The sequence below is a fragment of the Geotrypetes seraphini genome, chromosome 6, assembly GCF_902459505.1.
Source record: "Geotrypetes seraphini chromosome 6, aGeoSer1.1, whole genome shotgun sequence".
NCBI lineage: Eukaryota > Metazoa > Chordata > Amphibia > Gymnophiona > Dermophiidae > Geotrypetes > Geotrypetes seraphini.
The window spans coordinates 231512298-231584386 of NC_047089.1; the positions used below are offsets into that span (position 1 = coordinate 231512298).

Sequence of the window (72089 nt, forward strand, 5' to 3'; positions counted from 1 at the left end):
AAACCCGTGCTATGTGTTAGTAAAGGATGGGGTGAGTGAGAAGTAGCTGAGCTCCCTTTTTGCTCTTGTGGATTGATTGTAAATTGTCACTGAATGAGGCAACTGTTTGCAAGTGATGGCTAGGAAAGCTGCCTTAAATATGTTTATTAATAACCTCTAGTTTTCCTAAAAATCAGTATTTTATCTGATTTTGAGAACACTCCGTCCATTTTTTGGTGCTATGAAGTGTCTGAAGATCATGTTTGTACAAAAAATGAGTTTATAGATGGTTTTCATTACCGTATATCACCTATTGGGGCATATTCAGTATAGTGGTTAAAAACTTTGGGGGAAAATTTGGTATATTGTTTTGAAATGATTCTGTTTTATGATTGGTAAATTCTTTATTTTCATGTATTTATTGGCAGTCGTTCATCATATTACCATAAGATGGCACTAGAAGGCTTCCAGCCACTTAATTTAAATAAAGACACGTTTGGAAAGGCCAGAAAATGCTAGTTTAGTGGTAACTAGATATAGTAATTAGATTTCTTTTTATATTGGCACCTGAGATTCAAGATTTTAGGATCAGTAGATCTAGAAAATAAAGACACAATTAACCTGTACATATTTTGTAAGTCAGTATTTGATAAGTGTCCAGAAAAATAAATTAGTCCATAGCAGATAGAAATAAACCGTGTTGTATAGTAACTAAGTAAATGTAACTAATTGCTGTACTTAAGTAAAAGTTTTTTTGACACTTTTTCCCTGGAGAAAAGGAGACTTAGAGGGGATATGATAGAGACTTATAAGATCATGAAGGGCATAGAGAGAATAGAGAGGGACAGATTCTTCAAACTTTCAAAAAATAAAAGAACAAGAGGACACTCAGAAAAGTTGAAAGGGGACAGATTCAAAACGAATGCTAGGAAGTTCTTCTTTACCCAACGAGTGGTGGACACCTGGAATGCGCTTCCAGAGGGTGTAATAGGGCAGAGTACAGTACAGGGGTTTAAGAAAGGATTGGACAATTTCCTGCTGGAAAAGGGGATAGAGGGGTATAAATAGAGGATTACTGCACAGGTCCTGGACCTGTTGGGCTGCCGCGTGAGCGGACTGCTGGGCATGATGGACCTCAGGTCTGACCCAGCAGAGGCATTGCTTATGTTCTTAAAGAAGTACTGGATAACATTTGTTTCTTTTACTTTTACTGAAGTAACAATTTTTTTTCTGATTTCTACTACTTTTACCTAGCTATCCCCCTCCTTTACTAACGTATAGCATGGGTTTTAGCGTCAGCAGCAGCGGTAACTGCTCCGACACTCATAGGAATTCTCATAGGGCGCTAAAACCTGTGCTACGCGTTAGTAAAGGAGGAGGTATATTTGATGCTTACAGTTAAAAGTAAAAATTAAAAGTAGAAGGGAGATATAAATGACAATTCCTTGGTAAACCAAATGAAACAGCAAAACTGGGAACAGGATTTTGCTACTGAAAACTTCGTCATACAAACAGTAGATCATTTCATCTTAAATTTTGCTGTTCAGTAAATATAGCCTATAAACCCTCCCCCCCTTTTTTATAAAATCGAAGCATGGTTTTTAGAGCTGGCCGCGGCAGTAACAGCTCCGACAGTCGTAGGAATTCTGATACTGAAGTTCTGATAAGTGAGAAATAAGCCTCAAGAGTGAGAAAGTTTTCAAATGAGTGTGACACACTCCTAATGAGTGAGACTTGGCATCTCTTCAAATGCATTACACTTCCCCTTTACCATAGACACAAAGGCCCGGATTCTGCAAACAGCGTCCCGATTTTAGGCAGCGGTAGGCTTAACCAGCCAATCTGGATGCATATTTGTTAAAAAAAAAAAAAAAAAAAGCTCTCGAGGCAGGCTGCCTACATTGGTGGCGCCTCCAGGAACCTAGGCATGCCCGCCTAAGCTCGCCTAAGGCTAGACTTGGGTGTGGTGTGCCCTGGAAGTCTCCTTAAGCGAACCTAGGCAGCTGTAAGCATCTCCCTAGTCCAGGGGGAGACAGTGTACAGTGTAGGGCAGGGGTCTGCAACCTTTAAGACATAAAGAGCCACTTGGACCCGTTTTCGAAAAGAAAAAAAAACTTGGAGCCGCAAAACCATTATAAAACAAATCTAACACTGCATATATTGTTTCTTATCTTAATGCTATATACAGGATCACTAAATTGAAAATAAAATCATTTTTCCTACCTTTGCTATTTGGTGATTTCATGAGTCTCTGGTTGCACTTTCTTCTTCTGACTGTGCATCCAATCTTTCTTCCTTTCTTTCAGCCTCCTGTATGTTTCCTCTCCTCCAGACCCCATTCTCTCCCCCAACTTTTTTCTTTCTGTCTCCCTGTTCCCCCTTCTTTCTGTCTCCGTGCCCTCCCCCAAGCCACTCGGTTTGCTGCCACCGCAATCGGGGAACAGCCCCCAAGCCACCGCCGTCCCAAGCTTTCCCTGCAGAAGTGTTGCGCTGACCAGCATTCCGCTCCCTGACGTCAATTCTGACGTAGGAGAGGAAGTTCCGGGCCAACAAGGCATTTCTCCTCATTCCATCCAGCCTGAGCCCCATCTCTCCTTGATCCAGCATTTCCCTTCTGTGTCTGTCAGAATTACCATTCCACCTATTTTCCAGCATCACCCTTCTTTGTGTCCATCTCACCTATATCCCTATCTCACCACTTTTTCAGAATCTTCATTTGTCTCTATCCTTGTCTTTACCCATGTTCACCATTTGCCCTTTCAATGTCTTTATCCCCCCCCCCCCACTTTTTCAGCATTACTTCTATGTCTCTATTTCACCTTCTCTTCATGTCCCCTCTGTATCTCTATCCTTATTCAGTAGGTCCTGCTTACCCTTTCTCTTCTTTGTGTCACTATCTCCATTTTCAGCTTTCCCCCCTTTTCCTTTGTTACTGCACCCTGTAGCTAGAATCTTTCCACCCTCCCTCCACTCCGGCCCAGCCCAGTATGAAAGATTTCCTTTTGTTTCCCTCCCCTCTCTCTTTCTCTCTCTCTTCTGCTCCCTCACCCACGAGTCCTGCATCTGGCCCTCTCCCTTCTACCTGCACCTGGCAACACCCCCCTGCTCCGCGGCTCTCTTCAGCAACTCGTCAGCAGCAGTGATCAAGACAAGCTGCCGACATCGAGGCCTTCCCTCTACGAGTCCTGCCTTTGTGGAAAAAGGAAGTTGAAACAAGCGGGACTCGCAGAGGGTAGGCCCCGACGTCAGAAGCTGCTGCTGAGTTGCCGAAGAGAGCCGCGGAGCAGGGGATGTGGCCGGAAGCAGGTAGAAGGGAGAGGGAGATAGGAAGGCTGTAGATCTCCGGAGCATGACACCGACCCCGGCCAGGGTGATTTCTTTTTCAGGCACCTTACAAGTCCAGCGTCGCGGCGGGAAATAGCCATGCTGAGCAGTGAGCTCAGCACTACACAGATGAAAGCCTTGCTTGCTGATTGGTCCGGCGGCACGGCGCCGCCGGACCAATCAGCAAGCAAGGCTTTCATCTGTGTATGTGCTGAGCTCACTGCTCAGCATGGCTATTTCCCGCCGCGACGCTGGACTTGTAAGGTGCATGCCTGCGTGACACACTACCGGAGCCGCAGCAAAGGTGGAAAAGAGCCGCATGCGGCTCTGGAGCCGCAGGTTGCCGACCCCCGGTGTAGGGCAACAAAATACTGGCCTACATTGTAAGTGAACGCGGCCGCTAAGTTTATTGTGGCAAGGAATCTCCCTACCGCGATAAGTTTAGTGGATGTGGCTGCAGTTCCTCTCCCCCCGAACAAATGTGGCAGGAGGGATGCTCAATCCCTCCTGCCTGAAACACCCCCCACCCGCCCCTGAAGATCGCCAGCAGGAGAGTGCCCAATCCCTCCTGCAGGAACCCCACCCCCGAACAAATCCGGCACACATTTTAGTCCGATCAGGAGAATTCACTTCACACAAATCTTCTGAAGTTGCAAACAATTTGCAACGCTTTTTACACCTTTCCAGATCATCTCTTCAACTAGATATTTATGATCAAAACTGACAATCAGGGTAACCATATATCATATCCACAAACATGGAGCCACAAGGTCTCTTCCCCAGCCTGTACAAAGGTTTGTGGTTAGAATGTGAACCAGAAATGGCTAACTTGTGTGTGTTCCAGGAAAGAGTTGGCACTTATGCAATTAACTTATGCAATTAACTGATATTTAGCCCATAAGGGCCAGACTTTATAAATGGCACCTGTATTAGGCACTACTGGTGTCCTAATTGTGGTTGCCTAGTGACACCTAACTTTTTTAAAAAAAATTGGCATAATTAGCGTAGTAATTGACCATGTCGGTTTTCAGCCAATCAAAATAAAAATCAATTAAACAATTTAAGCGTTCAGCCCCAAATTCTTAGGACACCTAGTGAAGCCTAAGAGGAGGTGCCTTCCCATGCCTAAGGACACTTAACGGCACCTACATTAAACACTAAGGGCTCCTTTTACTAAGCTGCGATAGCGGTTTTAGCGCATGCAGAATTGCCATGCGCGCTAGGTGCTAATGCCAGCATTGAGCTGGCATTAGTTCTAGTCGCTTAGCGCGCGCTAAAATCCTGCATGCGCTAAAAACGCTATCGCAGCTTAGTAAAAGGAGCCCTAAATGTGGTTATGGGTGAAGCATAGGCGTGATTGACTTAGGCGTCATTAGGCATCCAAGATAGGCACCTCTAAATTAAATGAGTGAAAAGCTTTCCTAATAGAGTGGCGCCTACCTTTAGGATGCCTAGTGATGCCTAAATCTGCTTAAGTGCTGCTAGGTGTGATTCTATAAATGATTGACAACTGCGCCAAGAGGCGTCTACAATATAGGTGCTGTTAGGTGCCGTTTATAGAATCTGGCCCTAAGTGCATAAGATAGGTCTGCTTTTTATGCATCCCAATTTATGTAGTTACCTTATGTGACTAAGAGCAGAATATTACATTTCTAAGTTCTAGGGGCCAGCATAAAACCGGATATTCAATGCCAATGCCTGGACATGGCCTGGCATTGAATATCAAGGAAAACAGCTGGCTGACCATCTCCAAATGAATGTTGGTCAGAATATGAGAAAACATGTAGATCTAGTTTTTGAAGAACTTCCTAATAAAAGAAATTTAACACTGAACAATCATACAATGGCAGTTTTCATGAATTACAAACATTCCTTCCACCTACAAGGCATTTGTTGTATCCCACATACAGTGCCAGTTCAGCCAATCTCTCCAAAGTTTTGTTCCCTTCTTAGAGTGTTTCATAGAAACACCATTGAATTTTGCAGAGCTGAGTTTTTACTTGTTACAACATACCCAGATTACAGCAGTACCTGCAGATTGGAGAAAGTGAAGCAGCAAGAAGAGATTTAAGTCTGTGAAGTTCAGGTACATTTCTGAAGCTTAAATTGCAGAGGTCAAGAATTAGCTGCTACAAATAATATGCTTGTTGGCTCCATGACTGACACATGCTCAAGACAGAAGGGAAGCTTATTTCCAGACATAGAGCTTTTTGTGAAGGTGAGCTTTGTAAAGGAAAAAAATAGTTTGTTCTAAATACATTTTTGTCCAAAGGCATATAGGATACTATTGTAATTTATAGTGATCTCACTGGATTCTGCTAATTAAAAAAAAAGTTGGACCATTAAAGAACTAAACAAGTGTAGAATTGCATGATAGCTTAAAACAGTGCATTTTATGGTTTCCGTGTATGTGTGTATTACAATTTATGTGTGTGTCTTGCAGTTGCTTGGGAGAAACATCTGCAGGGTAGGGAGCTTGGTGAAAATAGTTGACATGAAGGGTTTGTGGGAAACAGAGCATGTACATGGGGGATACTACAGTTGCTATGTGTGTGGGACCCAGAAATGGGGGAGAGTTGTGTACAGTTATTCAAGTTCTGTGAGGATGGGAAGGGGAGGTCTTAATGATGCAAGGCAATGATGGAATAGAAATCTCTACTGTAATGTAATCAGAACATTATCTCCCTCTCCACTTTCCTCCCTGTACTTTTCCTTCCTTCTCCAGTCCAATCTCTCGTGTTTTCCCTTCTGCTCTCTTCTCCCTGCTTTTTCTTCTATATTTTGTCTACTATTCCCTCACATCTTTTGACTCCCCATTCAATCTTCCCCTACTCTCTCTCCTTGCCTGCTCACTTTTCTCTTTTCCTCCATTCTTCCCTTGCTTTTTTCTGTATGCCATAAAAACATAAGAGTTGCCATACTGAGACAGACTGGAAGCCAATTAAGCCCAATATACTATTTCCAACAATGACCAATGCATGTCACAAGTACCTGGCAAGATTCCAAAAATGTGGGGTGAAATTATTAATAATTAAATATCATAATTCATTATTTGTCAAATACAAAAAAAGTGGTAAGACTGAACCTTCACTCAAAATGTATAATCTTTGCAGTGGTGAGATCTCAGAAATTCATGACCTGACTCACTATAGAGTGAACTTAGCAGGCTGCCATTGGCTTCCGAAGCACATTTCCTCTGCCACTTGAAGCATCATTCTACTTAAAGTTTCCTTGTAAATGTCTGGTTAAGATACAAGATACTGAATTCGTTTTTTGGGATCCCATTCAATTGCAACAATTTTTGTTAGCTCGTGAACAGAAGTGAGATTTCTTTTTCTTTTCCTTTTCTTTCTTTTTCATTCTTTCTTTGGAATTCAACCCATTTCTTTGTTTTTCCTTTAAATTTAGTTGATAAATAAGAAACATGTTTTCCCCTTTTAGTGGGCTTGTAAAGGATTGTTTGTTGTATGGTTTGTTGTATTGAAAATTTTGTATGGAAACCTTTATTTCTTGATATCTTTATGATATTGTAAATGTATTAAATTTAAAAAAAAAAAAACAACTTATTCTCCAAATTCTTGTGTAACTAACCGCTAACTTTCAGGTTCTTTTCATTCAATTGTAGTTTTATTATTTAATCTTTTGTTAACTGCAGAGAACTTAACAGTTATGCAGTCTAGAAATTGCTTTTATGTTATGTTATGTTATCTGAAACAATGTCAAAAACATAGAATTTTGTTTCTGCAAATTGGTACTTAACAAAATATGATAACACTCTTTGTAGCTACAGTGGCAAAATGACGCTCAGAATTTAGGAAGTTGGTTGGTTGGGCTGAGAACTTTTCAGCACTCCCTTGTATTCAGTATTTTAATGTTATTTGTAATGAATAATGTGTTTTTTATGCTGTACATTGCATTGAGTACTATGCAAAATTATGTGGTTTATAAAAATGAATAAATAAGAGAAAGAGAGAAGGGGGAAATAGATGAACAACATATTAGCATACGTTCCTAACGAAAAGTGCTTTATCCACCACATGATTGTGCATGAAAACAGCTTGTAGTATGTTAGATAAATGCAACCTTTCGTTTGTATTGCAGGCTGGCAGTGATGGGGAAAGCATTGGAAATTGTCCATTTTCTCAACGACTCTTTATGATTCTATGGCTGAAAGGTGTTATATTTAATGTTACCACAGTGGACTTGAAGAGGTAAGCTAATGTACCTGCAGTCTGAATTTTAAAAAGAAATGCAGGACACTGGGTCCTGGACAGCAAGTTTCTTTATCTGGGCTTATCCCTTCAGTATTAGGACCAGGGTAGAATCACATACATGCAGGGCAGTTTCTCAATCCAAGTCTTGCAGCAGTCAAGTGTTTGAAATATTTGGTTTTCTCTGATGACAAACAAGACATTATTTCTCACATATGTGTAACTTCAAGCATGTAAAAGTAAATCACATCAATACCATATTATGCTATTATTCTATTATGGTACCTGGGCACTTAAATGCTATTATAGAATATGGGGCCTATAATCAAAAATTAAAGACGTCCAAAAAACCATCATAAGTCGGTACTTGTACATCCAAGTGATGATTTTCAAAGCTGAATTTCTGGACATTTTGCGAGGCGTTTTGCCTGCTGTACATCCAGAGTTCCAAAGGCATGTTTGGAGGTGTGTTATGAGCAGGCTTTTGGGCGGGTTAGACTTGGACGTCTTGCAGTGATAATTGAACCTTTCCCAGGACATCCTAGATTGAACTTAGACATTTTGGGCTAGACTTGTTTTAGAAACATTTAAGTGCCACAAAGGTACCCAAACTTAGCAGATGACCACTGGAGGGATTAGTAATGACCCCCCCTCTCCACACTACCCTGGTAGTTACTAATCCCCTCCTACCCCATAAAGATCTCAATGAAACAGTACATACCTGTTTCTAGAACAGTAACACTTGGTATGGGAAAGTCTAGTAGAGCATCACACAGGTGTCTTAAGTAACTTGGTGGGTGAGTTAGTGAACCATAGAGAAGAGGACCCATTCCCATAAGACACTCTAATCATTACACCAAAACCCTACTCTACACCTGTAGCCATAAGGGCTATTGGGGTGGTAGGTGAGTATAGTTGGTTTGGGGGGCTCACCCTAAATTATAAGGGGGTTATGGTGAAATGTAGATCTGGCACCCTTTATGTGAAGTTCATAGCAGTGTCCTCTAGGGCAGTGGTTCCCTACCCTGCCCTGGAGGACCACCAGCCAGTCAGGTTTTCAGGCTAGCCCCAATGAATATGCATGAGGCAGATTTACATGCCTGTCATCTCCATTATATGCAAATCGCTCTCATGTATATTCATTAGGGCTAGCCTGAAAACCTGACTGGCTGGTGGTCCTGCAGGACAGAGTTGGGAACCACTGCTCTAGGGTGTCCCACTTCTCTATTGTCATGTTTATGTGCCAGTCTATTACAATGCTGGCCCCTCCTACATCTAAATGGTCTGGGTTTGGACATTTTGGACTTCGACATTTCTGTGGTCGAAAATGGGTATAAAACTAGGCGTCCTACAATTGACAAACAGCATTAATTGAATTGCAATAAGCCTGTATAAAATACTAGCAAAAATTGCAAAATTATAAAATCTTATGTACAGAAGCTTATAATAGCATCTCTAGTTCATTGTAGTATATCTTTCATGAAAGATGTAATAGTGCATGTAATAGTGGTATAAAACCCTCTTTCAATAGAAATAATGCTAAATAATGTGACTGTAAAATTTGAGAAATGAGAGCTACATTAATTCAGCACCTACAAATTCTCTCATTTAAATTTTGAACTCAGAAAACCTGCAGACTTACAGAATCTGGCTCCTGGAACAAACCCTCCATTTATGACTTTTGATGGAGAAGTAAAAACTGATGTGAATAAAATTGAGGAATTTTTAGAAGAAAAACTAGCATCTCCAAGGTAATGGGTTATTTTGAATGATGGAATAATATTACTGTATAGTATCATGCAAACAAAACTCTTTTGGTGAAAGCAAGTTATTAGGAGGCCGAAGCAGCCTGTTAGAGTGCTACCGGCCCGACACTGCTTAGAGAGGTAAGTAGGGCTCGCGGCTGTGTTCTGATGGGAGGGAGGAAAGGGTGGGGATTCAGCTGCGTGGCGGGTGCTCAGGGGGGAGGGAAGGGGTGCTCTCTCAAGGGTTCTGCTGCACAAGGGATGGGAGGGAGGGAAGGGAAACTGCCGGCGAATCCCGGGACTAAGCCTTATTTTGGGGGTAGGGCTTATATTAAGACCTACCCCGAAAATCCTGCCAGGGCTTATTTTCAGGGTAGATCTTATTTTCGGGGAAACATGGTAGCATTGAACAGAAATAAGAGATGCATACATCACTGGAAAGAATTAGAATAAACATTAGGTCATGTGACTGTAGGGTCGACCATTTCTTGTTAAAAGAAATAAGAGTTGGATTTTTTGGCAATATAAAGCTCATATCTGTAGAGCAGGGATAGGGAACTCCGGTCCTCGAGAGCCATATTCCAGTCGGGTTTTCAGGATTTCCCCAATGAATATGCATGAGATCTATTTGCATGCACTACTTTCAATGCATATTCATTGGGGAAATCCTGAAACCCGACTGGAATATGGCTCTCGAGGACCGGATGTTCCCTACCCCTGCTGTAGAGCAAACAAATCTGGTTCCACCATCTGGCATAGGTGACTTGTGAGAGGTCCTTCCAAGATCCATAAATGGTTTTTAATGTAGCAGTGAGTAAAGAATCAAACAATACAGCATCAAAATCATTTAAAGCAGAATTGAGAGAGGCACTTTTCAGGACAATGGTTGCATAAGAAAAATGTGCACAAACTGAACTGGAAACCCAAAACAAACTCAGCAAGTACTTCATTTTGTACTAAACACAATTGGTGGCATAACCATGAGAGGGTGCTGGGCCTCCCACTTTGAGCTTAGCCCCCCTCAAAATGAACAACTCCCTTGCTGTAGCTGGTGGGACATTTTGTTTTTCCATCATCTTGGTCCCAGTTTCTCCATTTTGTCTGACCTTATACTAATTTCTCTTTCCAGGCCTCGGGAACCCTGGTTCCATCCCTGCAAGAGTCCCATGAGTCTGAGGGAGATCTCTGCGGGATTCCACAATCCCATTTCGGTGTTAGACCTCTGTTTTTGAAGGCAGTCTCAGTGGTCCCGCCCTAGACTTAGGGGACTGCTTTGGTATGTCCCTACAGTTCAGAACTACTAGACACATTGCACTAGAAAGAAAGACTAGGTTCTTACCTCGATAATCTTTCTTGTAGATGTGTCTAGTAATCCTGAAGCCCTGCCCTGTAAGTAGGCTTCATCTGCCTTCTGCCTTGGGATCAGTCTGGCTTTGGAGACTTCTCTGTCTCTCAGATAAGCTAAAAAAACCAACCAAAACACAACACGCAAGTAAGATCTGGTCTAATTCTCTGCTTGATAGCAGGACATGCGAGTAGCTCCGTATTCTATATAATATTAGTGCAGGTTGCACATAGTTTTGATATCTGTCTTGATCAGAACTGTAGTGTTGGTGATTTTCCCCTGTTTCCTTCCTTAAAATTATGTCTGTTATTACAGTATTCTTTGATTGCTTTGTACAAACTGAGGGGCAGCAACAGCTGCCTGGGAAGGAGGCAGAGTTCAAAGATGATTGACAGCATTCTGCAAGCAACTTGCGGGTTCAGATGCATAACCTTACAGTTCAGAACTATTGGACACATTTTCAAGAAAGAAGATTATCTAAGTAAAAACATAATCTTTCTTTATTGTAGAGTAATTACCTTTTATAAATTCTCAATATCTAAACTAGAAGCAGAATTATGTTGTAATTCATGTGATATTCAAAGACTTATGTTTACCTTTTTCAGGTACCGCAGGCTTGCACCAAAATACCCAGAATCTAGTTCAGCTGGAAATGATGTGTTTGCAAAATTTTCTGCTTACATAAAGAACACCAGAAAAGATACTATTGAAAGTAAGTTAAATGACATCAATATTTTTTCGAACTTAGTAGTAGTTGAAATTAATTTAAAAGTGTGAATATGTGATCATTTAAAGTAAAATATTTGAAATTTGATTCTAGTTTTACATTGCTAAATTCAGGCATTTATTGTACATAATAAAATTCATTGTTTCTTTGCTTGAGGAATTATGCATAAATCATACAAAGATACCAGAGATGGGGTCCCTAGAAATTAGATTTCAGTAGGGACATGCCAGAGCATATTGATCACAAAATTGTCTGAGGGATCTCACAAATGACTGCAGGTGTGGGAAGAGGAAACCCAGATTATATTATGATGTGCTTAGGAGCAAACTGGAAGTGCATGTTGAGGGAGAAGAGGCAGACATTCAAGGCAGGTATGAGATGGAGATGTTTCTCATGGCCCAGAATCTGCATCTATTTTAAGAAGACTTAGGATTGTAATCTGGAAGCAGGGACTTTGGATCATTTAATATTTTATTGTCCCTGTATCATGGCCTTTTGGAAATCAATTTGGTCTCAAATTAACTGTTTACTAGAAAACCATGTAGCATTATCATATGATACAATTATGTTCGGTATGTCAATGAGAACAAAATGTCAAATTTCATCAAGCAATAATAAACTTTTATTTTTTTAAAAAATTTTTTATTTATTCATTTTTGAATTCTTACAACAAGTGAATTAAACATAATACAAACAATTTTCACATATCACTTGTACTTACAAACTTTTATTGATTATGACAGGAGTTGCCATACAACATATCACCAGTAATTGGAAAAATTACAGTAGACTTAACTATACCTTTTGGTGGAATTCGTTATGCCACATTTACAAAATGGAAAGAACAATTGCCATACAAAAAGGGAATTATAATAATTTTAAAAAGATTTGGGGGCCATTGACAAAATATTGCAATGATTAGACACCTTTTTCCACTGAAAGTACATTTATACATAGGGGGAGGGGGTGGTATTAAGTTTTATTAAAGGTTTAATAAATAGATAAGAATTTAATATTTATATGATATTTTTGATTAAAATATATATATTAGAAGGGAGGGTGGGGAGGGTATAATTTTATGTATGTAAGATGACATTAGAAAGAAATTCAAGTGATATATACAAGTTTTAACTGATGTAATATTGTGTACTTGATGCATGATGGAAAAATGAATAAAGAATTTGAAAAAAAAAAGAAGATTTAGGTTGTAACATTAGTGGCACCAACCTCATTATTAGAGAGGGCTAGGACGTTTCATCACAACCAGTTCAGCACTGAACCGTCATCCTGTGATGAAATGGCTGTGAAGATTCGATGGGTCTGGAAGCTACAGCAGGGCTGGAATCTCAGGCTGATTGCATTATTGGGGGGGGGGAGCGATGCTCCCCCACACCTTCCAAAAATTCTTCCCTCCCCCTCTCCTCCCTGTCCACTATCTGCAGCACCTCTCCCAGAAGGGGATGATTTGCGATCTGACACTTCTTAGGCAATTTCTCCACTCCCCCCAAAAGTTACACATTGGTGTCTTCTATCCCACCAATACCTTTCAGTTCTAGGCGATTTACAACAAGAAATTAGCCTGGGCATTCCCAGGGAGATTACAAGGTTAATAACTATAGTATGCGTTGGGATCTGGGAAGGGTTGATACGGTTTGGTTATATCATTTGACAAATTTTCTTGAATAGTATGGTTTTCAGTTCTTTCCTGAATGTTTTGTATTTGGGCGTCATGGTCAGCAGATTTGAGAGGTGATGGTCTATTTTTGCTGATCTGGTGGCTAGTAGACCGTCATATATTTTTTTGCTTTGCATGCCTTTGATTGGGGGGTGGGTAAAGTGTGCTTGAGTTCTCCTTGGTCTGGATGTATTTTTCCTGATTAGGCGGTTGTTCAGATAGCTTGGTCCATTTCCATTTAGGGCTTTGAATAGGGTGCAGTAGAATTCATGTTGTATGCATGCTTGTACTGGGAGCCAATGTGAGTCTTGGAAAGCTGAAGTAATTCAGCTAGTATTTTAGTCTTAGGGCTGTATTTTGGACTGTTTGTAATTGTTTTAGCATGTTGGTGGGCAGGACAGGTAAAGTATGTTACAGTAGTCAGTATTCTCCCCAGAATTTTTTCCAGCCGAGTGGCATGAAAAAGTAGCCGGGTGGGGCGGGATGCGGAAATTTGGTGGTTAGATTAGGGTCATTAAATCTAGTGGCGTACCTAGTATAAATGACAGCCAGTACTGATCATTATCCCAGGACAAGCAGGCAGCATATTCTCACGTGTGGGTGACGTCATCCACGGAGCCCCGACGCGGACAGCTTTTCAAGCAAACTTGATTGAAGATTTCAAGTTTGCTAATGCTGCACCACGCATGTGTTTGCCTTCCCGATCCACTAAAGGCGCACCCCCTCCTCGTGGTCTTCAGTTCTTAGTTTTCCGCGGAGCCAGAAAGCCCTGTAGTTTTTCTCTCCGTATTAAAGTGCCTTTCTAGCATCGCAGCTTTTTTGTTTTTACCTCGGAGTCGCTGTGCGCCCTTTTGCCTTCGGGTTTTATCTTTAAAAAAAAAAAAGTTTTGACTTTGTCACAAACCCGGCCCTCTAGAGTTAGGTTTGTGCCAGAGAAGGGACAAAAATCCCCGACTGTTAGGAGAGCAGACCAGTACAGCAGCCCTCCTTCAAACAGTTCCCAGAGCTCTGTCATTGGCAAGGGCGCCCTAGAACAAGAGGTCTGGGAGAAGTGGAAACCAGAGGAGAGCATAAGGTTCTCTAAACCTAGAGCTGCTCCTGTTAAAACTTCCCATAGGAGACAAGCTCCTATCCAGCCCAGCCCCCATCTGCTTAGGCTAATAGAAAAAGAGCAGAAAGCTCAGAACCAGGCTGCCCAACCCCCATACAGAGTAGGGCGTGGCTCTCTGAAGGCTGGACAAATAGAGCAGAGCAAGCTGAGTAAAGGCAGTCTGGATCCAGCTCTGGAAGGAGACTCATAGCCAGGTTCCAAACCGAGAATGAGGTTGAGATGAGAGACCTGGATGAGCCGTCTCTGCCAAGTCTGCTTGATGGTCTACAGACTGAGGAACCTATGGACCTTACCTGGGAGCCTGAGGAAATTCCCATGGTTTCTCTTTGTGGTTTTTTTTGCACTGCATTTTGTTTGGGACTTGTGCTAACTGCTTGTGAGTGGGAAGCATTGTTAAAGGCTTCACTCCTGAAAAACTCTCTTCAATTAGGGAAGGACTGTGAACTGTGGTTTTGAATGTGGGGATTTTGTTTTTCCCTCATGTGAAAAGAAGAATTTGCTACTGATTGAGGTTAATGGGAGTTAGGAGATTGAATCCACAAAAGATCCTGGGTTGGGATTGTGGGGCCATTTTCTGGCAAGTTTTTTTCAAAGTGGATTCAGCAACTCCTCACCCCTGCCAGCTTACCTGAACTGGCAGGGAAAAGCCTGTACAATTCCAGGCTACCTCAGTATGCTGAAATAAGTAAATTGACTTACCTTTTCAATTATGGGTTTCCTTGTCTGGGACTAAGAGCCAATTAAGACTAGCAGTGATAAACCCTGAAGAAAAGGGCTGCTCAGACTTTGGCTGTCTTATTAGCCATTTCCTTTGAGCTGTATTTTGGTTTTGCTTTGAACTTGCTATTCTTTGAATGTGGACTTTGAGAACAGTAGCTACAGTGTTGGTTTCCACGCTACTGTCAAATAAAGCAGTTCTATTTCTCATTGAACATTCAGCTAACTGGTTTTCTTTATATATTAGCTGATATTGAACCAGCAGCAGGGCTTTTCACCTGAGCAAGGCACGTCTGGATTTTGGAGTCTTGCGCACGTCCCGATTGCCATTCTGACCAGCCTGTACCGGGTGTGCGACAACTTCCGTGACTTCGGCATCCGGGGCCTCCCGGTTTGCCATGGCCGCCTGGCCTCGCTCGGCTGCGGCCAGTTTTTTTCTCTATGTCCCAGCCCCTTACCGGGTTTAAGAAGCGCACCCAGTGCGGTCGGCTGTTGTCAATCACCGACCCACATCGGTGGTGTATCCTGTGCCTGGGGGCTGACCATCCAACCGACGCTTGCCCCAGGTGTGCTACTTTTCAGAATTGTGCTCTGCGATGTTGTCGGGCCCGCATGGCTGAACTGTTTGCTGTGAATCCGTCCCTGGCTTCGGCGCCGGTCTCGACCTCGGCCCCGGCCTTGACGTCGGCCTCGAAGACCTCGGCCCCGAAGGGCTCGACCCCGGCAAGGACCTTGGCTCCGGGTAAGTCCCCTCTTTCTTCCTCTTCAGGGTCAGCGCTGGCAAGGAAGCCAACCTCGGAGTCTCCAGCCATTCATGGTGGGGGTGCCCTTCCACCGGCCTCGTCAAGACTGGCCAAGCCCTCGAAGCGTGCTTCCACCTCTAGGGAATACTCATCTTCGAGGTCGTCCTCGGTGGAATGCACTGCTGCATCCGATATGCCCTCGATACTTTCGGTGCCCGTGTTTCAGGAGATATTAAGGGCTATGATCCCCTCGGAGCTTAACTCGGCTTTGGCCTATTTGACCCCGGCCTCGACCTCCCGTGTGCTGGATCAGCCTGAGTGTCGCGTCAACGCCTCTGGGGGCAAGGTGCATCGGTCTCGGCGCCTTTCATCCTTGGACTCCTCGCCTCAGGGCGTTCCTCGCCCTCGGGGCGCCCGAGGTCGAGGCGCCGGTCAGAGCGTGCCTCGACCCCGTCTCGATGTTCGGCGAAGTGCCCCCGGGACTCTTCCCTGAGGCGGGGTCACACTGAGAGAGCTCTCCGGGTTTCGGAGTTGTCCCTCTCCAACCTGAAACCTGGAGAGCCCTCTCAGTTCAAGTCGCCTTCCCGGTCCGGGGTTCCGGTCCGGGAGGCCCCGACTTCAAGGGGTTTTCCCGCTTGTTTCCTGGGCTTGTCTCCTTGGCGTCAGCGGGCCGCAGTGCCTCGGACCCCGGGGTCTTCGCCTCGGGGGTTCCCGAAGCGCCGCCTGTCCTCGACCCCGCCGCGTTCCCTTAGTGGGGCGTCCTGGGGTTCAGCCGCGGGGATACTGATCAGTCGCCTCATTATTCTCAGGAGGCTTCTTCCTCCTTTTCGGTGGCGCCTCGGTCTCGTTCAACCACCCCCCCTGGGGTCAATTCGAGGGTCGCCCCGCTTCCTTCACGAGGTTTGCGCAGCATATGGGGAGGGCACTGGACCTTGATCTCCAGGCCGACTCCAAGTATACCAAGGAGTTTCTGGCGGAGATGGACCTGCCTTGTCCTCCGCGGGAGTCTCTGCGGCTCCCATTGAACCCGGTCTTGCGCCAATCTTTCTTCCGGAACTTGGAAACCCCCTATGCAGTTCCAGCTATTCCGTCCAAAATGGAATCCGTCCCCTGCCCGGGATTTGAAAAGGCTCAACTGTCCCAACAGTCTCTGTTGGTGGAGTCCTCGCTTTGGAAGTCCCATCCCTCCCGGGTCTCCGCGGCCATGGACAAATTTGGCAGGCGTCTCTACCAAAATTCTATGATGACCAACAGGGTCTTGAACTATACTTTCACCTTTACATCGTACCTTAAGGTCTTGGTCAAGTCCCTGCCCGCCTTTCAGGGTGACTTGCCCGCCTCTTGCCAGGCGGAGTTTGAGCAATTGGTGGACATTCTTTCTCAGCTTCGGTTGCGTCTTTTCCATGCAGCTTATGATGCTTTTGAGCTTTCCTCCCGGGTTTCCGCCTTTGCGGTGGCCATGTGCCGGTTGGCGTGGCTCCGCATCATGGACATGGACCCCAACCTGCAGGACCACTTGGCCAATCTGCCCTGTTTGGGGAATGAGCTTTTCGATGACTCGATCGAGGCGGCCACTAAGCGCCTCTTGGAGCACGAGCGTTCCTTCGCTGCTTTGGTGCGGCCTAAGCCGAAATCCACTCCTTCTAAGGCCTATCGGCTTCCGCCCAGGTAGTACCCGCAAAAGTCTACTCCCGCCTCCTCGCGAGCAACAGCAGACTGCTCCGAAGCCTCAGACCTCGGCGGTGTCTAAGCCGGCGCCGTCTTTTTGACGAGCTGAGCAGATGGGGGCTGGCCCTCCTCCACGATGGTTTCTGCCCCCCTTCCCATCAGAGGCCATCTCCGAGCCTTTTGTTCCACTCTGGGCTCATATTACCTCGGACGCTTGGGTCCTGACCGTGGTCAGGGAGGGGTATTCCTTGAACTTTCGGGAATTGCCGCCAGACAGTCCTCCCCGGCGGGTCTCTTTTCAATCGGACGCCAGCCCCCCTTGCTCCTTCTGGAGGCCCGGGCGCTTCTTCGCCTTCGTGGCGGTGGAGGTGGTTCCCCCCTCCCCAGAGGGGCTGGAGTTTTATTCCAAGTACTTCCTGGTCCCGGCTGATTCTGGACCTCCGGAGGCATCAACAAGTTCCTCGTTCGGGAGAAGTTCCGGATGCTCTCTCTTCCCTTTCTGTATCCCTTGCTCGACGAGGGGAACTGGTTATGCTCCCTCGATCTGAAGGTCGCTTACACTCATGTTCTGGTTGCATCCATCTTGTCTCCGGTTCCTTCGTTTTCAGGTGGGAGATCTGCATCTCCAATACAGGGTCCTCCTGTTTGGGCTCGCTTCGTCCCCACGAGTCTTCATGAAGTGTCTCGTGGTGGTGGCGGCGGCCCTACGGTTCTGGGGCCTTCAGGTCTTCCCCTACCTCGACGACTGGCTGATCAAAGCCCTGTCGAGCTAGGGGATTATCTCAGCAACCCGACAGTATTACATTCCTTCAGAGTCTGGGGTTCAAAGGTAAACTTCCCAAAGTCCCAGCTATGCCCCTCTCAATCCCTACAGTTCATCGGGGCCGTGCTGGAGACGATTCGTGCCTCCGCTCATTCCTGCCTCCTCTTCGGCAGGCCACGTTAGTGGCGGCTGAGCAAGCAGGTTTCCCTGCAGGCTAACGGTTCCGGCCAAGCAGATGATGGTCCTCTTGGGTCACATGGCCTCCACCGGTGCATGTCACGCCGTATCGCACGCCTCCATCTCAGGGTCCCTCATAGACTCTGGCCTCTCAGTGGCGACAGGATCAGAATCCCGCTTCTCATTGCATTGCGGTGACCCCTTCCTTGAGATGCTCGCTCCGTTGGTGGACCACCTCGTCCAATCTTTCCAGAGGGTTGCTCTTTCTTGCTCCTCCGCATCGCCGTGTCCTGACAACGGACTCCTCGGCGTATGCTTGGGGGGTGCATCTCGACAATCTGCATATGCAGGGCCTTTGGTTGAGTGCGGACCGGCGTTGCCACATCAACGTGCTGGAGCTTCGGGCCATTTACAATTAGGTAGTGGCCTTTCGCCATTTACTTCACGATCAGGTGGTCCTGGTACACACGGACAACCAGGTGGCGATGTATTACATCAACAAACAGGGAGGTACGGGTTCCCTGTCCCTCTGCAAGGAGGCTCTGCGCCTTTGGAATTGGGCGTTGCGCCACAATGTCTTTATTTGTGTGGTTTATATCCAGGGTGAGCGAAACTGCCTAGCGGACAAGTTGAGCCGCCTCGTGCAGCCGCACGAATGGTCTCTTCACTCCCAGACTCTGCGTCAGGTGTTCCTTCGGTGGGGGACACCGCAGATAGATCTATTCGCTTCTCCCCTCAATCACAAGCTGCCTCTTTTCTGCTCCAGGATGTATTCCCAGGACCGTCTCGAGGCCGATGCGTTCCTTTTGGATTGGACGGGCAGGTTCCTGTATGCGTTTCCTCCCTTCCCGTTGATTCTAAAGACGCTTGTCCATCTCAAATCGGCCCGTGCCTCCATGATTCTAATAGCTCTTCGGTGGCCTCAGCAGCCCTGGTTTTCCCTGCTCCTTCAACTCAGTGTCAGGGATCCTCTGCTTCTGCCTGTGTTTCCTTCTCTGCTGTCTCAAGAGTCGGGGTTCGCTGTTGCATTCCAATCTGCAGTCTCTACATCTGACAGCTTGGTTCCTTTCCACCTGACTCCTTCCTTCGAGTTTTCCCAGTCGGTGAGGGATGTTCTGGAAGCTTCTCGGAAAACTTCTACTAGGCAGTGTTATGCCCAGAAGTGGACTCGATTCGCCACGTGGTGTGCTTCGAATCAGGTGGAACCTTTGTCTGCTTCTTTGTCTTCGGTTTTGGATTATTTGCTTCATTTGTCTCGGTCTGACCTCAAGACCAACTTGGTCCGTGTCCATCTTAGTGCGATTGCCGCCATCCATCAGCAGTGATGGGCAGTCGCTGTCTGTCCACTCCTTGGTTTCTCGTTTCATGCTGGGGCTCTTGAATGTCCATCCTCCACTCAAGCCTCCCCCAGTGGTTTGGGATTTCAATGTAGTCCTCGCTCAATTGATGAACCTCCTTTTGAGCCCATGGACAAAGCTCATCTGAAGTTCCTTACTTGGAAGGTAATCTTCCTGCTTGCGCTTACGTATGCTTGCAGGGTTAGTGAGCTGCAGGCTTTGGTTGCGGACCCACCTTTTACTGTTTTTCACCATGACAAAGTGGTCCTGCGCACTCATCCCAAGTTCTTGCCTAAGGTGGTGTCAGATTTTCACCTTAATCAGTCTATCGTTCTTCCGGTGTTTTTTCCGAAGCTCCACTCTCATCCTGGGGAGGTGGCGCTTCATACTCTTGACTGTAAGAAGGCGTTGGCGTTCTATCTCCAATGCACCCATTCTCATCGGAAGGTTCCTCAGTTGTTCTTGTCTTTTGATCCTATTCTGTTGGGACGTCCTGTTTCCAAGCACACCTTGTCCAACTGGTTGGCTGCTTGTATTTCCTTCTGCTATGCTCAGGCTGGTCTCTCGCTGCATGGTCGGGTCACGGACATAAGGTCCTGAGCGATGGCGGCTTCTGTCGCTTTCCTCAGGTCCACGCCAATTGGAGATCTGCTAGGCTGCCACTTGGTCATTCGGTTCATACCTTCACCTCACACTATTGCCTGGATACTTTGTCCAGGAGCGACGGCCGGTTTGGCCAGTCAGTTTTGCGTAATCTGTTTTCTTAAATTGCCAACTTCCCTCCGTCCCTTTTTTGGTTAGCTTGAAGGTCACCCACATGTGAGAATATGCTGCCTGCTTGTCCTGGGATAAAGCACAGTTACTTACTGTAACAGGTGTTATCCAGGGACAGCAGGCAGATATTCTCGTAACCCTCCCACCTCCCCGGGGTTGGCTTCTTTGCTGGCTATCTGAACTGAAGACCACGAGGAGAGGATGTGCCCTCTAGTGGAGCGGGAAGGCACACACATGCGTGGTGCAGCACTAGCAAACTTGAAATCGTCAATCAAGTTTGCTTGAAAAGCTGTCCGCGTCGGGGCTCCGTGGATGACGTCACCCACATGTGAGAATATCTGCCTGCTGTCTCTGGATAGCACCTGTTACAGTAAGTAACTGTGCTCTTTTTAACAACCCCCTCCTCAATATAAAAAAGTTATTTTTAGTAATACTCCATCAGTCGCACAATAAAGATGCACCTAGGAAAAGGCAGCATCTTAAACACTGCAGTGAGTACTAGAACACCAACAAACACATTAGAAACATAGAAACATAGAAGATGACGGCAGAAAAGGGCAATAGCCCATCAAGTCTGCCCACTCTAATGACCCACCCCCCTTGATTTTACCCCCCTAGAGATCCCACATGTGTATCCCATTTCCTTTTAAAATCTGGCACACTGCTGGCCTCAATCACCTGAAGTGGAAGTTCGTTCCAATGATCAACTACCCTTTCGGTGAAGAAGAACTTCCTGATGTCGCCATGAAATTTCCCACCCCTGATTTTCAGCGGATGCCCTCTTGTGGCCGAGAGACCTTTAAGAAAGAAAATATCATCCTCCACCTCAATATGGCCCGTGATGTGAGTATAGCTGCAATTTATTCAGCCTTTCCTCATACGGGAGATCTTTGAGTCCCGAGACCATCCTGGTAGCCATTCATTGAACCGACTCAATTCTCAGCACATCTTTTTGGTAATGTGGCCTCCAGAATTGTACACAATATTCCAGATGAGGCCTCACCATGGATCTGTACAACGGCATTATAACTTCGGACTTCCGGCTAATAAAACTTCTATGGATACAACCCATCATTTGTCTTGCCTTTGATGAAGCCTTCTCCACTTGATTGGCAGTCTTCATATCTTCACTAATGATCACCCCCAAATCACGTTCCGCCTTGGTCCTAGCTAAGGTCTCACCATTTAGTGTGTAAGTTCTGCACGGATTTCCGTTGCCAAGGTGCATGACCTTACATTTTTTAGCATTGAAGCTTAGCTGCAAAGTCGAGGACCAATGTTCCAATAGAAATAGGTCCTGCGTCATACTGTCTGGCAAAGTGCTCTTACATACTATGTTGCATAGTTTGGCGTCATCGGCGAATAATGTGATTTTACTCTGAAGCCCCTGAGTCAGATCTCCTACAAATATGTTGAAGAGGATCGGGCCCAAGACTGAGCCCGTTGTAAAGCTAAACAAGCCAGATCCTGTACAGTAAATTGATCCTGTACAGTCAATGCTAAAAGAAAACTGTGTTCTTTTCATACACACTTGCCCAATATGGAATAATCACAAACTAAAAATAGAAATATGTAGACAAAATAAACTGAACTGCCAAGAAACCAGATTCTACATACAATGCAACACCACAAAAACAGTGACACATGTCCCCTAATACTGTGCAAAATATAAAGACAGTAGATGTAAATTTGAAAAAGGTGATACATAACAATCACAACTTTACAAATTAACAAATATAAATAAAACAAATAACGAGAAATAAGAAAATACCATTTTATTGGACTAATCCATTTTTCAATTAGGTTTCAGAGGCCAAATGTTTCTTCAAAACAGTACAGTATACTGCTGTTATGGTATCCTATCCTGACCTGAGCAAAGGGGTTTAGTCCAGAAAAAACTGCCTTATTTCCATTTCCTATTTATAAACTTTTATCCATACAGTTGCAATACTACTTGATTCTATGTAAAGCAACAAAAAAATTCTTTCTACCTTTTGTCATTTCTGCTTTAATCATCTTCTCTTTCTATTCAGCGTTTGTCCTCTCTCCCTTCTATGCAACAACTGCCCTCTCTCTTTGCCCCTTCCAGCCTCTGCCCTCTCTCTCTCTCTACCCCTTCCATCCATCGTTCACCCTCTCTCTCTCTTCCATATGGCATCTTCCTTCTTTCTATGTCCCTTCTTTCTATGTCCCTTCAATAAACTGTATATCCTGTACCCTTTCTCTTCTTTGTACATGATTCATTTCAGCTTCACCCCCTCCCCTGTGCTCCGACATCTCTCTCTTCTCCTTTCCGTCCTTTCTTCCCACTCAACCCCATGATTTGGCATCTCTATCCCCTTCCCTCCCCCCATGTCTTGGCATCTCTCTCCTCTCCTTCCATCTTCTCCTACCCTCCATTATCTGGCATCCCCTCTCCTTCCTTTCTTTCCCTCCCTCCTTCCTGCCTTTCCCATGGTCTGGCATCCGTCTCTTAACCCCCCCCCCCATGCCCTGAATCTCTCCTTCACCCCTCTGTGGTCTGGTATTTCCTTTCCCTCCCTCCCATGGTCTTGGCATCTCTCTTTCCTCTCCTCTCGCTTCTCTGGTCTTCCTTCTCCCTCCTTCCTTCTCTCCCCCCAATTGGGTGCAGCAGCAGCATTTCTCTTCCCCCTCCCCTGTCTCACACACCCATCAGCAGTGCAGCATTCAAAACTCGCTATCGGCTAAGGCGGAAGATAGGGTAACGAGAGAGTCGAAGGGAAGATTGCAGCTTGCTGCTCTTGCTTGCTTCGGGTCCTGCCTTCATAGATCTATCATTCTTTGGCTTTTTCATTTGTAAAAATCTGGAATGATCTTCCTAGAGAAATTAGAGTTTTCCCTTCTCTGATAATCTTTCGGAAAACTTTAAAGACCTATCTATTTCAGAATTCTTTAAATGATAAATTAGGGATTGCAATTAATGACTTTCTTATCCAATTATTTGCTTTCCTGTCCTTTCAATAACTTTGTGTGAACCGGATCGAGCCCCTCAGTCAGGATGACCCGGTATACAAGACTAAGAATTGGATTGGATTGGAATACATGATTTTTTTTTTTTTTTTTTTTTTCTGGTGACATACCAGGCCTGGTAGTTTCTAGCCTTCAATATAGAGCTACTTCACCTCATTACCAACCCATTCAAGGAAAAGTGCAAGAGAAGCCAACATCATAAACAAAATATAATAAGGGTAAGCGGCAAAAACACCGTGTATAACAGTCTAAATAAATTAATGTACCTACGGGACTTAGAAGATAAGAACATAAGAAGTTGCCTCCACTGGGTCAGACCAGAGGTCCATCGCGGCCAGCGGTCCACTCCCGCGGCGGCATATCAGGCCTATGACCTGTGAAGTGGTCCCTGACTATTCCTATAACCTATCTCTACTTCTATCGGTACCCCTCAATCCCCTTATCCTTTAGGAACCTATCTAAACCTTCCTTGAACCCCTGTAGCGTGCTCTGGCCTATCACAACCTCCGGAAGCGCGTTCCATGTGTCCACCACCCTCTGGGTAAAAAAGAACTTCCTAGCGTTTGTTCTAAACCTGTCCCCTTTCAATTTCTCCGAGTGCCCCCTTGTACTTGTGGTTCCCCACAGTCTGAAGAATCTGTCCCTGTCTACCTTCTCTATGCCCTTCAGGATTTTGAAGATACAGCAATTAAAACTTGACAAATTAGACACATTAGAGGCCAGATCTTGTTATTGGCTTATTTATTTGGATTTATGGCATCATAGTATTCTATTTACAAGGTCAACGCAGTACACATTAAAATATCTTAATGGACTGGGGGTAAGCGATGGTGTTAGATTTCAAGAGAAAATGGGATATTCATGTGGGATCTCTAGGAGAGTAAGAATCAGGGAGTGGGTCATTGGTATGGGCAGACTCGATGGGCTATAGCCCTTTTCTGCCGTCAATTTCTATGTTTCTATGTTTCTATGCAATGGCTTTTGGAAAATCAAAACTCCTTTTCATGAAATACAAAAGCAGAAATGGTAATGGAAAAAAAATTACCCTGCAGCCTTTCCAAAAGAACCTTTTTATTGTTTATTTTTCTTTTATTCGAGTTGGGTTTGTTCAAAGTGGTACTGCAGTCCTATGTGCCAGCTTTAAAGTCTGCCCTTACCGTTTCTCTATCAGTTAGTTGTTCGCTCAACAGATCAGAGGTGAAACCGATATAACTTAAATTGGAGGGGGGATTTGCTTCCGACAGGGCAGAAAAAACAAGTCAGTTACCCTCCCTCAGCCACTGTGCCCCACGGTGTACCATATAGCCAGGCCAGGGTTTCTGCCGTTACCTTTTGTAACCTCAGCCATGCAAACCAACTCAGGGGGCCCAAAGGAGTAGGTTGCATGGGCATGCCGCCGCCAGCAGGAGGGTACCTGCGGCAAAGAGAGGAGAGAGCAGCGCCACCCCAGAGGTGGGGGCCGTGCACAGAACCAGCCCAAAACTCGCTTAGAGGTGGCTGGGGGGCAGGAGGAGGAAGCAGTGGCAGCAGCACCTGCTGCTACTAGCCCGACCCTTTCCCCGTGCAGGGTGAACCACACCTATGGGGAGAGCGCACGCAGCCACACGTCCCCAGACTATGGGTTAAATTCGCTACAGGCTAAGGCGGGAGATAGGGCAGCAAATCAAAGGAAGGGAGGGAAAGAAGCTTACAACTTGCTAGCTTCGGGCCTACCTCGTTGCCAGGTCCTGCCTTTGCGGAAACAGAAAGTAGGCAGGACCCGGCAGCCAGGAAGGTCCAAAGCAAGGAAGAGCAGCAAGGCAAGTTTTAACTTCCCTCCGTCGCTGATCTATCTCCTGCATGCTCCGGGGCTCTAACAGTACCACCGTCCGTGCCGGCTTCCCTTCTCTTCCCTACCTCACCCCCGGGACGTAACTTCCGGTTTTGGAGGGAAGAGAAGGGAAGCTGGCACGGATGGTGGTACCGTTAGAGCCCCAGAGCACGGGTTCAAGTCGCTTGCTGCCGTTTTTTTTATTATTTATTATTTGGAACTGCAATGAGAACTCAGAGTCCGATCTCAGTAAACAATAATAAACTAATATTAATATTGACAGGAGTCGCCATGCAACAAATAACTCAGAATTGGAAAGACTATACCAAATTAAATTATACGTTCTGGTGGAACTCTGTCTGTCATATATACAAAATGGAAAAAGTAATAGCATTACAACACGGGAACATTCATAATTTCAATAAAATTTGGCAACCATTGACTAATTATTCTAATGATTAGATTTCTTAGCACAATTATAATACTTATATAAAAAAGGGGAGGGACATGTATAATTTTTAGAATCATTAATTGGAAAAAGGGGAGGGATGTATAACTTTTGATTATATATAATATATACTGTTTATAAATTAAGTTGTATTAATGATAGATACAATGATATATAGTAATTAATTATATCACTTGAATTTCAAACATTGTAAAAATTGAAAAATTCAATAAATAAAAAAAAAAAAAAAAAAAAGACAGGCAGAAACTTTTGGCGGCTGAACTTTCGGTGGCTGCAGGATTCGCGACAGATGACAGCCGGGCGCTCACCTAAATTAGCCAGGCGGAGCACCCGGCTAAAAAGTGCTAGGGAGAACGCTGGTAGTCCAGGAGTCCTAGGATTAGCATTTGTACTATGAGTTTGAATTGTTCGTTGTTGAAGTATTTTCAAATTTGTCTTAAGTTGGGCATGGTTGCGAATGCCTTCTGAACCATTTTGCTGATTTGAAGTTACATGGTGCAGCCTTTGTCTATCATTATTCCAGTAGTTTTAGGTTGGGTTGTAAGGGATATGTGATGGAGTTCATTTCTAGGTTTGTTAAGGTTGGAGTTTAATTTCTTTCTAGAAAAAAGAATTTGGTTTTGTCTTGGTTCAGTTTTAATTTGTGGTCTCTCATCCATTTTGACACTGTTTCTAGTGCAATGTGTAGTTTGTTTGTTTGTTGTGTTGGGGGTGATTTGGTCGAAAGGCAGATGGATGTTTATATCGTCTGTATAGCTGTATGACGTATAAGAACATAAGAATTGCCCCTGTCAGGTCAGACCGGAGGTCCATCGTGCCCGGCAGTCCGCTCACGCGTCGGCCCCTAATTTGTCTAAGCATGTGCCAAGTGTGGCTATGTAAAAGTTGAAGAGTGTTGGCGATAGTGGGGATCTTTGGGGGACTCCACAAGGGTTATTCCAGGATTCTCTAGTTCTTCCCTCCCCTCTCCTCCTTGCCCACAATTCGTCAGCACCTCTCACTACTCTTTGAAGAGGATGATTAATTGCGGCATCTTCCTGTCCATGATCTGCCCGCACCTCTCCCTACCTTTGTGTCTGTGGCTCCAACAGAAAGGGATGATTCAGCACTGCCATTTCATCACAGCCGTAATGAAACATCCCGTGATGAATCATCCCAGTCCATATTGGAGGGAGAATGGCAAGAAAAGGAGCATGTATTGCATCAGATTATTACAAGTGGAGTCTGAAGATAAAACTGCAATAGCAATATTGAAGCATTGGTTAGCTGGGATTAGGGCTATGCAGTTGTGGCCAATGGTGTCAGACCATGATGATGGCACAGATACTTTGGGCAATATCTGTGATAAGAGAAGGCCCATTCTATCATAGTGGCAACCCTGAAGAGATCCAGAAGTATAAAGATTTGGAAAAGGAATGGCCACTCAAAGTAAGCATTGAGGGAGGTATTTAGTGCTTGGGAACAAGAATCTTTTAAGAGTCCAGTGTGGCCTAGTAACAGAGGTAACCATCCTGGCGCAAGCAGCAATCCCCAACTTGCTGTCACACCTGCGTGGGCTCTCCCTCTGACGTCACTTCCTAGGCGTGGGTCCAGGAAGTGATGCCAGAAGAAGAGCCTTCGACAGCAGGTTGGGGGTTCCTGCTTATGCCAGAAATATTACAGAGGTACGGGGGAAGGGAAGCGGCGCATGCATGCGTGCGGCAGTGAGGGGGCTGGGAAGGAGCGGGGGAGGGGGTAGGGCGGAGAGAAGGACGGGTGCTGTGCCCCTACCAAGACTGTGCCCAATGCATACTGCCCCCCCACCACCCCTTACTGTGCCACTGGTCCGCACTTCCTCCTGCCTGTGCTCTTAACTGTGTCCAGGACCTTTTTATCAATTTGCTGAATTTCTCCCCTTCACTTTCTGCCTTACATCCATCTTTGGCATTAACTTTTAATATTCAACTTTCTTCCATTTTCCTGCTTCTTTCTCAATCTGTTTACTTTTCCATGCTTTCCTCTTCTCTCTATCTATGTGTACCATCTCCTCCCTCTGTTTGCCCTTCTCCTTTCTTCCCTTTTCCTCCCCATATTTCTTGCCACAGAGGTCCCTTACCTTCTTCCCTTTTCCTCCCCATATTTCTTGCCACAGAGGTCCGGCATCTTCTTTGCTTTTCCTCCCCATCTATCTTCCAGCATCTTCTTCCCTTTTCCTCACCATCTATTTTGCCATAGAGGTCTGGCATCTTCTTCCCTTTTCCTCCCCCTCTTTCTTCCCACAGAGGTCCGGCATCTTTTTCCCTTTTCCTCCCCATCTTTCTTGCCACAGATGCCGGCATCTTCTTCCCTTTTCCTCCCCATCTTTTTTGCCACAGAGGTCTGGCATCTTCTCCACCCCTCTATCTCCAGTTGGGATCCAGCACGTTTTGTTTCCAGTGCTGCAGTCTTGCATTCTTTAAAGTTTAGACCATGGGCAACTTGAATGAAGTAAACACCTTCCTTTGGCCCTGGAAGCTTGGTTTGTTTTAGACTAAATTTAGACTTGGTTTGTTTTAGACTAAATTATATTTTAATCAGTATATTGTTAAGGCATTTTTGTATACCGCCTAGAAGGTTCGAGTGGGCGGTATAATAAATTTGAAATAAACTTGAAACTTTCCATCTGTTACAGCTTCCTATTGCAGGGACAGGAGGGAAAGCTTCTGGGCCATCGAATGCAGTGCATTTACTTCATTCATGCTGCCTCTGGCCCGAAGAGTGCAGGACTTTAGCGCTAGAAATAAAAACTGCAGGATCTGTCTATTAAATGTCAAAATGTACAGCTCTGCGTATGTCTTTCAGCACTATATAAGTGATAAATAGTAGTAGTAGAAGTAGTAGATCCTGACCGGGGGGAAAGATGATATTTTGTACAGGCTCCACAGGCCGCCACAGAAGTTTCAGAGAGCTCACGGGCCTTGCAATGAAGACCACTGCTCCAGACCATCAAAACAAAAAAAGAGGAACATGCCTTATAAATTTTTTTTTTTTTTCAAAATCTTTATTCATTTTTCATCTTACATCAATGTAATGTAATGTAATTTATTTCTTATATACCGCTACATCCGTTAGGTTCTAAGCGGTTTACAGAAAATATACATTAAGATTAGAAATAAGAAAGGTACTTGAAAAATTCCCTTACTGTCCCGAAGGCTCACAATCTAACTAAAGTACCTGGAGGGTAATAGAGAAGTGAAAAGTAGAGTTAGAGGAAAAATAAAAATAAAATAAACATTTTAACAAGACAGCATTGATCTAAATACTTTGGAAGGTAGAAGAGAGGAGAGAAAGGAATAGAAGCAGAAGGGGGAGCCGTTGAACAGTAGAATTCTGGAGAAATTTAAATGATAGAAATAGAACAAAACAAAACAAATATCAAGTGCACAATATTACAACATTTAAATTTATACACATCGCTTGAATTTCTTTCACTTAATTTCCTTTCACTAACAATAATATGTGATCTTTCCTGGAAGATCTTTTCTCTGTTTCCCCTCTCTCATGATTGAGGACTTTGAAATATTATGTTGACCCAATAGAAAATTGGATTTATTTTGTATTGCTTTCTTGATTTAATTTGCTTATTAACAGAAATATTGGATGTACTAATATCGTATGTTACCTGTTAAGCACAATTGTTGTACTTATTCAAAAATCAAATAAAGATATATAAAAAAATATATATATATAAATTTATTCCCTCCTGACCCACCCTTCCCACCAATATTTTAATCATAAATTTTGTATAAATATTACATTCTTATCTATTGATTAAACCTTAAATAAAACTTTATACCACCCCCCATATTAAAAATGTACTTTCAATGAAAAATGGCGTCTAATCATTGCAATAAGTTGTTTATGGACCCAAAATCTTTTTTTTTTTTTTTTTTATAATTCTTTATTCATTTTCATTATTATTATAATTTCCTTTTGTATGGCAATTGTTCTTTCCATTTTGTAAATATGGCACAATGAGTTCCACCAGAATGTATAGTTAAGTCTACTATAATTTTTCCAATTACTGGTGATATGCCTTATAAATTAAAACCAACAAAAACAAGAATAGAGCTGTTGAGATGACTCTGCCAAAGGATACACAGAACAAAATAGTTGACTCAACTGTATCTTAAAATGAGTCTTTATGTAAAAGTCTTTAACCTTTAAACTTTAAAGATAGATGATACACAGGAAGTGCAATTCCATAACTGGATACTTGCAATTATATATGTCTTGTGCATGTAACTGGCATCTTAATTGGCACTCAAACATGCTCTTCTATATATGAAATAGTAGGGATGGGAGGGTGGGTTTAAATATTATAATTTAAGTTGTATATGAAAGCTAATCGAGTAATATTGTATAAGTTCAAATGATATTTTCTGAAACACTTGTTGAAAGATGTAAAAATGAATAAAGAATTTTTTAAAAAAAGGTTGCTTCTAAGTGCTTAAGTACAAAACTGCAGGAGCAACGTACACATGGGCAGTTCAAGGGCAGGCCATGGACATGTTGTCAAACAACACATACAACTTACAGAATATTATCTGTTCCGCATGTTGCGTAGCCACCTAGACATACCAACTTGTGCCAATTATTGACCTGGTATAGGTGGTCATGCTTAAATTTTGATGTACCAGAGCAGCTTTAAGCCTAGTATTTTATAACAGTTTGGTGTTCCAAGATGCTGTCATAGAATTAGTGATCAACATGCACCATTGTGGCACCTATATAGAGGCACTAAATTATAGATTGTCCCCTTAAGGCTGTGACTTGTCTTCCTAGTTTGCTTTCATTTAAGAGTAGGATTTCAATCTTCTAGAGATATAGGATACATTTTACCTAGCCTACACAAAGTTGATAGAGATGAATCTTTTGTTTAATATGGTGACTGTCTTCCCATGAAGCTATAACTTCTGCATGGAGGGGAAGTTCAGAAGTGTGCTATAAAATTAAACTCTCATTAGCTTACCCACATGATTTTAGTTAAACAAGTTTGGGAAGCACCATTAGAAAAAAAGGCTATCACGAGTTTCATTTTCTAAAGACATTTCTCCTTACTGCTCCTAGGTCTGGAAAAATCTTTGCTAAAAGCACTAACAAAGCTGGATGACTATTTGAATTCACCTTTACCTGATGAGATTGATGCTTATAGTACCGATGATATCACAGTTTCCACACGGCCTTTCCTAGATGGCAATGAACTCACCTTAGCAGACTGTAACCTCTTACCAAAGATCCATATCGTTAAGGTTTGCTTTGTGTACTTTATACCCATACTAACCGAATGGACCAATCTTTATTTGTAGTTATCTACTATGTTATTGTAGAATATATAGTATGTTATGTAATGAAAAATTTGCAGTTCACATTTATGACTTGTCTAAGTTGATATATTTCCAGCTTACACCGAGTATACAGTTAAAGTTTTTGAAACACCATGCCCAAAGTCATTTTGCAGTTTTCTCTCTGCTGGTATCAGGATGGATCCTAAGATTAATCTTGTTCAGTCAGCTCTAGTAAGAATTTTCCCATAGACACAAAAGATGCAATTCTATAAAGAGGACACCAACATTTAGGCACCATGAATGGACATAATTGACCAAAATGCCACTATTAACGCACATATTTGTGCCATGTGCACTTATTATCCCAGGACAAGCAGGCAGCATATTCCCACATATGGGTGACGTCACCGACGGAGCCCCGCAGCGGACAGCCTCGAAAGCAAACTTGCTTGAAGATCTCGAACTTTCGAGTGCTGCACCGCGCCTGCGCGCGTGCCTTCCCGCCCGAACTAGGGGGCGCATCTCCTGAGAGGATCCTCAGTTTGTTTATTTCCGCGGAGACAAGAAGACACGCTTTCTTTCTCTGCAGCATTGCCTTCTCATCACCGCGGCTGTTTCTTTTAATTTAAAGTCGGTCGCTGTGTTAATTTTATCTTCTTTTATTTTTCGTGTTAAAAAAAAAAAAAAAAAAAGTATATTCTTTTTTCCCTTTCAATTCGGCCGTCGAGCTTTGGGCCTAGGCTTAGGCTCCTTCGTTCGACACGGACTTTATTTTTTCCATGTCCCGGCCTCTTACCGGGTTTAAACGTTGTCGACAGTGTAATCGGGTGATTTCGGTCACCGATCCCCACTGCCGTTGTTTACAGTGCCTGGGTTCCTCTCATTCCCCAGAAGATTGTCATCGCTGCTTTACCCTCACTCCACGAGCTTTTCGGCGGCGTTGTGCTCAATTTTTTCAACTTTTCGGTATGGAGCAATCTTCGGAGCCGGCCTCGACCGTGGCGGCTGCACCGGTCTCGAAGGCCTCGACTCCGACGACCTCGACACCTGTGGTCTCGAAGGCCTCGACCCAGACTCCGGCTGGAGTTTCGGTCTCGAAGGCCTCGACCTCTTCTACTTCGGTTGCCTCGAAGACGACGTCTTCCACGAAGCCTTCTACGGGGGGTAAGTCTCCGAGTTCCCTTTCAGGTGCCGTATCCAAGAAGCCACCAGAGTCCTCGGCACGACCACTTTCAAAGCGTACCTCCAAGATAAGGGAATACTCACCTTCGAGGTCGCCCTCTTCGGAGCGTACTGCTGCACATACGAGGTCAGAACCTTCTGTCTCGGTGCCGATGCTGGAGGACATGTTAAAATCTATCCTCACCACTCAGATTAATTCTTTGGTGGCTCAACTGGTCCCATCCTCGACCTTGCCTCGGGCTGACCAGCCTGTCACTCAACCGGAGCTTCCAGTCTCCCGAAGCCGATCCCAGACACCGAAAAACATTTCTTCATCGGAGTCGTCCCCGGGCTCACCTCCTCCGAAGCATCGGTCGAAGCATTCCAGACATGGGGCCTCCAAGCTTCGGAGGGAGTCTTCGACGTTGGATACCGAGGCTTCTTTGTCTCGTTCTTCGAAGGCGAAGCAGGGTTCTCACCATCGAGCCTCCACTCGAAGCCCTTCTCGATCCAGAACCCCATCGAAGCCAGTTCGTCGAGACAGTTCTCCACACACCTCGACTCATTCTATACCACGTACACCGGGTACTTCTCCATCCAGGAGTCTGAAGAGGAAACATTCTCTTACTCCACTTCACAGTACAGCTTCTTCTCCTACTGTGCGTATGGAATCGGACATTTCCACATACTCTAGAGAAAATTCTCCATCCTACTCAGTACAACATAAATCTCGCAGTGGCTCTCCTGAAGAATCATCTGATCCAAAATCAGTTTCTTTTGCCAAATTTATTTTTGATATGGGTCAAGCTCTCAAACTAGACCTTCATTCAGACTCTAAATATACTCTTGAGTACTTGGCGGATATGGAGCTTCCCCATCCTCCTAAAGAGTCACTCAGATTGCCTATGACTCCTGTTCTCCAGCAGACCTTCACTCGCAATATGGAGACTCCTTATTCTATCACTGCCATCCCATCTAAATTGGAATCTCGTTACAGAACGGTTCCATCTAAAGGATATGAAAAGTCTCAACTTTCTCATCAATCTCTGGTGGTAGAGTCATCATTGAAGAAAGCACATCCCTCCAAAATTTATGCTTCAGTTCCTCCAGGTAGGGAAGGCCGTACCATGGATAAATTTGGTCGACGTTTATACCAGAATTCTATGATGGCAAATAGAGTTCTGAATTATAATTACATTTTTACGTCCTATTTCAATCATTTTTTAAAGATTTTGTCTTCCTTTTACCCGGATGTCTCCACCAATCGTCTATCAGAATTTAAGAATATCCTTAAGACTCTTTCTCAATTGAGACTATTCATGCTACAAGCTTCCTATGATGCCTTTGAACTCTCGTCTAGAGTCTCGGCATTTGCAGTAGCCATGCGTAGATTAGCATGGTTAAGGATAGTGGACATGGATCCTAACCTTCAGGATAGATTGGCTAATCTTCCTTGTCAAGGAAATGAATTATTCGATGACTCTATTGAAGCAGCTACAAAGCGTCTTTCAGAACATGAGCGCTCTTTTGCTTCCCTCATCCGTCCAAAACCTAAACCTACACCAACTAGAGGTTTCAAACAAACTCCACGTCGCTATCCACAGAAAACAACTCCTGTTTTTTCTAGACCTCCTGCTCGTCGGCCTCCTCCACAACAACGACAACAAAAGTCACAGACCCCTGCTAACACTAAGCCTGCTCAGTCTTTTTGACAATCTCAACTTGAGCATTCAAATTTCTCTGTTTCCAAATTCTCCCCTCCCCATAGGGGGTCGCCTATCCAATTTTTATCATCAATGGGAGCTCATAACATCAGATCTCTGGGTACTTACCATTATCAGAGAGGGATACTCTCTTCGACTCCTTCAGGTGCCTCCAGATCGCCATCCAAGAGAGTGTCTTTCAAATCAGTCGCATCTTCCTCTTCTTCTTCAAGAAGCTCGGGCTCTTCTTCTCCTGCGAGCTGTGGAGGAAGTTCCTCTCTCCCAAAGGAACTCGGGATTCTACTCCCGTTATTTTCTAGTTCCCAAAAAGACGGGGGATTTGCGACCGATCTTGGATCTCAGAGCTCTCAACAAATTTCTAGTCAAAGAGAAATTTCGAATGCTCACTCTGCCAACTCTATATTCCTTGATGGATCATGGGGATTGGATGTGCTCCCTCGATCTCAAAGAGGCCTATACTCATATCCCCATTCATCCAGCTTTTCGCAAGTACCTCAGATTCCAAGTAGGAAATCTTCATCTTCAGTACAAAGTTCTCCCCTTCGGACTGGCTTCTTCTCCCAGAGTTTTCAGAAAATGCCTTGTGGTTGTTGCTGCAGCTCTTCGCAACCAGGGTCTTCAAGTATTTCCATACCTAGACGATTGGCTCATCAAGGCTCCCTCTCTTTCAGGGGTTATTGTAGCGACCCAACAGACTATTCTCTTTCTTCAAAGTCTGGGATTTCACATCAATTTTCCCAAATCGCAACTGATTCCTTCTCAGTCTCTCCAGTTCATAGGAGCAACTCTGGACACTATCAAACTGAGAGCATACCTTCCACAACCACGTCAGGATGCACTCCTTCAAATTTCTCAACAATTCTTCCAACTTTCCACTGTTCCAGCACGGAAAATGATGGTTCTGCTCGGTCACATGGCCTCTACAGTTCATGTAGTTCCTTTTGCCAGGCTTCATCTTCGCATTCCTCAATGGACACTGGCATCTCAATGGCAACAATCAGTGGATCCACCAACTCGACTAATTTCCATCACTCCTTCATTAAAGAAGTCTCTCCGTTGGTGGATGCTCTCTTTGAATCTTTCAAGAGGTTTAATGTTTTACCCTCTTCCTCATCAGAAAGTCCTCACAACCGACTCGTCAATGTATGCCTGGGGAGCCCATGTGGACGGTCTTTGCACTCAAGGGCTCTGGACTCAAGCAGACCGGAGGTGTCCTATAAATCTGTTGGAACTCAGAGCGATATTCTATGCTCTCAAAGCTTTTCAGCATCTTCTTCACGACATGGTGATTTTAGTACGTACCGACAACCAAGTAGCCATGTATTATGTCAACAAACAGGGAGGGACGGGATCTCACTCCCTCTGTCAAGAGGCTCTGAAATTGTGGCAATGGGCGATTCTCCACAACATCTTCCTCAGAGCAGTTTACATTCAGGGTCAACACAACTGTTTGGCGGACAAATTGAGTCGTCTTCTACAACCTCACGAATGGACACTCAATTCTCCTACTCTTCGCCAAATTTTTACTCGTTGGGGGACTCCACAGATAGATCTGTTTGCGTCACCTCTCAACTTCAAACTGCCTCAATTTTGCTCCCGCATCTATACTCCTCAACGTCTAGAAGCGGATGCGTTTCTACTGGACTGGAGGAATCAGTTCCTTTATGCTTTTCCTCCGTTTCCTCTGATTCTCAAGACTCTAGTCAAGTTGAAATCAGACCGGGCCACCATGATTCTGATAGCTCCTCGGTGGCCCAGGCAACCTTGGTTCTCCCTTCTACTTCAACTCAGCACCAGGGAGCCTCTACTTCTTCCAATATTTCCTTCTCTACTCACGCAGAATCAAGGGTCTTTGCTTCATCCCAATCTACAGTCTCTACATTTGACAGCTTGGTACCTTTCTCTGTAACAGACTTTTCTCAATTCTCTCCGTCTGTACAAGATGTTTTACTTGCTTCCAGAAAACCATCCACTAGGCAATGTTATGGTCAAAAGTGGACAAGATTTTCTGCTTGGTGTTCTACACATAATTTACCACCCAGATCTGCTTCATTAACATCAGTTCTGGACTATTTACTTCATTTATCACAATCTGGACTTCAGACTACATCTATCCGAGTCCATCTTAGTGCTATAGCTGCTTTTCATCAGCCTTTGGAGGGCAAATCCCTTTCTGCACATCCTATGATTTCTCGTTTTATGAAAGGACTTCTCAATCTACATCCTCCTCTTAAACCACCTTCTGTGGTTTGGGATCTCAATGTTGTTTTAGCTCAACTTATGAAATCTCCTTTTGAACCACTTGACAAAGCTCATCTCAAGTATCTCACTTGGAAAGCTGTGTTCCTGATTGCTCTCACTTCTGCTCGTCGTGTCAGTGAGTTACAAGCGTTAGTGGCTGATCCACCTTTCACAGTTTTTCACCATGACAAGGTTGTTCTCCGTACTCATCCTAAATTCTTGCCTAAAGTCGTTTCAGAATTTCACATCAATCAGTCTATTGTTCTACCTGTATTTTTTCCAAAGCCTCACTCTCACCCAGGAGAGGCGGCTCTTCATACCTTGGACTGTAAACGTGCTTTGGCTTTCTATCTGCAACGCACTCAGATTCACAGAACGTCTCCTCAACTTTTCATATCCTTTGATCCAAACAAGTTGGGTCGTCCTATATCGAAGCGTACCATCTCCAACTGGATGGCTGCTTGCATTTCTTTTTGTTATGCTCAGGCTGGTCTTCCTCTACAAGGTCGAGTGACGGGCCATAAAGTTAGAGCTATGGCGGCATCTGTAGCTTTCCTCCGATCAACTCCTATTGAGGAAATCTGTAAGGCTGCCACTTGGTCCTCGGTTCATACTTTCACCTCTCATTATTGTCTGGATACTTTATCCAGGAGGGATGGCCATTTTGGCCAATCTGTTTTGCAAAATCTTTTTTCGTAAATTGCCAACTTCCCTCCATCCCTTTTTACTTAGCTTGGAGGTCACCCATATGTGGGAATATGCTGCCTGCTTGTCCTGGGATAAAGCACAGTTACTTACCGTAACAGTTGTTATCCAGGGACAGCAGGCAGATATTCCCACAACCCTCCCACCTCCCCTGGTTGGCTTCTTGGCTAGGTATCTGAACTGAGGATCCTCTCAGGAGATGCGCCCCCTAGTTCGGGCGGGAAGGCACGCGCGCAGGCGCGGTGCAGCACTCGAAAGTTCGAGATCTTCAAGCAAGTTTGCTTTCGAGGCTGTCCGCTGCGGGGCTCCGTCGGTGACGTCACCCATATGTGGGAATATCTGCCTGCTGTCCCTGGATAACAACTGTTACGGTAAGTAACTGTGCTTTATAGCTATGCCACTGTGCAGCGGGCTTTTGCTGCTTTCCTCTGAGTCTGCTTAATTTGGCTGTGCCCCTAGCTTTTATGCTTCATAGATTTTGCCCTCCTGGATCCACCCCTCCCATTTCACTTCTCCCTTGGACAGGACTGTGAATCCTAAGGTGGCTCTGACACTGTGAGGAAGTTTCTTTAAGGGGAAGCATCCTATAGACCAGTATTTCTCAAGTCGGTCCTGGAATACCTCCTTGCCAGTCAGGTTTTCAGGATATCCATAATGAATATGCATGTAAAAGATTTGCATACAATGGATATCCTGAAAACCTGACTTGTAAGATGGTGCTCCAGGACTGACTTGAGAAACACTGCTATAGACTACCTCACAGTGCTTAAATTTGATAGTGCATAGTTTGAGAGTAGGCATAAAGTGTGGGTGAGGCATGCAGAATACTATAATTTATATGTGTTTTAGAACAATCCAAATGCAAGCATTTACACCAGCTCTATTGCTGATCTAAATTGTTGTGCCTAATTTATACTGTTATGCTAATATTCTGTAAAGGGTAATTGTTGTTAGTTAAGTAAGCCTTCTTAATAATTTTGAAAAGTTGGTTCCTATTGCTATAGCTCATGAGGTTTAGCTTGGTGAGGTATCTAGTGGTGGTCCCCACAAGGTCTCTGCCATTGGGGTCTGTGGGTCCCCATCTGCATCCCCATCTCCAAGCTCCCCTGCTGCTAATTAAAACAGAGAAGAAAAAGAGATTTGGATTTGGCTGATTGAGTTAAATTTTATTTCCCTGCTTATCAAAGAAAAAAAAAATTCTAAAAAGAAAAAGTGAAAAGTGAAACTAAACACCCACATACCGTGGAGCTCCCCCATTAATTCACAGGCCAGAGTTGCAGTGCTAGTCTGCAGGCACCTGATGCCCAGCAGCCAGCATTGTGGAGTATGTGGGAGCCAATGGCTCAGTTCTACCTCCTGCTTCTTTTGACAGGAATGCAATGAACAGCTCTCAATTTCATCTCCAGAGGTCTGTGGAGAGGGAAAGGGAATGTGACTTGTATACCGCCTTTTTGTGGTTACACATTCATAGAAACATGACGGCAGATAAAGGCCAAATGGCCCATCTAGTCTGCCCATCCACAGTAAACATTATCTCTTTCTCTCTCTCAGAGATCCCACGTGCCTATCTGTATATATTCAAAGCAGTTTAATATATACAGGTACTTATTTTGTACCTGGGGCAATGGAGGATTAAGTGACTTGCCCAGGGTCATAAGGAGCCACGGTGGTTTGACTTCCTCCTGACCCGGCCACACAATCCCTGGGGGTCCTGACTGGCAGGAATCGTGTCCATTTGGCACTATTCTCCTATATTTCTGGGTAGACTTAGGCTGGTGGAATACCTAGGAGGGGAGTGATGGATGATCCATTACCTGACCTAGTAATGTTCAGGGGTCAGAAGAGCCTCTGCTGACTAGATGCAGGTCTTAGTGAAGAGCTTCAGGATGATCCTGAGAAGCGATGATAGTGTCCGAAGATCTAAAGGCAAAAAAACAGTGTGACAAGGCAGTGGCTACTGCCAGAAGGATGCTGGGCTGTATAAAGAGAGGCGTAGTCAGTAGAAGGAAGAAGGTGTTGATGCCCCTGTACAGGTCATTGGTAAGGCCCCACTTGGTGTATTGTGTTCAGTTTTGGAGACCGTATCTGGCGAAGGATGTAAGAAGACTTGAGGCGGTCCAGAGGAGGGCGACGAAAATGATAGGAGGCTTGCGCCAGAAGACGTATGAGGAGAGACTGGAAGCCCTGAATATGTATACCCTAGAGGAAAGGAGAGATAGGGGAGATATGATTCAGACATTCAAATACTTGAAGGGTATTAACGTAGAACAAAATCTTTTCCAGAGAAAGGAAAATGGTAAAACCAGAGGACATAATTTGAGGTTGAGGGGTGGTAGATTCAGGGGCAATGTTAGGAAATTCTACTTTACGGAGAGGGTAGTGGATGCCTGGAATGCGCTTCCGAGAGAGGTGGTGGAGAGTAAAACTGTGACTGAGTTCAAAGAAGCGTGGGATGAACACAGAGGATTTAGAATCGGAAAATAATATTAAATATTGAACTAGGCCAGTACTGGGCAGACTTGCACGGTCTGTGTCTGTATATGACCGTTTGGGGGAGAATGGGCTGGAGAGGGCGTCAATGGCTGGGAGGGTGTAGATGGGCTGGAGTAAGTCTTAACAGAGATTTCGGCAGTTGGAACCCAAACACAGTACCGGGTAAAGCTTTGGATTCTTGCCCAGAAATAGCTAAGAAGAAAAAATAAAAAAATTTAAATTGAATCAGCTTGGGCAGACTGGATGGACCATTTGGGTCTTTATCTGCCGTCATCTACTATGTTATTCTGTTACTATGTTACTATGATCAGGCTCGTGCAGGGGATAGGCAGCCATGTTCTCCGTAGGAGCCTTGTACTTTGCAACTTCAGAGACCCAACACTGGAGGCCAAATGCTTGCTGTGCTGTAGTGGAGGGGTGGGTCAGAGAGCATGGTATCTAGCAGAAGTAACAGAGTGTCCCGCATTAGCTGGGAATCTTTGTAACTGGGAAAGCTTTCCCTGGTCGAAGAGGAGAATTCCCTAATGGTTCACCTGTTCTGTTGGGAAAAACGTGGTTAGCTCATCAGTTCATAGCTGATAGCCAACAGAGGTGCTGTGAGTGGACTTCCAGAGAAGAAGAAAACTTCACTGGTGAATATTTTACCTAATGGGAAAATATTCCACTATTCAGATAATAACCCTTCTTACTATCTTGGGAGTCTTCTTATATATTTCACATATATGGAAGTTGCATATACTGAAGAGTGATTCCTTCTTTCCCTTGGCGTACCTTGCTTGTTTCCCTTCTGTGGTTGAAAAACTGCCCTGATAACATTATGGTCTCTCTACAAAGCATTCCAGGGCCCAGCCTTTTAATGTGGTTCTGTGAAGGTGCTTTGTTAAAGGGAACTGGCAGTTTCCTATGCCCACATATACCCCACCCCTCTGCTCAGCTGTGCCCTATTAGAAATATGATGGCAAATAAAGGCCAAATGGCCCATCCAGTCTGTCCATCCGCAGCATCCACTATCTCCTCTTCTTCCTAAAAGATCCCACTTGCCTGTCCCATGCTTTCTTGAGCATCTGCAATAATGGGGGCCACCTCCTGAAAGAGGAATTCAGCATTCTGGTGCTCCCGACTGGCATTTCAGGTTACAGAGGCTGCCAAAATAATGTCATGGCAGGGCTGGCGATTCACTGGATCCCTTGCAGGCACACACATGCCATACTAGGTATTTGGCCAACCCATGTTCCAAATACCTAGCTAGATCCCAAGTAGTAAAACAGATTTTATGCTACTTATCCTAGGAATAAGCAGTGGATTTCCCCAAGCCATCTCAATAATGGCCTATGGACTTCTCTTTTACGAAAGTATGCAAATCTTTTTTAACCCCGCTAAGCTAACTGATTTCACCACTTTCTCCGGCAATGAATTTCAGAGTTTAATTACATGTTGTGTGAGGAAATATTTTCTACAGTTTGTTTTAAATCTGCTAGTTAGTAGCTTCATCGCATGCCCCTAGTCCTAGTATTTTTGGAAAGAGTGAACAAATGATTCACATACTCTTTCCACTCCACTCAGTATTTTATAGACCTATCATATCACCCCTAAGTTGTCTCTTCTTCAAGCTGGAAGCCCAAATGGAATAATCACAAACTAAAAATAGAAATATGTAGACAAAAGTTAAACTAATGCAACACCACAGAAACAGTGACACATGTCCCCTAATACTGTGCAAAATATAAAGACAGTAGATGTAAATTTGAAAAAAAACTTCTACATAACAATCACCACTTTACAAATTAACAAATAATGAGAAATAAGAAAATACCATTTTATTGGACTAATCCATTTTTCAATTAGCTTTCTATTCTTTCTTCAAGACAGTATAGTATACTGCTGTTATGGTATTCTGTCCAGACCTGAGGAAAGGGGTTTAGTCCAAAAGAAATTGCCTTATTTCCATTTTCTACTTATAAACTTTTATTAATACAGTTACAATACTACTTGATTCTACAAAAAGCAACAAAAAAGATTTCTTTCTACCTTTTGTTGTTTCTGCTTTAATCTTCTCTCTCTTCTTTTTTTTTGTTTTGATATTCTTTATTCATTTTAAAACTTACAAGTGTACAAAAGAACATGAAAGACATTCATACAACACTTGAAATTCTTTCAATAATATCATAATATAAATAAATTAATTTCCCTCCTCCTATCCACCATTTTGTTACCATTAAACATTCCATATATTTATTATAAACTCATTATTAAATCAAATTTTTCCCCATCCTCCCCCCTCCCCCCTATATGAAAGAAAACTTTGCTCTCTTCTTTCTATACAGCTTTTGTCCTCTCTCCCTTCTATGCAACATCTGCCCTCTATCTTTGCCCCTTCCACCCAGCCTCTGCTCTCTCTCTACCCCTGCCATCTACTGTACACACTCTCCTGCCCCTTCTATCTACTGTCCACCCTCTCTCTGCCACTTCCATCCAGTGTCCACCCTCTTTGTCTCTTCCATACGGCATCTTCCCTCTTTTTATGTCCCTTCAATAAACTGTATATCCTGTGCCCTTTTTTTTTCCTTTATACATGATTCATTTCAGCTTCACCCCCTCTCCATTTTTCTGTCTCCACCCCCTACCCTATGCTCTGGCATCTCTCTCTTATCTTTTCCTTCCTTTCTTCCCACTCCACCCCATGGTCTGGCATCTCTATCTCCTTCCCTTCCCTCCTCCCATGCCCTGGCATCTCTCTCCCTCCTTGTTCCTGCACCTCCTCTCCTTCCTTTCGCTCTGGTCTGGCATTTGTCTCCTTAGTTTCCCTTCCCTCCCCCTTTCCCTGGCATCTCTCTCCTCTCCCCCTCCATTATCTGGCATCTCCTCTCCTTCCTTTCTCTCCCTCCCTCCTTCCTTCCTTTCCCCTAGTCTGGCATCTGTCTCCTCCCCCCCCATGCCCTGACATCTCCCCCCTCCCCATCCATGGTCTGGTATCTTCTTTCTTTTCCCTCCCTCCCTCCAATGGTCTTGGCATCTCTCTTTCCTTTCCTCTCCCTACTTGGTCTTCCTTCTCCCTCCTTCCTCTCTCCCCCCAATTGGATGCAACAACAGCATTTCTCTTCCCCCTTCCCCCATCCACTCTCACTCTCCTCCTCCTCTCCCCTCAGTCCAGCTGCAGCTTTCCCTCTTCCATTTTAAGTCCGGTGGCACTCTCCTCTGTTCCCAATCCAGCAGCACCCCTCCCTCTCACCTCCCTCCATCACGCAGTTCCAACAGCACCTCTCCTCTTCTCTACTTCCGTTTTCCCCCACGACTAGCTACAGCACCTCTCCTTTCCATTCCCAGGTCCAGCAGCACCTCTCCTCTCCGACTAGCAGGACTCCTCTCCCTTCCCTTTCCCTCCTCTCTGACTAGAAGCAGTACCTTACCCACTCACCTCCCAGGTCTAGCAGCAGCACCACTCTCTCTCCTCTTCTGACTACCAGCAGCACCTCTTTTCCTCGCCTCCTATCTGCATACCTCCCCCTCTCTCTTGACTAGCAGCAGAACCCCTCCCTCTTATCTCCCAGGTCCATCGGCACCACTCCCCTCTCCCGATTAACGGGCTCTCTATTGTAGCTTGCCTGACTACTGCCATAGCTTTAGCGAGTCAATTTCCTCCAGCAGCCTTGGGGCCTCTGCTAGGCCATCCTGCCTCCAAGGAAAAAAGGAAGTTGCATCATTGGAGGTGGGCTAGCCTAGCAAAATATCCGAGGCTGCAGAAGAGAATCGATTCCATAACACTACTGCTGCCGTCAGGCAAATTACAATAAGGAGAGAGCCTGCTAGTGGGGAGGGGAGGGAGAGGTGCTGCTGCTAGTCCAGGATCTAGAGAATAAAAAATGACAGCGGCAGCAGGAATGCGGGAAGAAGAAATATATCATAGACCGAAGGGGGAGGCGCATGCCAAAGTAAAAGTACCGAGGAGAGGCAATCGAGGAACACCTACTTCCAAATCAAATTTGCACCTTGGCACCACACTGGAAACATTTAATTTCCTTTACAGAAGTAACCTTGAGTTGATAAGTGACATTTTCATATTCTTTTGCCTTGAAACAAGTTTCCCCAAAGCAATTTTCTACCTCCCTAGGCCTGTCTTCCTGATCGGGAATGGAAGCCGCCCATCGCATACAGTACTGCTGCTCCACCCACAAAATAAAAATTGCAGGTTTGAAAATCGCCTGGTTTTTGGGTTGTTTTTTTTCTTTTTTTCTTAATTTTCTTTTTCTCTTAATTTTTGAATTCAATACACAAGCAAAAAAAAAAAAAGTCAGGCTGAGGACGGAGTCGAACACAGAACTTCCAGCGGTTCTTTAGGTTGTGCCGAGTCAGCCCGGGGAATCCCCAAACCAGTGAGAGGGTTTTTAAAAAATGTTTGAACAGTGGCAGCAGCAGAATTTGCAACGAGATGACAGCCAGGCACTCACCTAAATTAGCTAGAGCGCCCAGCTAAAAGGAGCTAGGGAGAACACTGCTTTTTTAATTTTCATCACCCTTCTCTGTACACATGCTCAGATCCATTCACATACATGAACTCAAGAGGCATACATAAAGATATATACATAGAAATTCACTCATACAGAGACATACATATTAGTGCTGCCCGATTCAGGGGAAAAAATTTCGATTCGATTCAGTCTGTTGAATCGATTTTTCGATTCGATTTTCCTGCCCAATTGGATGTTTTTTTCAAACATCCTGGTGGGTTTATTTTATAGCCTCTTCACCCCTTTTGCCTTCTCCTAACCACACTGGCACTGTGGTGTAAACAAAATAAACAAACAAAAAAGACTTTTCCTCTCTCTGTTAAATCCTAGCTCACGTTCACGGTTTAACACCAGCTCTGGCAGGATACACTTTTCAAATCTGACATATTGTAATCACAAAACAGAAAACAAAATTATTTTTTTCTTCCTTTTGTTGTTTGGTCATTATTCAAATCATGTTGGTTCCTTCCTTACACCACAGATCACATCTTGATCATACTCTATACCTAGCCCTTTCTCAGTCTCTATAGCATGGTTCATAGTCTCATAGCACTGCCGCTCCAACACTTCATTGGTCTTCATCATATTTTCACCCACTGCCCAACATCCCATTTTTACAAGCTCATCATTGAGTTCTTGTAACTCAAACATATCCATATCATCTAAGACTTACCAACATGTGTTCTCTGCCCTTTCCAAAATGTTGATGTAGCCATATTCTGCAGGCTCTGGACTGGAGCAATGAATGTACTTTCTGGATCGAGAATATAGTACTTCCTTAACTTTTTCAGCAGTCACCCAGAGAGAAGGTTGCAGGATTATATCTGGACTGGCTAGGATTTGAACACCCTTCTCCCATTCTTGCTGAGAATTTGGAATTTTCATGATACTTAGGTCTGTCCGGAATACCTCTGCTCATTAGCTGAGGGTTTTGACTTGCTCCTGTGTTTAGCACAGGAAGAAAAAGAAGCAAATTCTTTCCCCTTTTACTAAACTCTCGCGCTCTGTCCTGCTAAGAGCCTAGGATGCGTCAGAATGAAACGCCACCGGAATTTCAGCAACAGTTCAGCGCTGCCTCCTTTACTAAACCACAGCACCGCCCTAGTGGTTTTTAGTGCCAGGAGCCGCGCTGAATGTTCTGCGTTACTCCCGATGCTCATAGAGTTCCTATGAGCATTGGGAGCAGCGTGGGGCATTCAGCGCGGCTCCTGATGCTAAAAACCGCTAGCGCGGTGTGGCAGTTTAGTAAAGGAGGCAGCACTGAACTGTTGCTGAAATTCCGGTGGCGTTTCATCCTGATGCATCTGGGCTCTTAGCAGGACAGAGCGCGAGAGTGATAATCTTCACCACATCCGGGCCACAGCAGGGGCGGGAGCGAGAGGCCATGGTAACGCCGGAACAAATGGCTGCAGGGTGCGCACAAAAATCACCTGTTTCGGTTACTGTGGGCCGGTGGCGTTGAACAAGAGTCTGTTCCTGGTCTAGGCAGAGGCCTAACTACAGCGGGAAAGTACGTTTAAAAAATGTAATAAAAAAACAGTGACAGTGAAAGGAGAAAAGCCCTATTGCAATCTGAAGGCATGGAGAGGAGAGTCAGTTACCGAATCAGCCAGGCCGATTTTTTAAAAATATGAATCGATTCAAATGTATTCACTCGAAGTGAATCGGTGAATCGATTTGAATCGTGAATCGGACAGCACTAATACATATACACACAATACATATACACACAATACATATACACACAATACATATACACACAATACATATACACAAACATACAACAGAGATACTGATAGTCGCACAAAGAGATTGGAGATGTGACATTCTTGGAGCAATTCTGTAATGTAGATGCTAAAATTTTTGTATAGATAACATGTGTTAATGTTTAAGTGCTAGCTTTTATATGCGAATGTGTGTACTTAACATACATAAATGCTAGAATGCTTTCAGTGTGCAGATCTGTTCAGTACAAGTGCATGTAACTTGCATATCATGGAAATGCAAGGGGGCAAACACAGGTGCAAGGCATATGTGGGAGCCCCAACTAATTTACAGAATTTAGGCACTTCCACTTAGACCAGCTCTATTGCTTGCATGTATGATTGCATTTAAATTAAGGGTGTGTAAAATACTAGTGTACCTAGTTACACTAGTATTTTATACACTAGTATTTTATAAAGTAGCTTAGGTGCCTACATTTCTTTATAGAATAGACTCCTAGTACACATACTCCAGACACCTAAGTTATAGAATTGCTCTCTCTATGTCTGTTTTCCCCACCATGCACTACTACCACCCCCTCCATGCTGCCTTACCATTTTTTTCTGTTGGATTGCTTCATAGTGATTCATATATGTATTTCATTTTGCAACTTCTACTGTGAAACTCAGTAGCTGAACTTTCTAGTACAATAGGTATGTCATTCTGGATAGACAGGTAATCTCTCCATGCTCGCGAGCTATGTAGAAGAAATCCATTCCAGTTTTTCAGTTCCTTCTCCAAAGGGCTCTGCTGTCGCCTTCAGTTTTTCCTTTTGCTTGCGTGCCAGAAGGAATCTTTCTGATCTACTCTGTATATTTCTTTATTTTTGGTCTTTTTTTTTTTAAACAATGTTTGACAGTTTTTGATGCTCAGAGTTCACCACTTCAAGAATCAAGCTCTGCTTACGTGGAGGACAAGCAGACTGTGGTCTGCAGCTAACAGGCTAGTCCCTCTGTGGGACCTGTTAGCTAGCCTGCAGAAACTTTTGTGGAGCTCAGGGTCCATGCCCTTCGTAGCATTGCTCACCTACTGGATTGCAGGGGCTTGAACGTAGGCTGTCGGGCATCAATAGGGGGCTCAGCGGGGCTCTTCAGGATGCCGGCTGCATTTTGCCTCCCCCTTTTCACAGGTTAGAGGCTCAGTCAGACTTCAGTCTGACTGGCAGCTCGAAGATACATTGTTGGAGGAACAGTCCAATTGAAGCAGTGATTTCTTCTCCCAGATCCAGCTACTTTATGAACTGAGGTAAGCTCAGCAGCACATCATCAGCACAGGTTGCAGTGAGTAAGGCTGTTACAGTTTATGAGGAAAATCAGGGGGATCTTTAAAAGCTGTTTCTACATGTTTTGGCCTCATCCTTTAGTGTCCTCTGCCTCCAAAATCCCTTTTTCGCTGTTTTTTAGTTTTAATTAAGACATTTTGGAGCTGTTTTTTGGTGCCAGAACGCTGCCACAGCGGCCATCATGAATTTCCCAATTTTTTAAAAAGTCCTCCAGAACCTTCAGATCACCTTGTTTTGCCTCAAAAGTGGCAGGGATGGTTTTACCCTTAGTTCATGCCAGATTTGCACTGGATGAGCGCACAAAAAGCGCCCTTGCGTCATGTGCTGTGCAGCATGTGAGGGGGGGTAGGAGCAACTGGCTTAGCCTCCCCTTTGCTTTTTATGGCTGAGGAACAGTCGGGGGAGGGGGGTCTATCAGCTGGGAGTAAATCCCTTCAGAGCCCCAGAATGGTGGTCATCCTATGCACAGGAGCGTGGAGGCCATGGAACCTAAGAGACACAAGCTGGAGTCATCTAAAGAAGACTCCACACTGCCTAATAAGGCATTTTCTCTGGAATTTGTCAGTTTGATGTGGAGAGCTTATCTGGATGGTCAAGATCCCCAGGGGAAGTTGGAAGTGCACCAGAAGGCATGTGAGGGGGCTTAGGCATGCAGGGCACCTCTGCCTCAGTGTCAAAAGCTGGCCAGGATCCAGTGGGCCTTTCTGATAGAGACTCAGAGGATGAGGGGTCTATCTATATGCCTTTACTGTCTCAGAGTGAGCTCTCCCTGCTGGAAGATGCAAGGTTGCAGGCAGGTGCGAGTACGCGCTCGATCAGGAGGATGACCCCATGATCCATCAACTATTCAGACTGTCAGCTCTGTTAGAGCTTATTGCTGACTCTTTGAGGGAGTTAAACTTAAACTCCTAGCAGGTCCTCTCTGCTCTGTGCTTTATACTGAGCAGAGTGAAAGCCCAGTCATCTTCATTTCCCTGGCATCCTGGTATGAGTGTATTAGTCACGAAGCATTGAGATGTTCCTGAAGGGTCCCTTAAAGTAGCCAAGACAATGGCTCAGCTGTATCCGATGACACAGGAGTGTCAGCAGATGTTTGCTCAGCCCAAGGTAGTGCAGGTAACCAAATGCATGTCCCTACCAAGTAAAGGAGGTGTAGTATTAAAGGATATGCAGAGTGGATGTGAACCTTAAAAGATAATTTGAAGTGCTAGCCTTAGGAATCTGCAGTGGCTTCCTTTGTGACACACATTTTTGCAGGGGCTTGCACTAGCAGAGGGCGAGCCTTTGCCCCAGTTTCTATTAGGAGGAGTAGATTACATGGCTGATGCTTCTACAACATCATCAGAGTCATGAGCAAAGTCTCGGCTTATTCTATCTCAGCATACAGAATGCTCTGGATCAGTCAGTGGGTGGGAGATTCCACCTCCAAGGCTACCCTCAGCAGATTTCCTTTCAAGGAACTAATGTTGTTCAAAAAAGGACCAGACGTTCTCATTGCCAGCGTGGCAGATCATTAGCCAAAATCTCTATCTGACAGCAGATTGTGAAACTCGAGAGGCTGAGGGTGGTCTAATTTCATGGCTCCAGGTGTTTTCAACAATACTCAGGAGGAGCCTCCTTTCAGAGATCCTACCAGGGATTCAGATAGATAATCTCAGGACCCAGGCAGAACCAAGCCTCCAGTTCTCATCCTGCTTCAGCCTACAAGAAACCACAATGAGGTTTGGTTTGGTGTAGAGAATGACATGGGGAAAAAAATCTGTCTCCTTCACTGCCCCGCCACCGGACCACCTTCACCGCCCCGTCCCCTTCACCACCCCATCCCCGCCGTCCCCTTCACTGCCCCGTCCCCGTCCCCACAGCATCCACCCATTCATCTCGCCAACTCATTGCCCTTTGGCACCCCTCGCGCAGTCTGTGCATCTCCTTCCCTCCCCCTTACCTTTGTGACATGTTTTAAGGGTGAGTAGCTTGTTGAAAGCTGCCAGAGTGTTCATGCAGTCGCGTGCATGTGTGGACAGAAGCTTCTCCTCTGACACAACCGGAAGTTGCGTCGGAGGAGAAGCTTCTGCCCACACATGCATACGACTGCACATACACTCCGGCGGCTTTCAACAAGTCTGAAACCTTAAAACGTGCCATGAAGATAAGGGGGAGGGAGGGAGATAGATAGATTCGGGTAGGTAGGAAGGGGGCTGCACATGATCGGTGACCGCGCGTGTTCCCTCCCTTAACTGCATGGACAAGGCCATTCACCGCTCCACGGGACGGTGGATGGCTTTGTCTCCGTACCTGCGGTGAGCACCTTTCCCCCCTCCACCGTTTTGGCGGGTTACCCGCGGCTACTCACGGCTAGCCGTGGGTAACATCCACTGTGTCATTCTCTAGTCTGAAGCCATTCCCCTGAAGATAGGGGGATGGTTCTCAGAATATGCAGAGGTCTGGGTGCAGATCTTGTTGGACTGTTGTGTGCTGGAGATCATTCAGAATGGTTACAAGCTCAATTTCACCTAGCCCTTAATGGACTGGTTTGTGAACTTCCTGGCAGAGTGACCAGAGAAAGCAAGCAAGGCCGTGGCTACAGTTCAGAAGTTGTTAGATATTCAGGCCATAGAGACCATGCCGCCTGATGATTCAGGCTCGAGCAGATACTCCATATACTTCAGAGTGCCCAAGAAAGAAGATTGGAGATCCATTCTGGATTTTACACATGTCAATGCAGCACTGAAAGTTCCACGCTTAGCACAGAGACAGTATGGACAGTCATAACAGCGGTGGTGCCTGGGAATTTCTGGCCTCTCTGGATTCGATGGAAGCCTATGTGCACATTCCCATCTTTCCAGAACACAGAAAATTCCTGAGATTTCATGTCCCGTAGACCAATTCCAGTTCTCGGCTCTTCCCTTTGGGCTGGTGACAGCACCGCGAATGTTCACCAAGTTGATGGTGGTGATAGCTGCGTATCTACACAGGACAGGATTGCAAGTACATCCATACTTGGATGATTGACTGGTCAGAGCTCTGTCGTTGTCGGAAAGAGAACAAGCAGTGACTCACATGTTCTGGGTCCTGCAGAGCCTGGGTTGGATAGTGAATTTCCGAAAGAGCTAACTGGTTCCGTCCCAATCCCTGAAGTACCAGGGAGTCTTCTTTAACATAGCAGAAGGTCATGTCTATCTTCCAGAGACATGTAGACAGAAGCTTTGTGCCCAGATAATAATCCAAGTGCTAGGCTCCATGGCAGCCACGATAGACGTGGTCCAGTGGGTGAAGGCTCACATGCATCCTCTCCAGAGTGCTCTGATATAATGTTGTCACTCTCTGCAGATGTCTCTGCCATGGATTCCAGAAGCCCGGGCCAGAATGGGCTTGTGGCTTCATCTACAGGTGTTATTAAGGGGTATGCTTACATAGTAACATACATAGTAGATGACGGCAGATAAAGACCCGAATGGTCCATCCAGCCTGCCCAACCTGATTCAATTTACATTTTTTAAATTTTTTCTTCTTAGCTATTTCTGGGCAAAAATACAAAGCTCTACCCGGTACTGTGCTTGGGTTCCAACAGCCGAAATCTCCACTAAAACCTACTCCATCCCATCTAAACCCTCCCAGCCATTGAAGCCCTCTCCAGCCCATTCTCCCTCAAACGGCCATATACAGATATAGACCGTGCAAGTCTGCCTAGTACTGACCTTAGTTCAATATTTAATATTATATAGCTTCAGGGTAATTGTGACAACAGATGCTAGCCTGTTTGGCTGGGGGCTCACTGCAATGGATGCCTGATACAGGAACATTTGTCGGCCTCCCAGAGGGTTGATCAACAGATTGGAGCTTCAAGCTATTTGATTGGCTTTGTAGAAGCTGGAGAAGAGTCTTGACGGATAAGTGGTCCAAGTCTTCTTGGACAATGCTACACCAGTGGCATATGTCAATGACCAGGGAGGCACCAAGAGTGCGCAGCTAAGTCTGGAGACCCATTCACTGTTCCGGTGAACAGTTTCATCTTCAGGCTCTTTTTTTTTTTCTCAGCAGAATGGACACTGTCTGTCACATCCTTCCAATCCATTGTTCACCGCTGGGGTCACCCAACGTTTGATCTGATGGCAACAGCAAGAAACAAGAAGGTGGACCGCTCTTCAGTTGAAGATCTGAGCCTGGAAGTACAGGTCTAGACGTTCTGGTCCAGCTGTGGCCAATGAATGAGCTCTTGTATATGTTTCCACTGTGGCCCATGATAAGGCAGATACTCCACAGGAATGCAAGCCATCTGGGAAAAGTCATTCTTGTGGCTCCAGATTGGCCATACAGACCATGGTATGCAGATCTAGTGTGTCTTCAGAGGGGCGCAAGTCTCGGACTGCAAATACAGCCAGACCTCCTTTCTCAGGAACCAGTTATTATAGAAGATCCAGATTGCTTTGCTCTTATGGCATGGCTCTTGAGTGCCCGGCATTAGAGCACAAAGGATATTTAGAGGTAGTGATTTCTACTCTTCTCAGAGCCAAAAAGCCTATGACAGTCTCTGCCTATGCTAAAGCATGGGAAATATGCTATAACATATTGGGGTAATATTTGAGCTCCATAAATGTTTGTTTGGTTTGAATATTTCGCTGTTTTGATTGTTCAATGGTAATGCTTAACATGTTTGTTATATTTTCAGAGCTGAACAAAGTTGTAGTCCTTTGCATGTGTTTCTATATAGGGCTATCACCTACTTTGGTTCAAACTAAAGAGAGCAGCAGAGCCCTCTGTAGAAGGAGGAGAAATTAAAAAGCTAGAATTGATTTCTGCACAGCTTGTGAGCATGGGGAGATTACCCGACCGTCCAGAATGACACACCTATCTACTAGAAAAGTTTCTAGCAAGACAAGAACCTAATCTCTTTTTATAGCTTTCTTAATTGTTGCTAAGAGGGCCATCACCTGCTTTGGTACAAATGGAAGAGAGAAGCAGAGCCCTCTGAAGAAGGAGGAGAAATTGAAAAGCTGGAATAGATTCCTTCACAGCTCATGAGCATGGGGAGATTACCCATCCATCCAGAATGAGACATCTATCTATTAGAAAAGATTCTAGCAAGATAAGAACCTAATCTCTTTTTATAGCTTTCTTAATTGTTGCTAAGAGTACTGCTATCTAGTGGTAAAAAAGATGGCAATACTGGTTGCCCTGGAACAGTAGTTAAACTGTAAAATCTATCCTCTGAAATCTGTTGACAGTAACACCTAATGGTTTGATATATTATTGCAATTTGTCTAATTTTATTATTTTTCCAAACCAACAATATATTTGAGTACTACTCCATTCATTTTGCCCCATCCCTATCCCATCTAGGGACAATACAGGTAAAAGTTCACAAACACATGTACATGCATGCAGAGGGTGGAAACATTTCCATGAACCAAACAAGTATTTCTCATGCTTTACTTAATCCTATTTGAAAGTGGATATGACCCACTATACTTCACAAATGTTGAAAATAAACCAGCAGTCTAGAGAAATGCTATCTAATATGTACTAACATCTCTTTTTTTCAGGTGATAGCAAAGACATACAGGAATTTTGAGTTCCCAGATGAGCTCTCTGGTCTCTGGAGATATCTGAACAATGCCTATGCCAGAGATGAATTCATAAGTACCCTGCCCAGCAGATCGAGAGATTGTGGTTAGCTTATTCAGATGTTGCCAAAAGAATGAAATAATAGGATTAATGTTTCTAACTTCTGTGTTTGTCCAAGCAAATTGAAGAAAGCATCAGAGGAGTGCATTCTACTAGTATACTACTAAAGTGAATCCACTGCTGGCAAAAGTCCTAGCTCTACAATGAGCTCTTTAGTGCCCGTCTGAATAGCTATTCTGTTATTTCCAGGCATTATTTGCATATTGTGTGGGAGAAAATCGCTTTTTTACACTCGCATACTGCAACAGACAATATAGGATATGAGACTATTTATTTGAAAAGTGATGTTTGCAGAAAGTAGTATACATAGAAAAACCAAAACCAGAAGACTACACTCTTATACTGTACATACATAGCATTTGCAACCTTTCATTTAAATAAAAACATAATAACATAGATGCAACTGTGGGAAACAATTAAAAAGCTCAGAGCAGACATCACTTCAGCTTGATACTTGCTGTAATAAACACTTAGTATTTGGTTGTAGTGACAGAGATTACTTGGCCTGTATCCTGAATACAGTTTCCTGACTTTTGAAGTTCTGACTTACAGGCTAATTTTCAGAACTCCCATGGTATAAGCCAATAGTGCACAGAAAGACAAGTCTCTCCCAGTTTATCAGAGAAAATGAATATTCAAATTAATGCATTCTGTAAAAAGTAAAAGCAAGGGGAGAAATGTGCTTGGCGCATGCACAGAAGCGTTTTGCAGTAAGCCCCAGTTCTTGTGTCTCATGCACCAGGCAAACCCGACCATGAAGTACATTTCGGCACCAATTGTTTTTGTACATTTTAAAATGTAAGCTTTTCAAATTTTTTTTTTATAACTTGAAAAGCTTATATTTAAACACAGAAAATAGGCACCAGTGTGTGCTTTCACTTTTTAGTTGCACAGACAAGCACAACATCTTTTTCTCAGTACCGGATGCTTATTAGGGTTGCAAGGACTTTTGTTCTGCTTCCAAAAGAAATCAAGACGAGCAAATTTTAAACTGGAATCAAAAATAAATGCTCTCTTTAAAACCCCCACCTGTCAGCTCAGAGTTGATGTTATTTTTCCAGCAGTACAAGCAGGGTTGTTTGTTTGCTGTTTTCCAGTATGCAATAGGTAAAACATTCTAAATCTAGACAGATGGGTAGTGTCCCCATGGCTGTGTGCCATTGGCAGATGAAACCCACTCCAGATTTTTTCACTGTGCCTCTGCTCTACTTTACTGGGCTTCTTAGCTCCCTCTACAGTTTTTTCGCTTCTGCACGTGTGCCTGCTCTCCACAATTTATTATTTATTCAGTGTATTTTTCATCCCTTTTTTGGGGTTTCTGATGCTCAAAGCAATTATTCAGGCTCTGCCTGCATTAACGATTACACCGACTTCGGTCTGCAGCTGACAGACCAATCCCTGATGTACCTGTCAGCCAGCCTGCATTTACTTCATAGGAGCTTGGGGCCATCCCCATCTTCTTCTGCCAAACAAAGGTTCGCGTGCAGGCTGTTTGGCATCCATTGGAGACTCAGCAGTGTCTCTCAAGTTGCTGGCTGTGTCTTCTTACCTCTGCCCGTCCCTGGGTGTGTCTGTCGATCCATAGGAGTGGAGGTACAGTCAGGCATAAGGTCTGACCCGCAGCCGCGAAGATCAGCGTTGCAGAAGCATTCCCAGCATGAGGCAGTGATTTCTACTACTGATAAGAGAGCTGAGGCAGGCTGCAGCACATTTTTTGCACAGGTCACAATGAGTAAAGAATTGTAGCAGCCTGTGAGGTGAATTGGGAGAGGTTTGAAATTTTGAGGATTTCTGCATGTCCCCCTATGTTTCCCCACTTTAAGAATCCTAAAATTGCCATTTTAAAGTTTGTTAAATATAAAAAGTATTGTATTTTGGCGCAAATTTCTTAATGGTGGCCATCTTGGATTTCTAGCAAGCATTTTTTTCAAAAGCTCCCTGCTTCTCCAAAACTGCAATTTTTGTCTCAAAACTTGTTGGGATGGAGTCTTTGGTCTCTACTGATGTGAATTCTTGCTAGGAGTGCACAAATTTAGTACCTCAAGAGTGTTCTTGCACCATGTGCTGTGTGGTACAGCTGGGAGAGGAGGCAGTGTCCAGCTTAGCCTATCCCATGTTGAAGTAGGCGACCAAACGCTCAGCTAGCCCGGTGGGACAGCCTTCTTTGTTTTCAGAGCTTGGCATGAAAGGGTGACTCCACGTCCCAGGAGCCAGAGGCTTTTTCTGAATTTATGAAACATTTGTGAAATGAGTTTCAAAGCAGGCATTCTTCCCCTGCGCAGTCCTGCTCTGCCTCAGATGTGTCTTTTTATTTATTCGTGGCGTAGCTTCTGTGGACCCGCCCTCATCTCGGTCAACTGCTCTTTCGGTGCTGCCTGATCCTGATCTGGGGAATCGTGAAGTTGATGACTAGTTTGCTGACCCCTTATTTACAGGCGCAGCTCTTCAGGGCTTGGGAGATCGGGGACTGTGTGCTGGATCTACGTATCCCTCTGGGGTTTTAGAACCTGGGAATGATCCCATGGTTCTGCATTTATTTAAGTTGCAGCTTTACCAGCTCTTATTTCAGAGTCTTTTTATAGAGTTGAATTTAGTTACTCCAACTGGCTCCATCCACTTCTTTCTTCTGGCTTTATGGTATGCGCTCGCAGTCTTTCACCTTTCCCTGGCACCCTGATATGAGCATTCTAATTTCAGAGCAATTTGATTCTCCTGAAGGTGCTCTTAAAATAGCAAGGTCTATGTCTCACTTGTATCCTCTTACACAGGAGTACCAACAACTTCTGGGTCAGCCGAGGATGGATTCTTTGGTTGTGCAGGTGATTAAGCACACCTCTCTACACAGTGAAGGTGGTGTGGTGTGGTGCTCCAGAATGCCTTACTCTCTCTCTGGGCTCTGCACAAGGATGCATTACAGACCTATCTTTGGATTGGTAGCTTCCACTGCAGATTGTCTCCTGGATCGTGGTGATGACGGATGCAAGCCTTCGGGGCTGGGGAGCCCACTGTAATTGTTGTCTCTTCTAGGGTGTTGGATATTCTCTCAGAGGAAATGGTCAATCAACCGGTTGGACCTGAGAGCCATTTGTCTGGCTCTGGTGCGATAGTAGAAGACTCTGGAGAGCCAAGCGATCAGGGTCTTCTCTGACAATGCGATAGCAGTAGCCTATGTCAATCGCCAGAGAAGGACCAAAAGCACCCCTCTGGCTCAGAAAACCCACCTTCTTTTTCTATGGGCAGAACGTCACCTCTAGGCTCTATCAGCAGCGCATGTTGTGGGAGTGGATAATGTTCAAGTTTACTTTCTCAGCAGACACTCTGGAGTGGGCCCTGTCTGCAGCAGCGTTTTGAGTCATAGTGCAGTGCTGGGGCTGGCCCTGCTTCGACCTCATGGCCATAACAAAGAACAAAAAAGCGAATCGTTTCTTCAAAGATCCAAGCCCAGAAATGAGGGTCTCGACACTCTAGTGCAGCCATGGCCTTATGAGATTCTCCTATATGTATTTCCTCCCTGGCACATGATAGGCCGAGTCATTCTGGTGGCTTCAGATTGGCCTCACAGACCATGGTTCATGGGTCTGATGCATCTTTGCATGGGTCACAGCCTTCAGCTGAGCACCCATCCATACCTGCTTATGCAGGATCTAGTCTGCATGGAGGACCCGAGTCGCTTTACGCTTATGGCATGGTTCTTGAGCACATAGCCTTGGAACACAAAGGCTATTCTGATATGGTTATTGACACTCATCTCAAGTCTATGAAGTTGTCCACAGTTTCTGCTTATGCTAAGGCATGGAAGGCTTTCCACCAATGGTGCACTCAGGACCAGTTGGACCCTTATTTGGCTCTGATCTCTGTGATTCTTGCCTTTCTGCAAGCTGGACTTGATAAAGGTCTCACTGTAGCATCTCTTTGGGTCCAGGTAGCTGGGCTCTCTTGTGTTAGAGCCCAGGATCATCATTCCTCTTTGGCGTCTCATTTTGATGTAGCTAAATTTCTGAAAGGGGCTCTTTGCATAAATCAGACCACCGGTCAAGCAGTCGTTCCTTTCCTGGGACCTCAGTCTGGTGTTGTGTAACTTCACCAAGGCTCCCTTTGAGCCCCTTTGGGATGCTTCCCTCTTGGACTTGACACTCAAGACTGTGTTTCTGGTTGCTATTACCTCAGTACAGCAGGTCTCAGAACTCCAGGCTCTTTCTTGGAGACTGCGATTTCCCGCTGAACAGGTCCTTCCTTCCTGCTGAAGGTGGTTTCGGCTTTCCATGTTAATCTGGAAGTTTGTTTGCCTTCTTTTCAGCCTTCTGGTTCCAAGACACCTTTTGAAGAAACTTGATGTGCACAAAGTGCTTCTTCGCTATATGGAGGTCACTAACGTATTTTGTGTCTCTGACCCTTTGTTTGTGCTGATTCATTCTGTTAAGTGGGGCTTCCAAGGCCACAGTTTCCAGATGGATCCATAGGGCCATTTCATCAGCCTATATTCTTTCTGGGTAAACAGGCTTCTGTTTATGTAAGAGCGCATTCTACCAGAAGTGTGGCTTCTTTGTGTGCTGAAGCTAGAGCTGTCTCCCCTGAGGAGATCTGCAGGGCGGCTATGTGGTCCTCTATACACACATTTGCCAAGTTTTATAGAGTGGATGTCGTGGTGAGCCTTTGGGTTCTCCGTCATGGGCTGGTGCAGCAAGCCAACCCTAGCTTTTGGGGGACTGCTTTTGTACGTCCTATCTGTCTAGAATGTCTTACCTATTGCACTGGAAAAAGAGATTATATACTTACCCTGGTAAGCTCTTTTCCAGTAGATAGGTGAGACATTCTAGACTCCCGCCCTGTCCTTCCAGTGCCTGTCTGCTGTCTCAATCTGTGTATGCTTCTCCAAGTTGTTTCTTGGATGGCTATCAGCCCTTGGGGGTTGGGAAGAATACTGTATATATGTTACTTTTTTCTGCGGGAGTAGTTTCTGAGCTCCTTTGAGGCCTTTGTTGGCTGTTTGCAGTTGATGTTCTAATGTTACTTATTGAACAGAACGATTGTTGCTGAACATGATTGCCATAGGTGCCTCTACATCACGCTTATTTAGTGGCTCTCGGTGCTTGGGTACTAAAGTAGAGCAGAGACACAGAGAAAAAATCCGGAGTGGATTCTTTCTGCAGATGGCACACGGCCATAGGGATACTACCCTTCTGTGTAGACCAGGGGTGTCAAAGTCTCTCCTTAAGAGCCTCAATCCAGTTGGGTTTTCAGGATTTCCCCAATGAATATGTATGAGATCTATTAGCATACAATGAAAGCAGTGCATGCAAATAGATCTCATGCATATTCATTGGGGAAATCCTGAAAACCCGACAGAATTCTGGCCCTCGAGGACCGAAGTTGCCCAGCTCTGGTCTAGAATGTCTCACCTATCTACTGGAAAAGAACTAACCAGGGTTACTATATAATCTCTTTTTTTGAGCAGTAGAAAGGCATAGCAAATGACTTCATGAACATACATTTGACTACACTTAAGTACAATTTATGGCCATCTCTGACATGCACATTGTTTCTTGTAGTAAAGCCCTCTGACCATTTCACGCAGTTTAAAATGCATGCTATTCCCACTCTAACTGCCCGTACTGCTGGCTGTAGGTTTTGAGAATCAGCCCTTTAGAATATAGACAGCACTATGAGCAGAAGCAGGTATCCTGTCTTGCTATCATTAATCATAGTGTACATATCCTAAATTTTACGTTCTGATTGCACTGCAGTAACTGAAAGTCATTTTAATGACCTGGAGCATAATTATCAACATGGGCTACAAATGAAGATGTGTTATTTTACCAGTAACTCAGCACAGGTTCCATTTTGTACAGTGAGATCTAGTTACTAATCAAAGTTAACAGTAAAATAACACATCTTAACAGTAGCCCACATTGATAACTTCCCCTCAGAGTAGATCTGCACTGGAAGGTACAGAGCAGCTATAGAAATGCATGTTGGTATCTGGCAGGACATCTTCTATCACCAGGGAGAGATTCTACAGAATACATATTTTCTTTACAATAGTTCTTGAGCAATAACCAGTCAGTCTTAAATGACATTGGCCTATATGTTGCATGTGCTATGCCAAACTGGCAAACCATTGCTTAATCATTTTAAATTGATCCAGTTTTCAAACATCCTGTAAATTTTTGAAAAGAAATTACAGTATTGCTCATTTTCAGCCTAATTTTCTGTGTCAATTTTCTTTGAAGATCATTACTGTGTTCCTGATAGAACAAATGCATTAGAAGCTTTCTCACTATTTAGAGGTAATGGGTTGGCGATTTACATAGTGAGGCCAGTTTTCAGAAATACTTGCACAGTCATCAGCAAATGACAATCACATTAGTGTGTTTCTGAAATTTTTTTGACCTAAGGAATCACTAACGCCTGTATAAACTGCTATTTGGCTAATATTAGCTGTTTTAAATCTGGGTACAATTTGAGGCAGGCTCAAACTTATATGGATAGCAGATATATTTATCTCCTGTCCATCTAAGTTAACCACAGTACAAGTAGCAAGCATAACTTTATATACATAAAATAGTTGTATGAAGTTATACTGTAAATGCGTATTCATTTTCCTTGCAACCACAAATTTCCACACTTATCAAAAAATGCTTTTTCAGGATCTTGACAAACAATTAGATCTTTAATATATCCACTAGCTTTAAACATATTAATCCAAACCCCTCCCCCAGCTATGCTCTCCAACTAGATCTTGTCAGATACATGATGCATTTTTGAAAACACAATTTAATCTGAAGAAGAAATATTCACCACTTCCTTAATATATTTCCATAAGATATCAGCATACAATAGATGAATATATTGAAAATTGAGAAATATCAAGTTATTCATTTTGTTCAGATCCTCTAAGGTCTCAATCTTATGACATATATATTAAGACTGTCCTTGATTGCTGATATACTCGTCACTTGTAATGAAATAATAACTCCTTGGCTGAAACATACTTAGCCAGGGAGACCATAGCATTATCCAAATCCCCAAGTTTAACAACTGTTTCACATAAATAAAAATACATAGCTAGAGCATGGTTCCTCAAAAGCAATCCTTTCATTTGAGTCACTGTGTCCTATTTATCCAATAAATAAATATTTTGAATATCGGGTCATTCTCTAAGAAATGTATTCATAACTGATGGAAAGGAAACGACTTATATCAGCAGAAAATTTTCCTTAAGACTGGACCCTTGGGGAGTGCTGGATCTGCAGGGAGGAGGAGAAAGAAGGGAAGGTACAGAGATGGAAGATGGATGGTGAGCTTGGAGAAAGAAAAAAAATGTCAAATGGGCAGTTGGCCCTGGTGAGCGAGTTAACAGAAGACAAGCAGAAACCAGAGTCTGGGACTAACATGATTTGAGTAATAAAATTACCTGACAAAAAAGGTAGAAAAATAATTTTATTTTCTATTTTGCGATTACAATATGTCAGATTTGAAATTTCTATCCTGCCAAATCTGGTGTTAGACAGCGAGTGCGAGCTAGGACCTAACAATGTTTGTTTTGCTTACACTTGACAGCGCAGGCATGGAGTTGGACAGGGCAAAGGGGGGTGGGGTTGGTGAAGAGGCTGCAAAAGAAACTTGCCAACTAATTTTAAAGCTATATCATAGAAAGCAAATCGTAGCGAATCGAAAAATTGATTCAATTGGCAAAATCGAATTGAATCACATTTTTTCCCCTGAATTGGACAACTCTACTGTACATTGCAGCACAGCTCAGATCTCAAAAGTCCAGCAGATTATGTCAACAAGATGTTCTTACCACCTGTGCCCTCTCCAGAGCACAGCAGCACAGTCTCTCCTCCACTGATAGACTAACAACTTCATACTTACGAGACTCCCCTTTTTACTTATTTAGGTGCTTCTCTTTTGTTGTGCTCTTCATTAAAAGAAAATATATTAGCATATATAAAAATCAAATCCAAATGCAATCTTCATTATTTTTAAATAAAAAGGGAGCATGTACTCCAAACAAGCAATGTTGTGAGAAAGATTAGATTATGGTAGCGTAAATTTTATAAAATAAGATATTTACATTTTATGAGAAGGATATAATCAAAATCACATTTTGAAGGAAGGGGATGAGTGCTTTCCTTTCCTTCAAAATGTGAGTTTGATTATATCCTCATAAAATGTAAATATCTTATTTTATAAAATTTACGCTACCATAAGCTCAGACCTCACAGGTACTCCATGGGGTTCATTTTCAAAAAAGAAGAACATCTAAAAAGTGGCTTAAAGCAGCAGATGTACATTTTTCTCATCCCAATTCACTATTTTCAAATCATGTTATAAGCTGTTCATCTGCAGTTCATCTAAATCTTAAGAGGGCATATTAGAGGCATGGTTTGGGTGGGTCTAGGTCAGGCTTATGACCTGGATATTTTTCTGCCATAATTGAACATTTTAGAATATGTCCAGGGCACAATTTAGACGTTTGACGCTAGATCTCTTTAAAAACAAGTGCCAAAAAGGTAACCAGATGATCACTGGAGGGATGTAGGCACTCCCACTTCTCCAATAATCACTGACTCCCACCTGCCTAAGATGTAAATGAAACAGTACATACTTGCCTGTATGACAGCATCAGATGTTATGGCCAGGCCTAGTAAAGCACTGCACTGGTGATCAGTGCAGTGTACTGCAGAGAAGGGGATCCAGGGAGGCCCATATCTTGTCTAAATATTACACTTGTGGTGGAGAGTGTGAGCTCACCAAAACCTACTGGACCATTATATAGGTGATACCTGCAGGCATAAGGGCTTTTGTTGTGATTTACTGTTAGGTTTTGGAGGGTTCAACACACTATAAGGGGGTTATGGTAAATGGGGAGAGATGCCAGATCACACCAAGGATGGGTTGGGAATGGAAAAGAGCAGAAGAGATGTTTGGAGGAGATAGGAGATGCTCAAGGTGATTAATTTATTTAATCATAATTAAAGCATTAATTGCAGAGTTTGATTAACTTGCAGCCCTACTTTAAACATTTTTTAAAGCTCTTTTTAGCCATTTTCATCCTTTTTATAGGAAGTTGCAATGGTTGACTATTGCTGATGGAATTCAATTTAAGTTGTTTATGACAATGCATAAATGTTTTTATCCCAGGACAAGCAGGCAGCATATTCTTGACTGATGGGTGACGGCACCGACGGAGCCCCGGTACGGACAATTTTAGAGTGATTGCACTCTAAGAACTTGGAAAGTTCTAGCAGGCCGCACCGCGCACGCGCGAGTGCCTTCCCGCCCGACGGAGGCACACGGTCCCCAGTTTCTTAGTTTCCGTGGAGCTAAGAAGACGCGTTTCTTTCAACGGCTGTTGTAAGAATTTTTTTGTGCTTCCCTCTCGCGTAAACCCTGAAGGAAATTTTTTTGTCCTTCATTTTCTTTATTTTCTTTTCTTTTTTTAAAAAAAAACAACTTTGTTTTTTTCTCTCATTTTTTCGGTTTCGCCCCGGCGGGGCCTGTTGCCACCATCGAGGCCTCGGCCTTCGATTTGGCAGAAGCCATTTTTACCTTCATGCCCCCTCAACCCGGGTTTAAGAAGTGCCAGCGGTGTGCTCGACCAATTTCACTCACAGACCCGCACAACTGGTGTCTGCAGTGTCTTGGTCCTGACCATCGAGCGTCCACCTGCACCCGCTGTGCCACTCTTAAAAAGAGAACTTTAAAAAATCGCCAAATCCAACAGCGATTATTGTTTGGTACAGAGATGTCGGATTCGGCGGCACCAGTCCCCATTTCGACCCCGACACAGTCGGCACCTGCCTCATCTACACCGCGCGACACCCAATCCTGCCGACCTCGAGGCGCCCGCGGAAGCGCTCCGCTCCGATTGAGGTAAGCCCCTCGACATCGGGTTCCTCTTCGGAGTGTAGAGCGGCACCCAAGGTACCGCAGAAGAAAAAAGCGGTACCGGTGCCTTCACTGGATGAGCGCATTGCCGCCGTCCTGCAGGTACAGCTCAAAGAACAACTACAGCAGCTGCTACCTGCTCTTCTGACACCGAGCCTTCCAGTCCCGGTCCGGTCTGAGCCTCCGGTACCGGCAGTGGAGCAGCCTCCTTTGTCGGCATCCACCTTGTCGGTACCGATGCATACTACTTCCTCGGTATCTATGCCGGTCTTAGCGCCGGAACCGAGATCCTTACACCAGGCTGTTCAAACCTCGGCGCCGACACAGCCTATAACATCTCCCGGTACCGTTTCACAGAGGTCTGGGAAGTCGATGCATAAAACTCGACACCTAGAACCCTCCACACCGGAATCCCGGGACTGCAGTTTTCAAGTAAGGGACCCTGATCTGTGGGGCGATTCGGAGGACCCTCTTCTCTCAGAGGGAGAGTGTTCATCAGGGGAAGAGGATCATTCTGTTTTAGATCCGTCCTCTAAACCTGATGCAACTTCTTTTACCTCTTTTCTCAAAGAGATGTGTGACTCTCTCTATTCCCTTGGAGGCTGAATCCAAAAACTCCAAGGCATTTCTCGATGCACTGGACTTTGACCAGCCTCCAAGGGAATTTCTTAAACTGCCTCTCCATGATATTTTGCGAGAGACTTTTTACAAAAACCTGGAGACACCCTTGACCATCCCAGGAGCTCCCCGCAAACTGGACTCCTTATATAAGGTCATACCTATTCCGGGCTTTGACAAACCACAGCTCCCTCATGAATCGTTGTTGTTGGAATCCACTCTAAAGAAATCCACGGGGGCTAGTGTGTACGCTTCTGTCCCTCCTGGCAGAGAAGGTAAGGCCATGGATAAGTTTGGCAAGAGGTTGTATCAAAATGCGATATTGGCAAACAGATCAGGGAACTATGCTTTCCATTTTTCATTCTACCTCAAGCATCTCATTCAGACTTTGTCATCTTTTGAGAAATACCTCCCTGATCGTAAGAGATCAGCCTTTCGCCAGACTTCTACATCACTCTTACAACTCCGCAAGTTCATGGTCAGATCACTCTATGACACATTTGAGCTGACCTCTAGGGCCACGGCTATGTCGGTGGCCATGCGGAGACTGGCATGGCTTAGAGTTTCAGAACTCGATGTCAATCACCAAGATCGACTGGCCAATGCACCTTGCTTAGGAGATGAGCTGTTTGGAGAATCCATGGACTCCACTACTCAAAAACTCTCAGCTCATGAGACTCGATGGGACACTCTCCTTAAGAAAAAGACCCCACCTACCAGGCCTTTTCGCCAGCAGTCGGCCTATCAACGTAGATTTGTGGCTCGTCCTTTACCACAGGCCCAGCAACAACCCAGGCGTCAGAGGCAACAGCAAAGGCAGGCTGCTAGACCTGCACAGCAGCAACAACAAGTGAAATCTCCTCCTTCACAAAAATCCACTCAACCCTTTTGACTTGGTTCTCCAGGACGTAGCCAGTCTTCCTCCTTCTGTCCACCTCCCACAGCCCATAGGAGGACGCCTTACTCATTTCATAAGCCGTTGGGAAATCATCACCTCGGATCAGTGGGTCCTCAACATCATCCGCCACGGCTACTCTCTCAATTTCCAGACTCTTCCTGCCCAAAGTCTGCCAAGAGAGTCTGCTTTGAACACCTTCCCTCCTTCTTCAAGAGGTTCAATCCCTCCTTCTTCTGAACGCCATAGAGGAAGTTCCTCTAGATCAAAAGGGGCAGGGATTCTACTCCCGTTACTTTCTAGTTCCCAAAAAAACAGGAGATCTCAGACCCATTTTAGATCTTCGCGATCTCAACAAATGCTTGGTAAAAGAGAAATTCAAGATGCTTTCTCTGGCTACTCTTTATCCTCTTCTCAATCAAGGCGACTGGCTATGTTCCCTAGATCTCAAAGAAGCATACACTCACATACCGGTCAATCTGTCCTCCAGACAGTACCTCCGCTTCATGATCAACCATTGTCATTACCAATACAAAGTGCTACCTTTCGGTCTTGCCTCCTCTCCAAGAGTGTTCACCAAATGTCTGATTGTGGTGGCTGCCTTTCTACGTTCCCACCACCTTCAGGTGTTTCCTTACCTGGACGATTGGTTGATAAAGGCCAATTCTTCTCAGACAGTACTCCAGGCCACCAACCAGACCATCCTGTTTCTACAACTTCTGGGGTTCGAGATCAATCTACCCAAATCTCATATTATCCCCACTCAGAGACTTCAATTCATTGGAGCGGTGCTGGACACAGTCCTCAGAGCATTTCTGCCGTCCAACCGTCTTCACACTCTCCAATATCTGTGTCAGCAGGTGCTTCATCAACGCTCCATCTCTGCCAAGCAAATGATGATACTCTTGGGTCACATGGCCTCCACAGTTCATGTCACACCCTTCGCATGTCTCCACCTGCGCACTCCTCAATGGACCCTAGCGACCCAGTGGTCCCAAGCGACGGATCCTTCCTCACGACACATATCTGTGACATCATCTCTTCGTCAGTCTCTACAATGGTGGTTCATATCCTCAAATCTCTCCAGAGGTCTTTTGTTCCATCTACCTTCTCATCAACTTGTCATCACCACCGACACCTCCCCTTATGCCTGGGGAGCTCATTTGAACGAATTCCAAACTCAAGGACCTTGGACAGCCCAGGAAATGAAACATCACATCAATTTCCTGGAACTCAGAGCGATGTTTTATGCCCTCAAGGCATTCCAACATCTTCTCTTTCCTCAGGTCCTCCTGCTGTGCACAGACAATCAAGTTGCGATGTACTACATCAACAAGCAGGGTGGGACAGGCTCTCGCCTCTTGTGCCAGGAAGCCCAGAAGATTTGGGCTTGGGCCACAGATCACCATCTATTCCTGAAAGCTATCTACATTCAGGGAGAACAGAATTCCTTAGCGGACAAGCTCAGCAGAATTCTCCAGCCTCACGAGTGGACACTCGATCCTTTCACTCTACAGTCCATCTTCGCTCAGTGGGGCACTCCTCAGATAGACCTCTTTGCAGCTCCTCACAATCATCAGCTGCCCCACTTCTGCTCCAGACTCTACTCTCCTCACCGTCTGGCAGCAGATGCATTTCTCCTGGATTGGTCCAATCTCTTCCTGTATGCTTTCCCTCCTCTGCCTCTCATGCTCCGGACCTTGTTCAAGCTCAAGAGGGAACAGGCCACCATGATTCTGATTGCTCCATGGTGGCCCAGGCAACATTGGTTCTCCCTTCTACTTCAACTCAGTTCCAGGGAACCTATTCTACTTCCACAATTTCCTTCTCTGCTTACACAGCATCAGGAGACCCTTCTGCATCCCAACCTCCAGTCTCTGCACCTGACAGCCTGGTATCTCTCGGGCTGACTTTGAATGATACTCTTTTGTCTCAGTCCGTTCGTTCTGTTCTGGAAGCCTCCAGGAAACCTGCCACTCTGCAATGTTACCATCAGAAGTGGACAAGATTTTCTTCTTGGTGTCTTCTTCATCATCATAATCCTACGTCCCTTGCTGTGGAGACCTTGTTGGATTACCTTCTTTCTTTGTCTGACTCTGGTCTCAAGTCTACTTCCATCAGAGACCACCTCAGTGCTATTGCTGCTTTTCATGAGCCAGTTCATGGAAAACTCCTTTCAGCTCATCCTTTGGTTTCCAGATTCATGCGGGGTCTTTTCAATGTGAAACCACCTCTTAAAGCACCCCCTGTAGTCTGGGATCTCAATATGGTTCTTTCCGCATTAATGAAGCCTCCGTTTGAACCTCTGGCTACGACTCCATTCAAATTTCTCACTTGGAAAGTGGTCTTCCTTATTGCCCTAACCTCTGCCAGGAGGGTCAGTGAGCTACATGCACTAGTTGCGGATCCACCTTTTACAGTCTTTCATCATGACAAGGTGGTTCTGCGTACACATCCAAAGTTTCTCCCTAAGGTTGTCTCGGAATTCCATCTCAACCAATCCATTGTCCTGCCTGTCTTCTTTCCGAAACCTCACTCTCATTCTGGAGAACGGGCTCTGCATACTTTGGACTGTAAACAGGCTCTAGCTTACTATTTGGAGCGTACTAAGCCCCACAGATCATTTCCCCAACTCTTTCTGTCCTTTGATCCGAATAAATTGGGACGTCCTGTTTCTAAACGTACGTTGTCTAATTGGCTTGCAGCGTGCATTTCTTTCTGCTATGCTCAGACCGGACTAACACTGGAAGGTTCTGTTACGGCCCATAGAGTTCGAGCTATGGCAGCATCTGTGGCTTTCCTCCGATCCACTCCTATTGAGGAAATCTGCAAAGCTGCTACTTGGTCCTCAGTTCATACTTTTACATCTCATTATTGTCTGGATGCATTCTCCAGACGGGATGGACACTTCAGCCAATCTGTTTTGCAAAATTTGTTTTCCTAATGGCCAACCTTCCCTCCATCCCTCTTTTTGTTAGCTTGGAGGTCACCCATCAGTCAAGAATATGCTGCCTGCTTGTCCTGGGATAAAGCACAGTTACTTACCGTAACAGGTGTTATCCTGGGACAGCAGGCAGATATTCTTGCGTCCCACCCACCTCCCCGGGTTGGCTTCTTAGCTGGCTTATCCTAACTGGGGACCGCGCGCCTCCGTCGGGCGGGAAGGCACTCGCGCGTGCGCGGTGCAGCCTGCTAGAACTTTCCAAGTTCTTAGAGTGCAATCACTCTAAAATTGTCCGTACCGGGGCTCCGTCGGTGCCGTCACCCATCAGTCAAGAATATCTGCCTGCTGTCCCTGGATAACACCTGTTACGGTAAGTAACTGTGCTGTGGATCGGATCGGAGGAAAGCCACAGATGCTGCCATAGCTCGAACTCTATGGGCCGTGACAGAACCTTCCAGTGTTAGTCCGGTCTGAGCATAGCAGAAAGAAATGCATTCTTCAGTTACGTAAAGGGGAAGCAACCAGTGAGAGAGGAGGTGGGGCCATTGGACGATGGGGATAGGAAGGGAGTGATTAAGGAGAATAAAGAGGTAGCTGAGAGATTGAACACGTTCTTCTCGTCGGTCTTCACGAGCGAGGACACGTCCAATATACCGGACTCAGAGGAGCTCATGAGTGGGGAGCAGGCCAAAAGATTGGGGCAAATAGAGGTAAGTCGGGAGGATGTCCTCAAGCAGATTGACAGACTGAAAAGCGGCAAATCACCGGGACCAGACGGGATCCACCCAAGGGTTCTAAAGGAACTAAGTCAGGAAATAGCGGGCGCAATCCAGCATGTTTGCAACCTATCCTTGAAAACTGGAGAGGTACCAGAGGACTGGAAACTGGCGAATGTCACACCTATCTTTAAGAAGGGATCGAGAGGTGACCCCGGGAACTACAGGCCGGTGAGTCTGACTTCAGTTATAGGGAAGATGGTGGAAGCAATGATCAAGGACAGCATTTGCGAGCACATCGAGAAAAATGGCCTATTGTGGACAAGCCAGCACGGATTCTGTAAGGGAAGGTCATGCCTGACAAACCTGTACTTCTTTGAGGGAATAAGCAGTCAGGTGGACAAAGGGGAACCCATAGACATCATTTACCTCGATTTTCAAAAGGCCTTTGACAAGGTGCCACATGAAAGGCTGCTTAGGAAGCTGTGGAACCACGGGGTGGGCGGGATGTACACAGATGGATCAAGCACTGGCTGTCAGGTAGACTACAGAGGGTCGGAGTAAAGGGCCAATATTCTGACTGGCGGGGAGTCACGAGCGGTGTGCCGCAGGGATCAGTGCTGGGGCCGCTACTCTTCAACATATTTATCAATGACCTGGAAACGGAGGCAAAGTGTGAGGTTATAAAATTTGCAGACAATATCAAGCTCTGCGCCAGAGTTAGGACCAGGGAGGAGTGTGAGGAACTGCAAAGGGACCTCGATAAGCTGGAGGACTGGGCAAACAAATGGCAAATGCGCTTTAACGTAGATAAATGCAAGGTCATGCACATAGGGAAAAAGAACCCGTTGTTCGAGTATAAAATGGGGGGGGGGGGGGGGGAGATTGCTGGAAGACACCGGACTTGAGAGAGACTTGGGTGTGCTAGTGGATCCATCCATGAAACCATCCACACAGTGTGCAGCAGCCTCGAAGAAAGCCAACAGGATGCTGGGCATCATCAAGAGGAGCATATCAACCAGGACGCGGGAAGTCATCATGCCGCTGTATCGAGCGATGGTGCGCCCACATCTGGAATACTGTGTTCAATATTGGTCGCCGCACCTCAAGAAGGACATGGCAGTTCTTGAGAGAGTCCAAAGGAGGGCAACGAAACTGGTAAGAGGGCTGGAAAACTGCCCATATGCTGAGAGGCTGGATAAACTGGGGCTCTTCTCTCTGGAAAAGAGGAGGCTCAGGGGGGATATGATAGAGACCTTCAAAATACTTAGGGGCATAGAGAGGGTGGACAGGGACAGGTTCTTCAGACTAAAAGGGACGACAGGTACGAGGGGGCACTCAGAGAAACTGAAGGGAGATAGGTTCAAATCAAATGCAAGGAAGTTTTTCTTCACCCAAAGGGTCGTGGACAAATGGAATGCGCTCCCGGAGGAAGTGATCCGGCAGAGTACACAGTACAAGGATTCAAACAGGGATTGGACAGATTCCTGAGGGAAAAGGGGATCGTGGGGTACTGAGGGAGGTGCTGGGGTGTTGCATAAGTATAGACAGCTCACCAGGTCGTGCAGGTGCAAGGCCAGAGGGTTAGGACATTGATGGGAAGATAGGACTTCGATGAGAAACCTAGGGGGCCCCTTCTGGTGATTAAGGCAGGTCATGACCTGTTGGGCCGCCGCGGGGGCGGACTGCTGGGCGGGATGGACCTCTGGTCTGACCCGGCAGAGGCACTGCTTATGTTCTTATGTATCAGAAATCTTGTCATTTGAAGGACTATTCATTGGTATGCTTCTAGGAAATCTCTCCATTCTGAAACTGTATGTCAGTTGATGATTCCGATAGTATGTCTTGAATGAACAAATAGATGAAGCTATTCAGTGGCAGGCCCTTTGACCTGGAATATGTTACCAACAAAACTTTGATGTCAACTAAATTTGAATCAGTTTAAACAGCTGTTAAAGTGACATTTGTTTATTTAAGACAGAAGATTCATTCTTCATTGCTTTATTTTTATTTATTTATTCAATTTTCTATACCGTTCTTCCAGGGGAGCTCAGAATGGTTTACATGAATCTATTCAGATACTCAAGCATTTTTCCCTGTCTGTCCTGGTGGGCTCACAATCTTCTAAAGTACCTGGGTCAATGGGGGGATTAAGTGACTTGCCCAGGGTCACAAGGAGCAATGCAGGGTTTGAACCCACAACCTCAGGGTGCTGAGGTTTTAGCTTTAACCACTGCACCACACTCCTTGTTTGTTGTAACATTATGTATGTATTTCTGTACACCATTTTGGTATAAGGCGGTCTATACATTTTTTTTTTTAAATCTTTATTCCTTTTTATTTCTTTCAACAAGTGTACAGTATTATTACAATTAATTTACATAACACACTTGGCATTCTTAAACAATATTATTATACATGTTTTTATTCCCCCCCCCATACCTCCCACCCTTTTCCATATCAATAAAATATTCCTTCCAAATTTATATATAATTATACATCCCTTTTTGATAATACAATTAATCTGACATGAAATCTATCCCTCCCCCCATCCTTCTTCCTCAAACACTTTAAACATTTTATTATACCCAGTAATGCACAACAATAAATATCCCATCCTATTACATATATCTCCTTATTTTTCATAACAACATATTTCCAAAATTTTTCCCTCCAGGAAAAAGAATAAACTTTACTCGTTATAATATTCAATTAATGGCCTCCACACCTCTTGAAATCTTTTAAAATACCCCCTCTGTATCGCAAGAAATCTTTCCATCTTATACATATGACAAACTGAGTTCCACCAAAAATTACAATTCAATCTAGAACAGTCTTTCCAATTAGTTGTTATCTGTTGAATTCACACTCCCGTAAGAATCAACAATAATTTATTGTTTGCTGCAGATATTTGGCATTTGGCCCTCATACACATTCCAAAAATCACTGTGTCATAGGATAAAGCCACATGACTCTCCATCAACATATTAACTTGATCCCATATTGATATCCAAAATGCCTGAATACATGGACAATAAAATAAAAGATGGTCTAGAGCAGGGGTGTCAAAGTCCCTCCTCGAGGGCCACAATCCAGTCGGGTTTTCAGGATTTCCCCAATGAATATACATGAGATCTATTAGCATACAATGAAAGGAGTGCATGCAAATAGATCTCATGCATATTCATTGGGGAAATCCTAAAAACCCGACTGGATTGCGGCCCTCGAGGAGGGACTTTGACACCCTTGGTCTAGAGCAGTGGTTCCCAACCCTGTCCTGGAGGAACACCAGGCCAATCGGGTTTTCAGGCTAGCCCTAATGAATATGCATGAGAGAGATTTGCATATGATGGAAGTGATAGGCATGCAAATTTGCTTCATGCATATTCATTAGGGCTAGCCTGAAAACCCAATTGGCCTGGTGTTCCTCCAGGACAGGGTTGGGAATCACTGGTCTAGAGTTCCAACTTCAATTTTACAATGCCAGCATCTATTAGACTTAGAGCAATCTAATTTTTGTAATCTAGTAGGGGTCCAGAATGCTCTATGCAACAAAAAGAACCATGTTGGTCTATACATTTTTAATAAATGAAATTGTGAATGGAAATAAGTTAGGTTGTAGCCCAGCTGATCTATCTCAAAGCACTATACATGCAACAAAGTGCTGTAAAGAACGGATGTAGGACAAATGACTGAACAGACTCAGGAAAGATGTTAAAACAAGGGGTATGGCTATAAACAAGGATTCACATCTGTGGTTGCAAATAAGTATAAAAATGTAAGACAAAAAGTTTGGTTTTATCAGCAATAGACCTCACCATATGCATCTGATCAATTTCTTTGGCTGACCAAAAAGTTGAATTGGGAGAGTGTTAACCGTGTCGAGCTCTACTTGTGTGTCACAGGTTCTTGGACTTTGGACAATTCTGTTATATAAGCAATATTTGCCTTTTTGCAAATGATACCAAAAGCTGCAGTAGGGTAGAAATGCTGAAAGGTTTGAATAATATGAGATCAGAATAATAATAGAAAAGAGACGTGACTCCCAGTTTGCAAAACTCCTCAACTGTGTAACGCAAATCAAACCTGGATGTTTATAAATAGACTGCAACTAAACACCTCAAAAACAACTCCTTTGGATCTGCAAAGAGCACTGCACCTACACCAGTCCCTCTTATCTGGGAAACCACTATCCTAACTGCAAAAGACCAAGCATGCAGCCTGGGAATACTTCTTGATGCAAACCTTTCACTCTCATGTCACATCTCTCAGGTAGTCTATCTCCGACAGCTCTGGAAAATAAGAAGTTACTTCTCCAAAACTGACTTCACCCAACTTCTCTATCCCTTCGTCTGTCCTGCATGGACTACTGTAATGCACTATTCAACGGATTGCCAGCAAAAAATCTCCCTCACCTACAAAGTATACAAAATGTGGCAATTACATTCCTAAAAAAATCTCCACGCCCACAACTCCGTCTTAAAAGCATTATCATCAGCCCTCTGGCTATCCATTACCAAACGTATCTTCAAGGGCCTAATAACATACATAACATGGCACCCAGATACATATCAACCAAATTTCCTCCATACA

The 72089-nt window shown here is 44.5% G+C and overlaps 1 protein-coding gene across 1 annotated transcript; it reads left to right on the plus strand.

The window, feature by feature from the left end:
• Positions 1–5383: 5383 nt before the first annotated feature.
• On the plus strand, positions 5384–53065 carry CLIC6 (chloride intracellular channel 6). Its single transcript, XM_033949568.1, is given in 8 exon segments — positions 5384–5521; positions 7405–7514; positions 9140–9265; positions 11210–11316; positions 30655–30836; positions 52288–52389; positions 52391–52417; positions 52419–53065. Coding segments are annotated over 8 exon segments (765 nt in total). The 5' UTR covers positions 5384–5443; the 3' UTR covers positions 52452–53065.
• Positions 53066–72089: the final 19024 nt, after the last annotated feature.